We start from the raw sequence: 72,089 nt of genomic DNA, 5'->3' as shown, positions 1-72,089 counted from the left end.
CCTAACACCCAATTCATACTCTACTTAGATGACATGGCTGACACCGAAAAATTGCTTCTGCATGATCAGACTCCTTGTTGCCATGGTAACATATGCAACTGGCTACCCTATGTGTCACATAGATCATGCGTGTGTGAGCGGGCTCTTTAGTAATGTTAGATAGAATTGTAATAATTACCATTTTGAGGATCCTGGAGGGAAAAGTTATGTGAGGAAGCTCCCACTGCATCCAAACACAAGTCTGGTTTGAGGTTTATATGCAGTGTTTCTTAGGCATTAATATTACAGTACAGTTGAAGTCATGGGAATGAATATATAGAGGGGGAAAAACATATGTTTGGTAAACAAAACTGGCAAATGTTCAATGAACCTGTTTGAAGCACTGAGATACAAAGAAAGCAAATTAGTCACTTGAAACATGGGGCCAAAAAGGTTGACAAATCAATATGGTGGAATTAGGTGTAATGAGGGATGCAGAGCTGCTGCCACTCTGCAGCTTGGAGATACAGGGAGATTTCTGCACACACTAAGTTCTTTGTGCAAGTGGAACTGTGAGAAAACCCTCCTGTTAGCCCTTGCACTAAGCACTCCCTGAGCCATTTTTCTGCTTGCATTTTCCCACATGCATCAATTGTAGTATAAAGTACAGGAAGGAAAGTGCTAGATGTTGCAGAACATCTTGTGCAAGCAGAGCTGTACTCAGGCTGTTTATTTTTCTTCTTCTGCGTTGCTAAATACATGCCTTGTATTCTTTCCCAACACTTCCTTGTAATGTCTATTTTAACTGAGTTTGATCAGATCCAGTATGTTGCCCCACCTCCACTGCCAACAGCCAATGATATAATAAAGCAGGGGTCAGCACTGGGATAGCATGTCACTATTAAACAAACAAAAGGGAAAGTGGCACAAAACGGAGATACTTCTGTCTCCCTCCCATAACATCAAGTTATATTGCCGGATATAACGGTCACATCTGGTTTTAAGACAACTCCAGTGGCTTGACGACAATTCAGATGTGCATGGAAAGTAACCATCGTTTGTCTTTTTTTAAAAAACATCCTTCCTCTCTATAACACTTGTATTTGGCACAGTTAAACCAAGCTCTGCTTGAAATTCATGATAACAGTTCAGAAGTTGGTAATTTGTGGTGGTGTATTTTCTTTTAATAAAACAAACAGACTTTTAATTAAAAGAAAAAACTAAAGCTTTGAATGATAATTTCAAAGAAGAATTTGAACTTGCTTGGCATTACCAAGTTACAAAAATAATTATTTCCAAAAATGCATTCCCAAAGCTAGTGGGAAAGTGACCCACAAAGTGTCAGGTCCAGACTGATTTCTGACACAAAGCACTCCAGCCTGAATTCATGTACACCGTGATGCTAATCCTTGAAACTTGGGCATTCCCCAAGTGGAACTGGATTTCTATAATTCCGTTTAAACCATGGTCTTTAATTTTAATTTGGGGTCAAGGTGCCAGCTATTGCCTTAACCGCACATACAGAAATAATCTAGTTAGAGCCACAATAGAGGACATAATCAACAAGAAATGTTTATTTAAGAGAATTAGAAGGGAATGCCACCAGTCAAAAAAGGGGATGGGAATATTTTGAGATCTTCTTTTTCCATCCACCCTCCCCCAGGGGGGCAGCTAAGGCTTCCAGGTGGCTTGATGGTACAGCATCTATATTGATAAAATGCTAAGGCATTGCTTTGAATATTGCAACTTGGAATAATAACAACAACAACAACATTTGATTTTACCACAGGGAAGCTGATACCTCAAAGGCAACCCTGCCTCTAACTAACATGGTTTTGGGGTACCTGGAGGATGGTACCACACCCACTGAGAACTAGGCACAACCCAGGTCCACAGACCTCAGCATTAGAACCATGAAGCAGTGGAGGAATTCGGCACTGTGGAAACATAGCTTTGGTCATCCTCCCCCACTCCCACCCCCATGCACGGGTGCAAGGCTTAAGAACAAATGGATTCTGCTCTCTCCACCTCCCAGGTTTAAGGACATGGCAATTATACTTGCCGTTCAGTGCAGTTAGTAAAACAACTTTTAAGTCATTTCAACAGGATGGGCTTCCAGGCACACCTTCAAATAGACTGGTAGATCTCCAAGTCTGATAAGAATCACAGTTTCTTGCCACTTATACCAATGTATAATGTATTGCTCTGATTTATTTTGCACAGCAAAGCCACAAAGGGACAGTGAATTGCTACCAAATTATAGACTCCCTTCCCTTAGAACTCACTCTGGATATCATATCCAACCATATGTTTATCAGAATCCTGTCACTAGCAAACAAGTGTCTATGTTAAGGGAATCCTTCACCTTTGAGCTTCGGTACCTAATCAGTTACACAGTTTATATGTTAACCTGATTCATGCCAGTCTGCACTCAAGATGTGTTCAGAAGGATGCATCTTAATACTGGAGGATAGACTGTGGCCGTCGTCACACGGGCATCTCTTCCGTTAAATTTACAGCATATAGCGTCCTACCTGTTATCGGCACAGTAATGTTTCTTTGGGTCACCTAACGGCTCTTCGCGCCACCAGCTGTCCACACCGAAGCACTCTGTTCTGTTCTCTCTAACCGCGCAGAAGCAGCTCCTCCCCCCCTTTTTTAAATTATTCTGGCGTTTAATTCCGCTATAACGGAATAACAGCATATAAACATTGAAAAGGGGGCAAAGGTAGGTCACAGGTTTTTAAAATAAAATAATAAACTCCATAGCTCTTTCCTCATTCTTTATTACAATGTCTGCACAATACAAGGCTTGATGTCATCAGGTTATGTGTTACCTTGTCCCCCACCTCATAGCATTAGCTGGCATAGGGTCCAGGCAATACACTATAGGATGACAGCATATCTCATGGTGCTAAACTAGACAATACAAGGAAGGGAAGCTGGTGGTAGCTCTGTATCTGGGGTATTATTTAATTCTGTCTTCAGAAGCAGCAAATGTACAGCAGAAACACCCCCATATCTCTACTCCTATGTTCATTTTGCTCATCTGTCTCCACCAGTTGCAACCAGAATTTCAGCAGTATTCCATGTCCAGTTGGTGGTAAAAAGGGCCACTGCCAAACTGTTGGTTTTCTTTTGCAAGTGTCCTATGTTCAGTCATGAAAAAGTTAAATTGTTATTCTGTTTGTTTAGTCAGATAGCTAGTTAGCATAGGACCACATAGGCCTCAAGAAAAAGTTCCCACCATAGAAAGGGAAGTCTTTAGTCTTAATGAGGGAATCTAGGATTGTCTATTGGATGAGCCAGTTTATTGGGCGGCAAGAGCCAGTTTGGTGTAGTGGTTAAGAGCACGGGACTCTAATCTGGAGAGCCGGGTTTGATTCCCCACTCCTCCATGAAGCCAGCTGGGTGACCTTGAGCGAGTCACAGTTCTCTGGAGCTCTCTCAGCCCCACCCACCTCACAGGGTGATTGTTGTGGGGTAATAACACTCTGTAAACCGCTCTGAGTGGGCATTAAGTTGTCCTGAAGGGCGGTACATAAATCGAATGTTATTATTATTATTATTAATTAGCTAGCAACATATACTAAGGTTTTATTGCTCTTTGTTCACTTCACTTCTCAGTCCAGTATGTCTTCTCATGCAGTCTATGTTCAGTCGAAGTCTCTCTCTAAGCTCCTAGTCTAGCCATCAAGATGTAGCCAGTCAGTTGTTTATTGTTTTCCTACCAAATGTTCCCTTTTTATCCTGTTCTGTAGTAAAGTATTTTTATAGTGCTAGAACCATAGAAGTCTGTCTACTTATTTCCACTGCACTATTATCATACTCTGCTACCTTACTTATCTTTTATAATATGCATCCCCCCAACAAAAACTGAGGTGAAGGATATTGTCTTTGCCTTTTTCTGCCTCTTAGCTCTCAATGAAGTGTTGTGGATAAATACACCAAAGTTTCTAAGCCACAGCAGTTACACTAGACTAGGTGTATTAGTCATTTGATAACCCTAAAAGGAAGGAAAAAAGGAACAATCTTTTTCAAGTTTACAAAAGCTTTCCTGCCTGGTCACCTGGAGGCAATTTTCTTCACCACAGGCAACCGGACAAATGACTATTTACAAGTCTTAATTAGTCTCCTGGAGATCTCTAGGGAACTCTTAAAGAGGTAACTGTTTCCTGTCTTTCTTAGGAAAGAGAAGAGCACAGATTTAGTACACTGGCAGTGCAATCCTAAACAGAGCTACACCCTTCTAAAACCATGGATTTAGAAGGGTGTAACTCTGTTTAGGATTGCACTTTGACACGTGTAAATTGTAGTACATATTAAGCACATTTTAAACTGCCCATTGCCTAGCAGTAACCCAGACAGAAAAGGGAACCTTTCAGGTGGCTAAAAAGCCTCAGGCAGGAGTTTTTAAAGATGGGCCATATAGCTACCCCTGTTCCAAAGAATTCTCATTCAGCTTCCTCCCATGGAGAGATCTTATTCCTATCTCCATTGTGCAGGATGCGGTGTAGTGAGCTTAGTGTTGGGTTTCCAAAGTATTCCTCTCTTGAGCAATTCATCTTTGGGTTCTCAACTTGTCATGGTTGCCACTTATAGACCTGTTCTTCATGAATTTGTCTACCCTCCTTTTAAAGCCATCAACCTCTTCAACACATCCTATGGCAGTGAATTCCACAAGTAAATAATATATTGTATGAAGAATTGCTGAACTTGCTACCCATTTGGCAATTCCCAGTATACACCAATTCAAACATCTACCCAGTGACGTATGGTATCTTTCTCTCTCTCTCTCTCTCTCTCTCAGCTTCTATTGCACTGTGCATAGTCCATGCACAGAGAGCAATCTGTGTAGGAGAAAAAAAGGGTTCCATTGAATAGAAATCTGCTCATGTTTCTTGGCCTTTCACCCAAAATGCAATCTTAACAAACATGGGAATAAAGATCCCATTCACAATTTTGCCTTCATTTACAAGGCTGCAATTACTTTGGCTTGCTCCAGGGGGAAGGGAGGGAGCTCAGCGGGGCTGTGAGTCTACCTTCCGAAGCTGCTGTTTCCTCCAGGGGAACTGATCTCTGTATATCTGAAATCAGTAATTCCAAGAGAACTCCGGACCGCTGCTGTATGTTGGAAACTCTAACAAAAAATTATGTTTATTACTCAGAACTTTTTGGGACAAACAGTAGGCCAGTGGTAGCAATTGGTGCAACTATTTAATGTTGCATCATGAAACTTTCACCAATTAGCAGTTAGTCCTTTACAGAAATGGTTATCAAACTAAAAAGAATGCAAAGCACACACTAGAATAGTATTTCCAACTATCATACTTTTGCTGGTCTCCCTCTCCCCCCTCCCCCATTTGTATTGCTATTGCCCTCCCTCGTTTTTAACTTACTGCACAGTTAAGAGACCATATCTTCATTTTTGATTTTATAAGTACACAAACAGTGCAATACATGATTAGCAAGCTCAGGTTTCGAAACAGAGATCCCATTCCCCTAGTAGAAGCAGAATGGTGGCAAGAGAAAAAATTTTAAAAGCCACAGCATTGCTGCAGCATCACATCATTTCTGCTAAAAAACAGAAATAACATAGAGTGGCTCTAGGAATTGCTGGTTAACTCTATGATTTTACCACAGAGTTTCTGGTGATTCCTAGAGCTACCTATGTTACTTCCATTTTCTTTACCAGAAGTGATGTGATGTCGCAGCCAGCATTATGCCCCCCTCATATCCCCATCCACAGCCCTCCTGCCTGTTGCCAGGCACTGCAAAGTTGTCAATTATCATGTCCTATGCTTGTTCAGATTTCTGTAATCCTTGCCCTAGTGTATTACTTGTTAGATGTCTAAACATTCTGATTGCATTGACTTAATACTGTGTAATTTGCTTTGAGTCTCAGTGAGAAAGGTAAACTATAAATACAAAAAATAAATAAAAGATTTTAAAAGAATGTAACAAAAGATTATTGAACTAGACTACTTCTTGAGCAGAAAGGAGTTTGGAAAGTGAAAAGATATTTTTAAAAAAACAGAACAGCACAGCCTATGCACAGCATTACCTTTGAAATTATCCAATTTACTGCAAATGTGCTTAAAGGTGGAGGAAATAATACGATTTTCTTGTTGTTGGATTGATATATGTATGGGAGAAAAGTCTGTGGACACATTTATATGAGAAGCTATCCTGTGATAGTATCCTCTGAATTCCATTCAACTTTTACCAAGGCTGTAAATTAGCTGTTTATTTATTTTTATTTATTTAAAATATTTATAAACTCTTCTTTGTCCCAGGAAAGCAACAAATGAAAATCATGACGAACAATACGCTTTTTTAAAAAAAACGCTCATGGGATTCTGGAGGCCCTCTTGAAAAGATGAGATTTTCAGGGCTGCTTATGTGTGGAAAGAGAAGTTAACCTTTCTTACACTTTCAGAAAAGGTGCAAACATGCCATCTCTGTCTGCATCTGTCTATATATTACTGTCCACAACAGTAACACCTGTCAGGTAAGGTTTTTTGGCCAGATTTTTCACTGGCCACAGAAATTACCAAATAGATTCTGTTGCCCAGGCTCTTGTTTCTGACCTGCCAAAAGACCAATATCTTGGAAAATAAGAGATAGCACATGAAAAGAAAACCTGGCCAGCCCCTTTTATAATCCAAAGCAGACACAAAAGCAGGAAGTTTATCAAACTTCTCCAACTTAGAGGAGGTACAGTATATGGCTATAGGGTTGCTACTTGCTAGGTCTGAAATCTCAGGGTTTTGGTGTCTGTTTTTCAGGGTCACCAGTAGGGTTGTCAGCTCTGGGTAGGGATATTCCTGGAGATCTGAAGGTGAAGCCTGAGAAGGGTGAGATTTGGGGAGGGGAATCTCAGCAGGGCATAATTCCCTACAGTCCACTCTCTGAAGCAGACATTTTCTTTGTAGTCTGGAAATCAGTTTTAATTCTGGAGGTTCAGGCACCACCTGGAGGTTGGTAACCTATCTCCAGGGCAAGGACCAAAATCTCACAATGAAACAGAAATCACGGGGAAGCCTTCAAGCAGAGGATGGGCAGCCATATCTCAGGAAGATATTTGGCAGGATGTTGGGCTTAGGGTTGTTAAGCCAAGCAACCGAGAAGTGATTTAGGGTAGCATTAGTAATCACCAGGTTGACCTCAGAAATGACATGGAGACATAGGTGATGTCACACACACACACACACACACACACACACACACAATTTCCCCCATTGGTTGTCAGGCTCAGCCTATGCCAAATACTGCATTTACTCAAAAATATTAGATTTTTTCCAGGTGCGCCGTCGAGGAAAAGAGCAGGTCATCTCAAGTTACAATTATGTAAAGTATTCTATTATGTATAACATTTGTCTTACATTCAGGGTTGTCTTCCATTCAGATGGTGCTTTTGGGTGGTATGAGGTGCAGCTAGCTCTCCAGATTTTCCTGAGTGGGCAATGACCTGGCAAATGAAGTTCAATGAAGGTAAATGTGAAGTGTTGCAACAACAAAAAAATCTCACTTTAAATATATGCAGACGTGGTTGGAATTGGGCAGAGAGGGAATGAGAAGTTGGGGTTGCAATAGATAGCTCAATGAAAATTTCAGCACAGTGTCTAGTAGCAGTGAGAAAGGCAAACTTCATGTTGGGGAATTATTAGGAAAAGAATTGCAAATAAAACAGACAATGTTGCCATCGCATTCAGGGCACACCAGGGCCTCTTGATAGCCATCCTCCATCCTACACATTTGCCTCTAGGGCTTCCTCCAGGCCTCAGATGTGAAAGAGCAGGGCTGGGTTGCGCCACCCATGCCCCAAGTAACACATTACCAGAGACAAGCAGGGACCTGCTTCTCCCATCTCCTCACTGACCTGGGATTTTGGAGCCCCTTGCTTCCTCCTCCACCCAACTCCATCCTTCTGTGCCTACCCCCATTGTGCCAGCCCACACCTGGGCCAGGGGAATGCACCATCTGGGGGAATTTCTGCCCCCGCCTCTTCCAGCCTCCCACCTTATCCCTGAAAGCCAGAGAGCTTGCCGCTTCCTGACTGAGTGGCCCTGGCCAGCCCCCTTCCCAGCCTCACTCAGCATTGCTGCAGCCTGGGACAACATCAGAGGGAGGCCAGGTCCAGCAGCTGGCTTGCCAGCAATGTCTGGAGGCTAGGTTGAGTGGGTAGGGCTTGCCGTGAGTGTCCCAGCCATTCTCAGGACACCGAGCAGCTCCTCTGAGGCTTGCGGCAGAGCTTCCAGCCTGGGAAGACCAGAGATGCCAACTGGACCACTGTGTTGCTCCTCTTCAGGGTCTGCCAGGTTGCTGACCCTTGCCCCTGGAGAGTCCTGAGCACAGGGGCTGTCTCAGCTGCTAATGGGAATACAGAGGAGTGCAGGGTGGCACTAGCAGTGGCAAGTCTGGGCCTGGTGTTGGCACCAGCCCTGAACAGGTGTAATGCCCTTGTATAAGATCTATGGTGTGGCCTCATTTGTAATACTGGCATGGGTCCTAGGGTTGCCAGGTCCCCTGAGCTTGAAACCATAGGATGGGAGGGCACCCCGGGAGGACTTACCTTACAAGTGTGGGCTCTGGAGCGCTTCCTCATTGCTCCAGGTGTGACATCATTGAAGGAATGACATCACGCCAGGAATGACATATTTCCCAGCCCGACAAGTAAGTACTCTGGAGCACACAAGAACATGCTGCGGGACTCCCAGGCACGTTTCCACCCCCCACCTCCCTCAACAGCAGCGGTGAGACATGGTGGGACAGAGACTGGGAGCGGGGCATCTCCCACCCCCACCAGGGGAATGGGATCCCTAATCCTACCACTGTCTTAGCACTCTACTGAACAAAGCTTCAAGCATTCCTTTATCCTGTATGGAGACTTCCTCCATTTAATTTGGAGGAAGTCTCCTTTGGCTTGAGGGATTCTTAGGCTAGAGGAAATTCACACCACTCTACTGTGTATAGTTCTGGTTGCTGAGTCTGAGCCTACTTTTCAGTTTTTCAGTTCAGATGGACCAAAAGCTTTTCACAAAACGGTTAGCTTTATTTTGACTGTAAAGAACCTATTTTGCCAATGACTGGGGGTGGGGGGGATCTAGTCCTTAGTGATTTTTAAATGCTGCTCATTTATTCCAAAATTATGCTGCTTTCCCCTGACATTCCAAGTCAATAAGCAGCAACCAACAGTTATGCCATTTGATTGCTAAAATGAAATAAATTCTCTTCTTTGTCTCTGGATGTATTCCTATGGGACTCTTTCCTCTCTCTCCTTTATTCTGCTGCTCAGTGAGCCAATACAAAGAATATTATGAGTTCTGGGTGTTTAACAAAAATCCTGACATACCACAAGCCTGCAAAGAATGCAACAGCTGCTCTTTGGGATTTTTTCAAATATATATCCATAATGTTTGTGATTTCAGTTACAATAAACAGCAGAAGTTTTGTATGAATTACTGTTCTAAGTAACAACCCACATTTCAATCACGACCTTTAAATACTTTTGAAGAAAAATGTCTATAGGTCATTAATAATGTAGGGACAGGGTAAGCAGAGCATCTGCTTGGCATGCAGAAGATCCCAGGTATTGCGGGTATTTTTTAGTTGTTGTAGCACTGTTGCACAGTTCAGAAAGCACGGAATCAGGTGTGGCGAAACACCCTCCGAGCCGGGGTATTGCAACAGACAAAACTTCACTTTTATTGAAGCGGATTCACTTTCCCTTCCAAAAGAAAAATAGAAATCTAATCTAAATAACTAGGAAAAGTGGAAGGCTTGACTCTATAAAGGAAGCCACATTCACCAGTTTACAAGATCCGAGCAAGGCTGTTAATGACAGAATGTTTTGGAGGTCTTTCATTCATAAGGTCATAACATATACGCATATAACACACACACACACACACACACACACACACACACACACACACAATCTAAATAGTACTATTTCCTTGTTCAAGTGGCCAGCTAATCCAGCCTCATGTGAGAGGGAGTGTGGGTGCATCTCTTGACATGCTTGCACAGAAGAGACTTGTAGAACTATCCTGCTTCTTGCAAGACCAGCAGGAGAAGAAAAAGAACAAAAGGCAAAGGAAGAGAAGAGGGAGACAAGAAGCTTCCAGATCAAAGAGAGCCATCTCACATACACACAATCTGCTTCAAATGTAAAGGGGAAAATATAGCACCCCCAGTGTCCAGACAGGCTGAGTCGCCTTTATTCCAACACCAGGTTCAATCTGCCATATCGGCAATTGAAAGCATAAGATAAAAGGTGATATGACCTGGGAGAGCTGCTGTTAGTTAGATTGAAGAGATCATACCGTTTTTGATGGACCAGAGGTCTGACTCAGTATAAAGAAACTTCATATATTTGTGTGTAGAAGAAATCAAAACGTAGTGAATTATTGCTGGTGCAGAAAAGAATCTTCTCGTTTAAGAGTCACCACCGCATATCTTTAAAGTCCTACTGAACCAGAGACTATGGTATGTAAAGTGATGTTTGCATGCATATGCAACCTGCACCTCAGGCTAAAATCTACCAAGGTGTGGTAGATGGCTGTTTGAGAGGGGCCTTTTCTGTTATGAAGCCTCAATTTTGAAACTTCTCTTACCACATTAATTTGCATAGCACCGAGCTTGAAGAACTGTTGTGGATCTTTTTCTCTTTAATCTGTGCAAGGATTATCATTAGAGGTGGGCATGAACCGAGAAAACCCCACAGACTGCCGGCCTGTGGTCTGTCAATTTTCATGGACCACGGACCACGAACTTTTCACAGACCAGCCCCATTCATGGACCAGTTCATTGGTCCATGATCCATCACTTCCAGCAGCTCTGGCTCCGCCCCCTTCACACTTAGAGAGTCCAAACTCACAGAGAATCTACAACAGCGTCTTCTCCAGCCACCCTCCAAGTTTGGTCAAAACTGTATTCCCCAAAGCAGCCACCCCCAGGAAACTTCCAGAAGATACCGGAGTCACAAATGCCAATTGACTTGCATTGGCTAGCAGACCAAAAAGTTGCAATGAGGCAAAATCAAACAGAAAAGAGTGGGGGAAGAGCCCCCTCACTCACCACACAGACACCTTCCCAGCTGTTGCCTAGGGAATTAATTCTTGCTCCTTGCTTTGCATAGAGAAGAATGGGAGCTCTCTGGTTGGCAGACAGAACTGCCTATCAAGGTTTTGAGGGCTAAGCTTGGCTGCAGATTGTCCACCCCTCCGTTGCAGAATGGGAGCTCTCTGGTTGGCAGGCAGAGCTGCCTATCAAGGTTTTGAGGGCTAAGATTGGCTGCAGAACGTCCACCCCTTCGTTGTCTAGGGAATTTATTCTTGCTCCTTGCTCTATAGAGCGGAATGGGAGCTCTCTGCTCAGCAGGCAGAGCTGCTTATCAAGTTTTTAAGGGCTGCAAAAGCTCTGCGGAGATCTCCTCCATTGCATAGGGAATTGATAGATCAGCACCAGGATGTCTGGAATCTCGGACCAAGGACCAACATACCAACCCAAACAGACTAAAATTGCATGTTTGCAAACCACAAACCAGGCTGGACCGTGCAAAATTTTGGTCCATTTTCTGGACCTTGCCCACCTCTAATTATCATGAATGTCACTGCATCCAGTTATTATGAAAAATGTTTAATTGTCTTCAGTGTTTTAATTTTATAAGATTGGAAGCTGGGTACAGGGAATAAATATTTTAAATAAATGAAGAAATTTATTTTTATTTATTTATTTATTCAATTTATATACCGCCCATCCCCAGGGGCTCTGGGCGGAAATAAAGTACAATTTTAAATCAAATTGGAAAGTTCTTATCCAGGAAAAACTCTGAAGGATTCTTAAGGGAAGCAAACAGAGTTTCATTAATATGAGCAAATTATTTAGGGCTTCATATGGTCCCCCTAGGGAGGGCACGTCTTCATTCCCCCTCCCCAGTTCTGCCCGCCACCACTCTGTTGGGTGAGGGAAATGCTGGGGGAAATCGGGGAAAGCATCAGTGCCACGGCATCACTTTTGGGTGCAACTTGGAAGTGATGTCATTGTGTCAAGTGACACTTTGGCATATGCACCAAACTATAAAGTTTAGGGCAAATGCTAGAGCATCACCACCATGTGATGACATCACTTCCAAGTCATGCTAGCATTAGCTTCATGATTTTACAACAAGGCTCATCTCCATGGTAAGTCTCCTACTGGTTGCCAGCCTCAGGTTGGCAATCATAAGTCCATCTCAAGTTTCAATTCAAAGCAAATTTAGTAAAGCCTTATTCTCAAGTGCAAGCCACATGAAACAATAGGAGTATAATAGCCATTATATGGCCGCCATTTTGGATTAGGATAGTGTGTTTGTTAAACCTCCCCCCACCCCAAGCTGTTTTTCTAATCAAAACTGACTGCAATTTGCCCTAGAGTACTTGTATGTTAACAGGGCAAAAAAAATTGTTTAGAAGTTTCATTGTTTTAGCTACTTAAAAATAAGTTAAAATATATTTTAATTCAGTGAGATTTTTCATCTTTAAAACTAACCAAGATCGCTCCCAGGTACCCTATGTCCATATTCCAGCATACACTGAAGGATTATTTAATAAGTGATTTTCTTCTGAGAAAAGCATACTAAGTACTACAGCTTCGACTAACTATCTCCTGCCTAAGAGCCAAGCTACAAGTGACGCCTTACACAGGTTGGACACTTGTCAGCTTCCCTCAAGTTTTGATGGGAAATGTAGGCGTCCTGGTCTTGCAGCTGTAATGGAGGACTAAGCTGTAAAACCAGGACACCTACATTTCCCATCAAAACTTGAGGGAAGCTGAAAAGTGTCCAAACTGTGTAAGGCATCACTTGTAGCTTGGCTCTCAGAGAGCAGATTTGGGGGAGGGGATACTTTGCTGTCTACAGCATGGTGTTAGCAGTCAGACCCTCTCTCACACTGAAAGGGGAGTTTATGAATATGACAGTAACATGAACCCCTTTTTCTCATGTGCTCTGAGTGCAAGACACACTGCTTGTCTAAGCAGAACAGTCTCCAACCTGGCTGGAGTTGGAAAACTACTCTCAGATTCTCAAGGAGGGTTTTTTTATAATACAGTATTTTGTATTGTATTATACAGGCATCATTTCGTAGAAAAAGAGCTGCAGGAACTCATTAGCACAACTCATTAGCACAACTCATTTGCATATGCCATGCCCCTTAACATCACCAGAAGTATATCATTAGCATGACTGATTTGCATATGCCCCTCCCCCTGACATCACCTATCCTGGCTGTTTTGGACCCAATCCTGGCCATTCAGGGCCGAAATTGGGCCCAAAATGGCAAAAAAGGGCTGAAAATGGCCAAAAAGGGGCCCACAATGGTCAGGATTGGACCGCTGCTGAGCGGGAGAGTGATCCACCCCCCGTCAGAGGCCCAATCCTGGCCATTTTGGGACAAATCCTGGCTATTTGGGGCCTGATCCTGGCCATTTTGGGCTCCAATCCAGGCCAAAACAGGCCCAAAATGGCCAAAAATCAGGTGGGCGGGGCCACCTGACACGTGACCCTTTTGGAGAACTACCGGAACTGCGTTCCTGCACATTCCCCCTCAAAATGAGCCCTGGTATTATAGAATAGAATATTTTACAATACAATATCTAAAACATTGAAAAACTATACTGGAACATAAAATCAGGAAAATTCTGGTACATTATAATATTAATCAATAACATAAACCTCTTATCAAAAACAATGCCACAGTTCAGCATTTAAAAAAATCTTAAAAGCTCTGAACACTTTTTACAAAAGGACAAGTTTCAGCAACGGGAAAATCCAGTAGCACACGCTGCAACTGTTTCTATTTATCAAGGATAGCCGTTGTTTTTTGGCCTCTGTTCCTGGTAAATACTGTCCAGATTTTGTTCCTCTTTTGAGCCTTTCAGAAAGGCTTGTTTAAAATTTGTTAACATGAACAATTAGACTTGTTATTCCTCAGGGTTCAGCCCCCTCCTCTGCTCTCAATGTACAACTTTTGGGAAAAAAGGACCAGAGTGACGGTTTTGAATACAAGACGGATGCAAATGTGCCACTCTTCTCATCTGTGAATTGCTGAGATGTTCACAGGGATGGTGCCAGTGCACACTTCTCTTGGGAGAAGGCAGTCCAGCATGGCGGTGTGACTTCTGAGAAGGAAAATACCCCTGCCACGGGCGCTCCTTATTCTTTAGATTGTAATGGCAAACAGAAAAGGACCTTGAGATATTGTGGCGCAAGCCATTTAAGGCTTGAGCGGTCATAGATCAGCATTCTGACTGGGCCCAGAAACTAAACGGCAATCAGCACTCATGAAATAAGATGGATAAAGACAGATACTTTAAAGGTCTTTGTTCCCAAAGTTGGCTGCTTTTGCATGACTAGGGTTGCCAGCTTTGGGTTGGGAAATGCCTGGAGATTTGGGGGGGGGGGTGGAACCCAGGAAGGGAAAGGTTTGGGGGTCCATAGAGTCCATCTTCCAAAGCAGCCATTTTCTCCAGGGGAATTGATCTCTGTGGCCTGGAGATCAGCTGTAATTCTGGGAGTTCTCCAGCCACCACCTGGAGGCTGGCAACCCTAGCACATGTAAAAGCTAAACAAAAATTAATCAATGAATATGTCTTGGGTGGCTTTCAGGATGAATAAGATGGTTCTGGATGGGCTTGATTTATATACTTTTTGATTTGTGTACATTTTGTTGGGTTTTCCTGTTAGAAATTGTGTCATTTTTGTCCTCATCAGTGTTGTTATGCTGCTGTAGTTATGGCCAATGGCTAGAACAATAAAACTTTTATTATTCAGTTTAGTATGTGAAGTGTTTTGAGCGCAGCAAAGTGCTATAGGACTGCTAGGCATTTTTATGCTGCTCACCATTCAATTTTTCTAGCATTCTGATACGGAGCAGAATTAACCCATGAAGGGGAAAAAACCCTAAAGCATATTCAAAATCCTTGGGAGGTTACAAAGAGAATGGAAGACTCTCTTCTGCTTTCTGTTTACCATGCTTAATCAGAGCTGTTTTTCATGTCTCAGTCAGCAACCATTCCTAGTTTACAAAAAAACAAGTTGGCTACACCTTACATGAGCAGATTTGTTTGTAAAAAAATTAAATGTTAAAAACATGTACTATAGCTGGATAGAATGTATCGTTTAGATATCCCTCCTCGCAGAATATCAAAACTGGCACAAACGCAAAATGTTTCCGTCAAAACGGGGGGGGGGGGGGGAGAATTCAGGGGTGCTGCATGCAGTCTCGTTTACCTCACAAGTGTGGTTTTTTATTGAGGAAACAGGCTACAGAGAAACACTGAAATCCAAAACTATACAGAGGGTTTAGCAGTTTAAATATAAAAACCCATTTCTCATTTGTGACATCCCTTTGATTGCCAACTTCCAGGTGGTGCCGGGCAATCTTCTGGAATTACAACTGATGACCAGACTACAGCGTTCCATACTCCTGGAGAAAATGGCTCCTTTGGAGAGTGGTGGTCCCTCTCACCCCCAAACAGGAGCTACGAGGGAATCCGTCGCATCCCCCAGCCAGCCTGTGCAGCTCTGTCTTTGAAAACTACAGTTCCCAGCTAAAACTGTATCACTGGCCACCGGAATGAACTCATGCCTGGCATCTTGTTTAGTTTGATCCTAAACGTCCGGAATAAACCCTGGTTTAGTCTCCCAGTTAGTGCAGACTGTGGGAGACTAACTGTAGCAAACCCATGCATCTCGCATTCATACATCAACCAGTAACCAGTGTTAGCATTTAATGGTGATATCTTGATGCAAGAAAGGAGGGGACATGTTAATGTGAAGTTGTTTGGTAAGGCAAGGGGTAGACAGTAAGACTAGGGGAGCAAAGGACAAAAAATAGCCATGGCATCGGAAAACTGGAAGATCGCTATTCAATATCTTGAGTAAGAGCTAATAACTCTTTATCAACCAGTTAGTTTCAAACTAGGAAAAGCTCCACTTGCTAGATTTCTGCCTATTATGCTATATATAACATATACAAATAACAAAAGTGTATACAGCAACATCAAACATTTTTGTCACATTTTTTAGCTTCCCCCTTCATCAGTATCTTGACACTTTATACTATAGCTTCAATTTATGGACTATGGTAGAGGTTGAAACAGTTAAAATAATTTCTGATCTCTTTGTCAATCATGTATGTACTTATATGTTTTTATGAAATTTCTTGATGACCCAGCTCTTCACCAAATGCAGGACTAGTTTGTTCTGGTTTTTTTTATCACACACAGAGACACAGACTGACACCCATGCCACCATCTATGTTTCTAATAAAACAGACTATTGCATAGAAATGCTCATTGAAAAGTATATTCATTAGAGGATTTTCCTTGACACTGCAACATCCTCCCTCCTGCATGTGCTAGTCAATGTGTGGGAGTTGCCTTCCAGTTTTAGTTTCCCCCACTGGTACCCTCCTACACATGGAGCTCTTTGTTCATAGAAGAACCCACATTTCTGATGGCATGTATTTTTCAAAGGTGCAACAAGAGTCAGTAGTTTCTGCTAAACGGTTCTTTACAGTCTTTCCACTCCAAAGAACACTGAAGACAAATCTAACTTTATAACACAAGAAGTTCTTCTAAATTTTTTTTAAAGATTTAAGTATACACAAGTGAGGTGTCAACTTAAGAAAAAAAATCAAATCACACATTTGTACAAATACCATTTAGCTATCAACATAAATACTTTTTCCTTAAATGCAAGTTCTCATAATTAAAGTTGAAAGCATGAAAAACTGGCTATTAATTTAACTGGGGAAATTGCCAGAGTGCAAATATGAATTGTCAGGCACAGCTCTTTAGGTATCAAACTCTAGAATAGGAAAAAAATCCATTAAACAAAGGTTTAAGGATAAATTATTTAAAGCGCCATTAAGAAAGCATTATGCAATGTCACTTACAAAGGAAACACCCCACAAGCCAGACAATCATACTGTTAGATATTTTCTCTAGCTATTCTGAAATCTTAGAAGGAAAAGGAGGGGTGGGAGGGATGCATAAAACCTCTTTATGTAGCACAGTGATGTATTATTTGATAGGGATAGGGAATATTTTACCGTTGGTGTCTATTAATGGGTACAGAGACAATATCTTGTAATATTTGGCCTCCCTGGAAATCTGAGATGAATTTCACTGATGTTGATGCTCTTTGAATATGCAGTGCTTTGAATGTGTACAAGCTGCTCACATAAAGCATGGGTCGCAGACAGTTAGGTGGGAGGCATATAAGTAAACGAGACAAGCAATGCATGTGAGATCCTTTGGGATCCCCCTCCTATATAAGGTCTTAGGGAATGAGGCTCCTGATACAACTATGCTTCTGTGCTCAGCAGTGTGTGATGTGTGTGTGTGGGGGGGGGAGAGGTGGCCAGAACCCTCTGCTTCAAGTTCCACTACACTTTTTCAAATCCCATGGGACATTATCCAGCAGTCCTCAAGGAAAAAAAAGAGAAATGATGGCTAATTAATCACTGAAGGACAGGAGTCCCAAACATGTCTCCCTCTATCTTTCTTTAGTTATTGTTATTTAACATTTAACTATTTCACATAGCATTTTCTTAAAAAGACATTAAAATGAATAAAAATGGAAGCTGCCTGTGTGAGTGTGTATGTAAGGGAAGAAGTAAAAATCCAGACAGTAAACGCTACTTTCAAGGGAAATGACTTAACGCACACAATATCTCAGTTGTGCAACCTACAATTCTTCCAATTTGGTACTGGCTCCTTCAACTTGCTTGTTTTAAATAATAATAAAAAAAGATTTCTTTGCTTTTCTTAAAGAGTTTTTTTTTTTGTCAAGAGAAAAAAAGTTTTTTTCTCCACCTCGCTCCTGCATGACAAGGGAACAGATGGCAATTTAAGGGGAGAATTTATGAGAGGCACAATCTTAATGTTGCATAAAGAAAAGAGAGAGACTCGCATCAAAACCACTGACAAATGCACTCGCTAATATTAATGCACTTCCCATTCATCCAATATGCTTCCTAATTGCTTTTCTGTACATAATAATGTGGCACCTGCTGCTCAGCATTGCAGGCGCATCAGGATTTCTCCAAAGTCAAACAGCTCCCGCAACTGGTCCTCTCCCAGTGATAAATGTAGAGCACTGTATCACACACAGTTCCTGTCAGTCCCGTAATTAAAATTTTATACTTACAGAAAAAGATAGTAAACAATCGGTCCTTAAATGGATTCACAAGAGGAACTCTTGTTTCAGCCAACTTTCTAATTAGCATGCATTGCAGCTCGCTAATATATCCATGACAAGAAACTAGAAAGAAAGAGGGAGGGAGGAATTGTAGAAACTTGGGGTTGGTCTCTGCCTCTCTGTCTCTAATGTGACGTTCAGCTATACAGAACCAAAATCAAAAACCATCCATCAATTGTTTTTCTGCCCATTTGTTCAGTAGTACAGATGTTGCAATGTCCATTCTCCCACCCCTGGAGTGACTGCATTGCTTGCCCTATTCTTGAAGCTTTGAGTAAAAAGTAGCACATAGCTGGAATAGTTTGGAGATACCTTGGTAAGGGATGGAACTGTAGACTAGGCTGTTGGGTGCTGGTTGCTGATGTAGATGAGCTCCTACTGGATAGTTCTACATTGCTAAAGACGTTGTGTTAATTATTTATGTTTTCAGAAAAGTTTCATCTATGTGTTCAGCTTATACTAGTTTTCAAATTTGCATCTTCCATACTATATTGTATCTGTTTTCATTGAATGTCCCAACTGTTGACCATATTGTATTTTTGCTGAGAATGCCCTATCTATTGCTTATATTGCATTTGCTTCCAATATGTACTCCGCCTTGGATCTCAGTGAGAAAAAATAAACAACAACTTTCCCCAAGATGTTTGCCCCACTCATTTCAATAGAGGCTGAAGAGCTGAATAATTCAAGAAGGTTAGAACCTCCAGGTATCAGAGCACTCTACCTCTGAATAGCAGGTGCAAATGAATGACCATCATGCTGTGTTGGTAAGCATCCCAGGGACAAATGGCTGCACAGTTCACACTGTTGCCAACATAATGCAAGTTTAGTTGGAATTTTGAAGGGTAACTGGCACTCAATATCAGAGCACATGTTTTTCACGCACCAGAGGATCCCCAGTTAAATGATCTCAGGTTGCAGATGTTTTCTGTGTCTGAGGCCTTGGATAGCTGCTGCCAGTCAGGGAGGAAGCTAAAAGTAATAGTCTAACTAAGCACAAGGCAGCATCATATGTTTCACCTGGTGCAGCAAGACAGTTCTTAGGTTCACACATGGGCACTCAAAGGCGGCTCTGATGCTTTCAATGAACAGAACTGCCCTTGTAGATTGGGGCATTCTGGAGTATGCCTAAAGGAAACTGTTAAACATCAAACTGCAGATTATCTTTCTGGCCCAGTTCCCATCGAAGAGGTGGTTGCATCTGAGGCACATCAGAATGAAACACACATGGAGCTGCCTTATGCTGTGTCAGATCATTGGTCTACCAAGCTCAGTATTGTCTAGTGTGGTTGGCAGTGGCTCTCCAAGGTCTCAGGTAAAGGTTTTTCATATCACCCACTATCTGTTCCTTTGAATCAGAGATGCTGAGATTTGAACCCTCTGTGCATGCAAGGCAGATGCTCTTCCACTGAGCCACAGCCTCTCTGCTTAATATAGGGCGAAGAGATGGAGCTATGCATCAGGACTCTGCCACATAAGAAGGAAACGCATACGATAGCATGTCTTGGAGAAGGAATTTCAGTTAATCATCTCCCTGACTTATTATCTGTTCATGTGAAAGATGTATTTTATTTAAGGGTGTGTTGAAGCATGTGCCCTAGTAACCCAGTGTAACTAGATTTATATGTTAGTGTGAATATACTGATTATTGTTATTATTACCATGACTGTGCCAATAATAACAATAAGTTTGCAACAGACAAGATGGTGATAGCTACACCCTTTCCTCCTACCTGAAACTTGCCAATGAGAGACATATTATCACTAAACATGGAAAGTCTTTCTTGTTGCAATTATCTAGTGCTTGCCACATCTAGTAGTGGCAAGTTCCAGTGACCCAGTGTGCATTGTGAATAGTGCTACAGCGGCAACAGTGGCAAATAAATTTGTAACCTCCAATTCAAATCTTGTCTTTGTCAGTGCTGCATAGTGTTTAAAGTGTCATACTACCATCTGGCAGACCCAGATTTGAATCTTCCCTGTGCTACGGAAGTCTGCAGGATGACTTTGAGCCAGTAATTCTCTATCAGCCTAACCTACCTCACAAGGTTGTTCTTTCGAGATATTTTAGGAATGTTGGATGAATGTTGTAAGCTGTTTTGGGTTCCCATTTGGTGAAAAAAAGTAATATCTAAATAATAAAAATCTCATTAGGCTGCCTCAGGCAGGCCACTGCAGTGTGGATCAGTTTGAAAGCTGTGGAGGTTCTTCTACAGGGATAATCATACTGATCTACCATAGAAAGTTGGTAAGGAACTCCCCGGCACCTGCTTTTCCACTGTGGGAATACAGCAGTACTCTTAATGGTGATAGCTCCAGGTTGTGAACTTCCTGGAGATTTTAGGCGGGGAGCCTGGGAATGGTGGGTTTCAGGTGAGGAGGGCAGGGATGTCAGGGGGTATAATGCCATAGGGTCCACCCTCCATAGCAGCCACTTTTTCTAGAGAAACTGAACTCTGTCATCTAGAGATCTAGAGATCCGAGAGATCTCCAGGCCCTACCTGGACTTTGTCAGCCTTAAAGGCTCTTCTTGCAGCAATAAACTGTGCACACTGAAAAGCACTACATAAATGTGATGTTTAATAATAATAATTCATATTATTTCTAAGAATAAAAAAATGAGGCTGGCTCCCTCTGTGACTTCATAGAACTTATCATTACTACACTAATTTGCTTCCACGATTTTGTTTTTCTTTTCATTCTTTTTTATCACAAAAGAATTTCATATACATTCACCTCTAAGAAATAACCCAACAGAATAAGAGTAGTAATGAATCCACTTAGACAGAACGAAGTTCAATACACCAACCAACTACCGCAATCCAAAGATGAATGAAAAGGCAATGTTTTTTTTCCCACTTACCTGAAGAAATGAACCTGCTAATTCAACTGTGAAAAAATTTAAGCAAGCCTTTAAAAAGAATACAGGCAATTAAAATACTTCCTTCCCCTTCCTTTAACAGCTCAGCACTTGCTAATTCAGCAAGTAGAAATGGCCACAGTGTTAGGGGATCTGACAAGCTGACCTCGTAATTAAAAGGGGGAAAAATACTGAAAATGTGACCACCTGGGTCTTTGCCAATCTATTAAGCTTGGAACAAACTAGCACCTAATAACATCTGTCTCATTGTTATCCCATTGTTCCCTCAGGCAATTCAAGGCCATACATGATTTTCACCTTCTCCATTTGATCCTCACAATGAGGTAGGCTATGCTGTGAGAATGGCAGCCCTAAATTTATGAGTGAGCTTCATGGCACAGTGCGGACTTGAACTCCACTGACAGTCTTACTCCAGACAGTGTTAACAGCTGCATTATACTGGCTTCCAAACTGTTAGGAAATAAGACTTAAGGGAGAGGAAGACAGTGCCTGAGCACCAACATAGTGACAGGCTAGGACCTACGAGACCCAGATTCAAATCTCCACTCTACAATGGAAGCTTGTTGGGTGATCTTGGGCCAGTTACACACTCTCAGCCTAACCTGCCTCACGGAGTTTTTGTGAGGATTATTTGGAGGAGAGGAGAATTATGTAAGCTGCTTAGATGCCTAGGGGAGAATGGCGTTGATCATTTCAGGTAGGTAGCCTTTTTGGTCGGTAGTAGAAGAGCAAGAGTCAAGTCCAGCAGCAACTTCCACATCAACAAGATATATCTGATGAAGGCTTATAGGGGTGTGCACTGAAAAGCGTTTTTGTTCGGTTTTGCATTTGGGATTTCTGAAGGGGCTATTTACCATTTGGGGTTTTTCCCAGAGGATGCGTTGTCAGATTGGATCTGGTTTTGTTTTTTTCATTATCATGAGTTTTCGCCCCGTTCTTTGCAATGAGGTCTTCCAGGCTTTTGGAGGCAGCTGTTTTTGCACTTAATGGCACCAAAATCACACAGAATACAGTCCTCCCTCTAAACCATTCAGCTACTGTGTTTTTCCTCAGTTATACTACGCACCTAAGTATCAGCGGGTGCACACTATGGTAGGAAACTAACTAGCAAAGGGGTAATAAAGCAGTGGCAGCATTAAAAACAACCATCCATTATGTTAACTTTTTTTTCTTTTTCTGTTGTGCCAATAAATTATCACCTCTGTATCCTGCTGATGCCTGTTGGTGCCATGTTTCCTTGTGCTTTGCACTTTTGGTCCCACAGTGGGGGGGAGAGGTGTTCACGCTTTAATCGTTGTCCATCTCCATCCCTCAACTGCAGGCATGCAAGCATCGGGATTGCCTGAATCCCCCTCTCCACCTATACAGACCTGTGTTTTTGTTTTCATAAATTTTCCTTTTGCCAAATTTTTGATTGTTTTGGAAAGGGCAGAATAGGTGAATGGCTCACAGGATGTGGGGGGAAAGAAGCAATCTTAAACAGATCTACTCATCTGAAAGTCCCATGTTATTCAGTAGTGCTTTTATCAGGTTTAACTGATTGAATGGACCACTTGCACCCCCCCCCCCAAAACACGGCATTTTTCCTCACAGTGACCAACTGTCCAAGTGCCTTAATGGCGTGGAAGAGACAGATCGGTGCTCAGATTACACCACAAAATAAACTAAGATGCACATTCCCCCTACTCAAATGTAGGTCCCATGTTATTCAAAAGTGCTTACTCCCAGGGAAGTGCCTTTAGAATTGCAGGCTATGATCGAAGTCTGCACATTCCTCCTACCAAACATTTCCAAAGCCAATGGGGGGGTAGGGTCTCCCCTTGCAAGGACCCAATTGGCAGATTGACAATGCTATTGCCTGGGTAGCAATGGGGGGAAAGATACACTCTCGAGCATTGCACACATTCCTCTTCCTGCCAACAGAGTTAACTCATAATGTAAAGGCTCTCTCTCTTTAGGATCTGATTGGTGAATGCGGTTAAGGAAAAAAAGACGCTGCTGTGCAGGTCAAGTACCTGCCTCCTGCTGTTGTCGCTATGAGGTAAGAACTGAGACAAAACACACAAACTTTTTGGTGAACGGATATTGTTATAATTTGGTTTCCCATCATTCACCGTTCTGGAAGCTGCTGTAACTAAACAAAACAATGATTTCTGGCTTATTTGTTTAATTTTGCACACCCCTAAAAGCTTATACCCAGGAAATCTTGATGGTAAGGTGCTACTGGACTCAAATCATAGTCTCAATAATTGATTCACTGGGGAAGAGAACAGAGGCTCTATTTAGTTCTCCCTTTCACAAACCTCTTCAGGTCAATAGCTCTGGCACAGGACACTACATATCAAATGTTCAAATCACATCACATACTTCCCCCGCCCCAAACATCATTCTGTTTTAGGCCTGTATTTTTATCCTCCTCAGTCAGCAGAGTTGGGACAGGGGGCAGCTGAGGCTTATGGAAAAGTACTTTGCTTGCTGAAGGCCCCCAGGTGAGGCCAAAGATGCAACTTCAGGAGGGGGTGATTTGTACTTGAGAAGTGATAGTGGTGGGTGGGGGATCAGGTACTTCACTCTTTCTCACCTGCTGTTCCTCCATTCCAAGACACTCCTTCCCAAAGCTGTTTTCCCCAAAAATGTTCTACTGGAAAACCAAATAGGCATTTGGGGAGGGAACAGTAACTCTATCTACACCAATACCTTTGATAGGTGCTCTTCACATCTCAGGAGATATAATGGTAGCCATGAAGTGTAGTTTAAAATGACAGAGCAGGTGGAGATTGCTCCAGAGGGGATGAATTCTCACAGAGTTCCACCGCCTCTGGCATCTCCCCTTCTGGAGCCTTTGCCCTGCCAAGGCTCGGTTAATTCAAAGTTTTAAGTACCGAGGGCAGCACGGTAAAAGCTCCGGAAAGGGAGACAGCCTGGCATAACGCAGGCATTGGAGGACTGTGAGAAAATCCGTCCCCTCTGGAGCGATCTCCGCCGGCTCTGTCTTTCAAAACTATGCTTCCCAGCTAGCATCATATCTCCCGACACTTGATGGATACATGATCCGGTGTCTCATGCAGAGAGACTCAGTGTAAAGGTGGGAATTGCAGAAGAGAGCAGTGGGCAGGGAAAGGGTTAATCACACATAGCCCAGTGCTTTTCTGCTTCAAATGTTTTTCCTAAAAAAAAGGGGGCTTTCTGAGTTAGATTATGAAACACATTTGTGTGGCATCTGTTGATGATCTTTGCAGTGAAGAGCTCCATAGCTGTCAGCTCCCCTGCCTTGCATACTAGAACAGCACAGTATGCATGGTCTTCTCAATACATACATTTGCCATTTTATGTGAATAGGGTGACATATGTATTTTCCAGCTTTAGTGCACACTATCAGAAACCCATATTTTCTAGGGTACATGTTTGTATGTACTGAACCTAGAAAATATCCAGGTTGTCCTATTCACACAACTCGGCGAATCAGCATATTGAATCTACATAAATCTCGTGTGCACTGTCCACAGGTTGTGTGTTCACTGTAACTTATGAACAGGACTCTTGAATCAATCACATGGATTAAGGTAAGCCAAGCAAAACTTTTGCACATCCATGCAAGCCCCACATTTCCATGCTATTCCTCTACTGGTAATGTTAAAGTTATATTGCTCTAGGCAGATCTGATTCCTGTGAAGTGGCAAGTGCAAAAGCAGGAAAGAAAACAAGGCGATGGCCCTCTGTGTCCAATATGAGAAAATCTCCGAGATACTTAGATGAATAAGCAAAACTTTTTTTTCTTTTGGAAGGTTTTATTAGAGTCAAGAAGCATCGCCTGACCTGCTTTGGCCTGCTAGTATTTGCTGCAGTTTGTTTCTTTAGCAAGAGTCAGATGGTGGTGTGAATGCCGACTCTCTTCATGTCACCAGCACGAAACCTGCTGGAGTCTTGACAGTTAGCTTCCCATCAGCATGTAGCAAAGGGAATGTGGTATACTGGTTAAAATGTTTGATGTCTGGGTTTAAATTCCAGCTCGAGTTCATCACCTTGGCCCAGTTGCTGTCTCACAGCCTAACCTGCTTCATAAGGTAGCTAACTGGCAAGAGGAGGCATCTTTGCAACTGTGAATTCACTGGAGAAAAAGGTAGGATAAATAATATTTTAGTAAAGGATACAGTGAAAATTGCTTTGTAATCAAGGGGAATTGAGAACCATCTGAAAATTTACTATGATCTCAGCCATAATATAATAAAAAATCCCAACCAAATCCTGCATTCATTATTAGATGTAAAAATTCATGCTTCTCATTCTTCATTGCTGACAGGTGCTTTTTCAAGTGAGCCAGAATACTAATGGGAAAAAACATTCTTTTGTAAATAACAGGGAGTGGTACCAGAGTTCTGGATTCCCCTCCCACACACATACCGTAAGATCACTCACAGCAGGAGATTTTACATTATAATGCAGATTTCCTGGGTTTTGAGAAAAATTCTCTCTCTCTGTTTTTTTTTTAACCATTCTGCATATTCTATGGGAGAAAAAAATAACACCAGGCAGCAATCCTATTAAGCTCCATTTTATATTAACCCAACTTGCACAACCTACATCATCTAAAACATAATTGCTAATATATTAGAGTTATTTCCGCTGTATCTAATTAGCTTTTCATTGTTTTAACCTTAGTGCAATATCATATCATGTTCTTTGGTTCTCCTCGATTCCAGATGCAATAGGATGTACTGGGTATATCATGATAAATGAAAACATTTTTAAGCTAATTAAAGCACAGTTTTTAATATATATCAGAGCCAGAAGCCAAACTGTATGTCCTTTGGTGTATCTGACAAGGGCCTTGCTTTGGCTCTGCAAGTGGGGTTTGATGACCCTAGAAACTTCAATGCATAAAGTGTTTTGGACTGAATATAAACTGCCTTGGGGTGGGTGGGGGGAATCCAATGTGCGCTGAAAAAAAGCTTGGCAGTTAAGCATTTCAGAGAAATCTCATTTCTCCTGCCTTTGCTAGCAGTCTTGTTTTGGTCCAGGTAGGCAGCCTTAGGGAAGAGAATCAGGTGTGCTTATACTGGACTGCCTCAGTCCCCAGGTGACTCATGCCATATTAAACAGCTGATGATTCAAGGGCAGCTCTGCAATGTCCAAAATCGCCTGTCCTGTTTCCAGCAGCCACCCCAGCTGCTTCCACAGCCTCGAGCAATCCTGCCTGCAAACTCAGAGCTGGCCTGATACTACATATTCCGGAAAAGCACATGGGGCAGTCTTCCAAGTGATTATTCTGCTTGCTAATGCAGGCAAGGGACTGAAGGTTGAAATGTTTCATCCCTTAAAAAAAAGAAGAAACTTCTGGCTTGTAGAAAACTAGCATGTCAGGGAACAGTAGCCAGCCAGGTAAAGTTATGTCCTATATCTTTGATAGATGTTTCATCTGCAGCTCTCCGCTCGTCATGTCATGGAGCCAAAGAACATCACCTGACAATCACTGCAGATTGAATTGAACCTTTTCGGTGAGAATGGCAAGGAGCTTTTTCCTGACAATGTAGTGTGAGAATGGAAGATTTGTATTCACTTACCGTGAAGATTCCTTTCTTGGTGGTCCAGGAGTGGGTCAGTCCATACTTTTGGGACATAGCTCATTCAGAGAGGAGGAGCAATATCCCAAAAGTATGGACTGCCCCACTCCTAGGACCACTGGAGAATAGTTCCTTGTTCAAGAATCAAAGGAAAGCTGGGACGGGGAGGACTTCCTAAGGAGACCAGAGGCTTCTGGATTTTCTCCAGAAGCTTGTATTTCCATTACAAACAATATATTTGAGTTCTGCCCAGGCCAAAGCAATGTTACTATTTCCCTCATCCAAAATGTTCAAAGTGCTAGATTTCTGGATGCACAGCCTGCCTCAATTGCTGGGTCATCTATTTCATCTATTTCAGTTGGGTTAGGCCAGTGGCAGTGGCAGTCAGGCAAACTTGTAAAACAGCAGCCATCCAGGCTATGCTACCATCCTGGTTAAGTGAACCAAACTGCTTGCATGTGCTTTGACTTCTATTGCGACCATTTAACAGTCTCTTTAATTTCTTGTCTATCTACTTGGCCTTGCCAATTCCCTCTTGGTTTTCTTTACTATTTTGGTTCTTATGGAGAGGGGCACTTTTTACCCAATCAGGATTGTGGGACTAAAGCATTATCAGACAAGTCGGCTGGAAAAGAGCACTCTGGCAGTTCCCTGGAATGAATAGATGCAATTAAACGTCTTTGCAAGCCAAGTCCAGGATATGTAGCCCCCCCCCTCGCCCACCCCAACATATTTTGCTAATTCTCTCTAAAGCCTTTTTGTTCTCCTCCGAATCTGGCTTGAAATATCACTGTAGATGAAACTGATGACAACTCAGGTTCTGGGTCTTTTCAGACATCATCACTGCATAGAAAGTTTCCTTACTAGTCCCATGCTTTTAGTGGGACATCTGACACTGGCAACAGGCACACCACATCACTGCACTCCTAGACTGAAAACTTGCATTAACGTTTCCTGTGATCAGGCCGGTCTTTGTGGAGTCCCCATAAGAAACTTTACTTATCTTAGCAAAATTCCTTTAGGTTACCTTGAAATTGTTGGTATGAGCAAGCAGGAATATCCAAATTAGCTTCAGAATTTCACAGTAAGCAAAATTCAGTAGCAGAGCTAAACATTACCACCTCCCTATCATTTTAGTTTTCTACAGACAACAAAGGATAGTGTTTTTAAAAAATAAGGCTGAAGAGAAAAGAGTTTTGTAAACATTTTCAGCAGTTTCTAAGCATCTTCTTTTGATCTATCAAGGGTTTACATCGAAAGAGCCTAAAAACGCTGGCTGTTCAGGAAGGCTTCGCTCTCAATGGGCTTCATTTGCCTTCAGTGACCAAATCTGATTGGCTACATGTCATTATATCATCCCATTTACTCTGTGATTGCCTATCTGACTGATTCGCAACCAACTGCCCTCTTTTTCAGTTGGCTTCCTTTCACTCATGTCATCACATCCAAATCTGATTGGCTATGAGCCCCTGTGTCTTTGTCCTGTCCGCTCTTGTGATGACAGAATGGTGCCTATATAACTTGGGCTGAAATCTAAGAATACTTTCCTGAGAGTCAAGACCACTGAACAAAATGGGCTTACTTCTGAGTAGATCTGCTTAAGAGTTCTCCCTAAGTGTAATTCTTAGCACAGTCATACCTTTCTAAATCCAATGAAGTCAGCGAGTTTAGAAAGGTGTAACTCTGCTTTGGTGTGTACTATTAATCAAGATAGAACATGCAAGCAACGAGGAGGAGAACAAAATGACATCAAACCTGTTGCAGTTGAGGGAAAGATTTTAATAACTTAGTCAGTGGTTTTATTGAGAATTTTTTTCTGCTCCCCTTGTTTGGACATTACATTGGCTAATGGGATAGGCACCCACATAACAAACATACCTCTCAGTTTATCAGCACTTCTCTTGCGAGTCAGGGCTATCACATAATGAGTTTTTCTTCTTCCTGTCCACACCAATAATGGTAAGCAGTGGTTAGTGAAACAAGAGGGCTTCAGTTCATGTGAGTTAAATTCTATGAAATGATATGCCCAGTAAGTGGGAAATTAGCCATGGGAATCTTGATTCCTATGGCAAATATGTAACATCTAGATGAGCTGCAGCATGCAATTGAGGGCAGAGGAGCAGGTGGATTAGGGCAAGATGAAAATGAGAATAGTTTCCATTGTGAAGTACTTTTCTGAATCAGTTTTTATGCCCACTGGAATTCGATTACAACTATGGAACTAATAATAATCTAGAATGTATTTGTTTTTACAGGGAGGAGGGAGGGAAAACTGAGGATGGCTATAAATGGCATTTTTATGACATGATTGAATACCCCTTTGACACGGACCCCCTTTTCAAAAGGAATACTTTAAAATAGCACTAATGTTATAGGTTGAAACAAGACCTTGATCTTGACCAAAGCAGCATTTGGAAATAATATAAATACCTCTTTTAAAATACTCTGTTGAGCTTCACAAGCATTGGCTCAAAAAAATCCCCAAAGCTTTCCTTTTGATCAACTTTATGCCTTGACAATAAGACTTTTTCTGTCTTTTTTGGGTACCAAGCCCTTAAAGATTGGCATGAATTCAATCCAATTTAAAACACAGTAACAACATGGGCAGTCTCCAGCTATTATTTTCAATGGGATTCAGTCCCTAAGGATGACATAGGCTTGGTCCCTATCGAAAAGTAATGAGGTAAAGCAATCACATGCCATTACTTTCAAGAAGACTAGGTCTCTACTATCCATAATAACATGGTAATACAAAGCTGCACTAGTTCTTTGGCTGGTAGAATGAAAATGTAAAAGAATGGCAACACTGTAAATGTGCACACTGAAACAAAAATATTGAGGGAGGGAGATATTGGACTTCCATTTTAAAATTGCCTCAATCCAGAGCTCTTCTTCCATGCCCAGCATACGGTAGGCAGAATAAATATTCCACATGTGTTCAGTCTGTTATACAATCTCATTACGTGTGGGAGGGAAAAAAAGAGATCCAGTTATTTGTCTTCCCTGAGGAACTCTATCTACTATGCATAGGATAAAGGGATCCCAAGCAAGTTAGTCCATCTCTTTCTGCATGTGCCATGGTCACACATGTGCAAAGGGATGCGGCTGGTACAGTAGCTTGAGTATTTATGGGAAATTTTCGAGACTGGTATGTACTATTTTTAATTTGATCTTTGATATTGTATATTTTAGCATTTTAATGTGAACAGCTCAGAGGGCCTTGGGATAGAGGTAGCAATATATTTATTTATGTATTTATTTACATTAAATATAGTCCACCTTTCTCATCAGGACTCAAGGTGGAGTACACAGCATAAGTCAATACAATCAACATGTGGGACAGTCAATAAACAATGCAATAGGATACACACATGCAAATTTAAAGAAATTGGAAACAAGGAGAAAATCTAAAAGAGCAGAAAACAATGCAGAAACAAGCATAAACAATTAAATGTGGCATATTAAACAATGCAGAAACTACCCAGTAGGAACATACTAAAACAACAAATAGAACACAGTAGTACAGTTCCTGTTCTTTTACCAAACTGATCTCTTTGAACCGTTTCCTTATAGTACAGCCTTCCTACCTTTTTGAAAAAGCCCTCCTGAATAATTTAGGTTTGCATAGTTTGCAGAACTCCAAGAGAGTGGGAGCCCTCCTAACCCCTCAGACAGGCCATTTCACAAGGGAGGAGGGGAACAAGGTGTCAAGTGTATAAATGTGGCATGATTAAGAGTCCTTATGTAAGGCCCACACTTGTGTAATTGTGTGCTGTTGATTAACCCCCTCCCCCCCCACACACACACAAGCATGGAAAAAAGTAGACAAATGTTATTAGTCTATTCACGATAAGCCAATTTCCAATACATCTTGGATTTTAGTTCAGTGGCTCTTTAGAGGTCTCTAAGATACCACTGGACCAAAACCTTGCTGTTCTACTGTAGACCAACATGGCTACCCAGCGAATATATCTTGAGTTAGTAAAATGTCACCCAAGAAAATCTGTGTTTGTGGTGGCAAAAGTCAATGTGTTTCACAGTGCTCAATTCCTGTTTAAAACACCCAGAGCTTGATGGTTGTGGATTTTCCGGGCTGTATAGCCGTGGTCTTGGAATTGTAGTTCCTGACGTTTCACCAGCAGCTGTGGTTGGCATCTTCAGAGGTGTAGCACCAAAAGACAGAGATCTCTCAGTGTCACAGTGTGGAAAAGATGTTGGCAGGTCATTTATATCTACTCAGGAGGGTTAGGGTTGGGCTGAGTCATCCTGTAAGAGTTTCCCAGGGTGTGGAATGCTAATGGTGGGAGGCTTCACTGTATCCTGAGGAAGTTCTTTTGCATATGAATTGGTGCTTGATGTGCTAATCTTCTCTGCAGGGCTATTGTCGGGTATAGAGTGTTTTGTTAGCCTGGTGTTTTTCAGGACGGGAAACCATGCTCTATTCATTCTTAAAGTCTCTTCTTTCCTGTTGAAATTGTGCTTATGCTTGTGAATTTCAATGGCTTCCCTGTGCAGTCTGACAAAGTAGTTGGAAATGTTGTCAAGTATTTTAGTGTCCTGGAATAGGATACTGTGTCCTGTTTGAGTAGGCTATGTTCAGCCACTGCTGATTTTTCAGGATGGCCAAGTCTGCAGTGTCTTTCATGTTCTTTTATTCTTGTCTGGATGCTACGCTTTGTGGTCCCGATGTAAACTTGTCCACAGCTGCAGGGTATACGGTATACTCCTGCAGAGGTGAGGGGGTCTCTACTGTCTTTTGCTGAACATAGCATCTGTTGTATTTTTCTGGTGGGTCTGTGCTTTTGTAAGCTGTGCTTTTTCATAAGCTTTCCCATCTGATCAGTGATTCCTTTGATATATGGCAAAAACACTTTTCCTGTGGGAGACTGTTTTTCCTTAGTTGTTTGATTTATCCTTGGTTTACTCACTCTTCTGATTTCATTTCTGGAGTAGCCATTTGCTTGAAGTGCGTGGTTTAGATGATTAATTTTCTCATTGAGAAAGTGCGGCTCACATATCCGTCTTGCACGGTCTACTAATGTTTTTATTATGCCTCTTTTCTGTCGAGGGTGGTGATTGGAGTTTTTGTGTAAGTACCGATCCGTGTGAGTTGGTTTCCTGTAGACCTTGTGACCTAACTGAAAGTTTGCTTTGCGGATGACCAAGGTATCTAGAAATGGAAGTTTACTCTCGGTTTCTCTCTCCATGGTGAATTGTATGTTCAGGTGGATATTGTTGAGGTGGTTTAAAAACTCCATCAATTCTTCCTCATCATGGCTCCAAATGATAAAGGTATCATCCACAAACCGGAACCAGACTGTAGGTTTGTGGGGTTCTGATTCTAGAGCTGTTTTTTCAAAATGTTCCATGTAGAAGTTTGCTATAACTGGGCTGAGAGGGCTTCCCATGGCCACCCCATCCATCTGTTCATAGAATTCGTTATCCCATTGGAAGTAACTGGTTGTCAGACAATGGTGGAATAAGGCTGTTACATCCTCTGGAAAAATCTGATTAATAAGTGCGATTGTGTCTTTTACTGGAACCTTGGTAAATAGGGATACAACATCAAAACTGATGAGTATGTCCTGTGGATTGAGTTTCAGAGAACTGATTTTGTTGATGAAATGTGCTGAATCTTTGATGTAAGACGTGGTTTTTCCGATGTGGTCCTGTAGAAGATTGGCCAGATGTTTAGCTAATTCATATGTTGGTGAACCAATGGCACTCATGATGGGTCGGAGTGGGACTGAATCTTTATGAATTTTAGGGAGCTCGTTTCATATTTCTATTATTATTCATTTTTTTTGTAGGGGTGCCATCACACCGCTGGGGGGGGGATTCCCCCAGCCTCTGCCCTTCTGCCTCCACTCACAGGTTGGGGCAGGGGGGGAAGGCACATGAGTTCCCCCATCATGCTGGAAAATGGCATCATTTTCCAGAGCAATGGGGAAGCTACAGCTCATGCTGGGGGTTGATTCATTAAAAATTCCCCCCACATGAGGGAGAGTAATGAATCGCCCCCCAGCATAACATGTAGCTTTCCTGTTGCACCAGCAAATGGCATCCTTTCTCATGCAATTGGGAAGTGCAAGAGTTCATGAGTAAATCCCCTAATGATGCCCTGCCCCACCACTGTCCACCTTGGGTTTGCCCCTTGGGGACTTGGCAACCCTACTTTTGGTATTTTCCACCTCAAGAACATATCTGTGGTCAGGAAAATGTTCTCATGTAAAATCAACTACAAATAACTCTAATATTCACTGTAGTGTTGCCTGGGATCTGTTTGCCTTATAAAAACTGAAAGCCAAACTACAAGTGACGCCTGACACTAGTTGGACACTTGTCTGCTTCCCTCAAGTTTTGATGGGAAATTGAGGGCCAAGCTACAAGTGACGAATGACACTTGAACGGCTAGTGGATCAAGTGGAGCGCAAGTGGAGGACAAGTGAACAGGGAGAAATACACTTGCTGTTCAAGTGTCATTCGTCACTTGTAGCTTGGTGGAATGTTGTACAAGTGACAGTTGAAAAGTTCATTGGACAGCAGTCGGAGAGCCAAGCTGCAAGACCAGGACCATCAAAACTTGAGGGAAGCTGACAAGTGTCCAACTAGTGTCAGGCGTCACTTGTAGTTTGGCCCTGAAATGGCATTTTTATCCCAATGTTACATTATCTGAGGTAAAAAAACAAATTAAGCTCTACCTCAGTAATATTAAAGTGGTATTTTATGCCCCGAGTGCTTTTACATTTGCAGAAAGAAGAAGTGGCTGTGTCGCTGGGAACATTATATAGTCAGATACAGATGACAGTTTTGCAAAACTGCTCAGCCACCACTTATGCATCCCCCCACCCCTCAAAACAAATTACACTGAGTTACTTTCTTCTGGATTTTTTCTGAATGGCTTCAATCTAATTACTAAGAGGTAAGATGTTAAGGCTGCAATCCTTGGAAGCAGCGGTAGAGTTGGTCATTCCAGGGGCCTGGGCAAAAATACAAGATGGGGACCCTGAGTCACTGCACGCACACACGCACACACACACACACACACACACACACACGCCATGCATAGCCCCTGCCACCAAGATCCGAGCAAGGGGCAGCCCTCGCCTCATGAGAGGTGGGCAGGAGCCTTTTCTAACACCAGAGCCTGGCTGCCCAAGGCGTACCAACCCTGCTAAAGCTACTCAGGTCTGAGTCTGATAGGAGACCTCCAGGAACCCTATGTACACTCTCTTGAGTCTGATGTTGGAAGCATGGTATTAGATAAAACATCTAAAAGAAATGTTTTCTGTGAATCACTTGGCTCAACAACTTTGCTGTCATTCTCAGTGGATGAAACCTATGTACCTGTAGCTGTGCTCCCATTTATCCCTTGTTAGCTTTGTCGCTTGCGCGCGCAAGCACCCCCACACATATACCATGGGCTGTCAAAATGGACTGTCCTCAGTGCTGTCAAAATTTAGAATATAATCTCCTTGGAAGAGCTATTTGATGATACAATGAATACGTAATAACAATAGGAGGGTTTTTTTGGAGGGGGGAGCTTGCTTTTAAATACTTCACATGTCCATAATATATATATATAGAGAGAGAGAGAACATGAAAAATTACATAGATACCTGCAGTACTGTTTACTCAAGAGTCACAGTTTTAGTTATTTTCAAGGAAATAAAAATTTTAAAAGAATAACTTGGGTGTAAAGTGAAATGTTACCCACAATATTTCTTGTGATAGCAGCTAATTAGCATGAAAAAGATCATGCAATGCCACCTTCCATCCTGTGCCTTGTGAAAGGGGGGGGGGGAATCCAGGATATCAGGACACTGAAAGAGGGGGAAGTTTCTTTTTTTAATTTTTTTTCCTTTTTGGAGTTGGCCAAATTTCCCTTTTGCCACTGTAACTGAAAACCACAGCTTCAATATTTAATGAAATGCTTATGTAGCTGCACCTGGATACATTGTCAGTCCTGGTTCCCCTGTGGGTCATTACTGCAGCCATCTGAAAGAGGGGCAAACTGTTCATTTACAGCAGTAATGCTTGTCTGGAAGACTTGAAGGCTACAAAACAGCAGGAAGGGAAGCTAGGTTGGTTCTGATCTTGGGGAACCATGCAGCCAGGGGGCACAACGTTGTTCCCTACCATCCGAAGAAGGATAGTTAGCCATGTCACAACTTACACATGGGTTCCAAATTGGCTTCCATGCTTCCTGTTTCATCCTCCTTGTTTCAGAAAGCTAGCAGCTCCTGGCAAGAGCTCCTTGTCAACAGGATAAAAGAAACGCCAGTTCAAGCTACTCCCGCTAATGATCCGATACATCAATAGCTCAAACTATCACAACAAGCAGATGTCCTAAGTTAATATAGACCTCCCTGGGATTTTAACTGGGAAAACGTGGCTTTTCAAACACATTTGTCTCCCCCTCCACCGCCTTACCGTCGGTAGAGATCTGCTAAACATTGGCACAGAATTCCTTGTGCATACAAAAAACCCCTCGCTACCCCAACACACACACACACACACTTCCCGACTAATGGAATTTAATTACCTTAGTGGTATTAATCATCTGTACAGTAGAGCAAAGTGTATTTTATTACCACTTTTAAGGGTTATCGGCACAGTTATTTCAAATGAACTGTCAAACTGCATTACGTGTCAAGCATGCCATGTTTGAAATTCTGCCGCACAGGTGAAGAAAATCTCTCTTGGAAAGGGTTGGGGGAGCAGAGGAAAAAAGAAAGAGATACAGCTTTAATAGTCCTTCATTTTTATACACGAGAATGCAAAGATCCCGGCACTTAGCCATAATGGACTATTTAAATATTGGGCCCAGTCTGCTGATATAGAAAGCAGGTTTCCTCCTCAAAGTGCTAGTCTGTGACACACAGTGGTCTGTTTTTTTTCCTCTGACTTTTTTAAATGGAAGAACATCCTGGAAGGCTGCCTTTGGGAGCAGAATAGTCTGGGGCGGGGGGCGTATTTCCCTTGCAGCTGAGAAAGCAACATTGATAGGGAGGGACCATTTGGAGTGAAGAAATAATGGGAAGGGAAAGAGTAACCAACTCTTTCCCCTGCTCCCAGTTGCAGTATCCAGGGCTGATTTTGAGTGTAAAAACAAATCAGGAAAGGAATATGAAACTGTGTGTACTTTGTGACTTGGCCTACACCCTTCCTTAACCATCTCTTGCATACTTCACCACCACGTTTATCATTTATCCACAGCTTCTTTCTGTGTTTTACATATCTTTGTTAATCAAATATCATCCTTCTTATTTACAGTCTCAATTTTCTTCCATTTCCCCATTCATTTTTTTACCTTTGCCACTGCCCTCTATCCTCTTTGTCTCTCTGTTCTCACAACCTAAATTAGACATCCTTTGTCCATTTTTGTCCACAAGATAAGGAAAGGAAGGAAGGAAGGAAGGAAGGAAGGAAGGAAGGAAGGAAGGAAGAGAGAAAGAGAGAAAGAGAGAAAGCCAACTAGTGGGAAGAGATCTTCCCCCTTGTTTGCAAACTCCATCTGCATTATGTAAACCAAGAAAATGTTAAACAAAAAAAAAAATCACCCTTCACACACAGCTGAGCGCAATGTAGTTTGTCCAGAGTAACTAGGGGCCAAGCTACACATGACAAATGACACTTGAACAGCAAGTGTATTTCTCCCTGTTCACTTGCCCTCCACTCAATCCACTTGCCGTTCAAGTGTCATTCGTCATGTGTAGCTTGGCCCTTCATTTCCAGTACGTATTTTGTACCTTAAGATGCTTTTCCATTTACAAAGTTTTTTAAAAGACACCATCCTACTCTTGACTGAGGCTTCCTTTTTAAAACAGGCACATCAAGATGGAGAGGGCAGGAAAATGGCACCTTTCTAGAAGCTGCAGCCTCAAGCAACTGTTTCATGCTGCTTAATAATAAGACCACCCCTCTTCACATCCCTGCAAGGTATGCGCTGCATTCTGATAATACTCTTCTCAGGTCATTGGGAGGATCAGGTAGTTCCTCCTATCTCATGATACACTTGAGACATTTATCTTCCTATAACATGTGCTGGTGTGTTTTTACCTTTAAAATGATTTCCCCTCCCCCAAATGTTTTCCATTGGGGGAGGGGAGAACGAGAGCGAGAGATCCAACTGGTCAAAAAGTGAGATATAGAAACCATGGTAGGACAATGGCAACGCTTGGCCCCCTTCAAGGTGCATCTCGTCATCAACACAAACTGCTTTGTAATAACCACTACATAATCCCAAATCCCATTTTTAACAGTCTATACTGTTGTCAACTCTTTTATTTTAAAAAAGAATTAATTACAAAAGTTACAAAGCAACCTATATACAATCATTACATAGTACTCAAATCACAAAGTAGATAACAGATAATGCAATGAAATCAATGGGCTTAGACTCAAGTAACTCAGTTTAGGATTGCACCATCAGTCTCTTAAATAGTCTGGACCCACTTAAATAACTCTGGTAGATGCGATATATATATTATTTCATGAGTAATTTTACTTGGTTCAAATTACCTTTCTCACTCCATTGATTTATTAAGGGAGAGTCATCCTTACTCAAATGACTTAACCCCTAGTTCTAATTACTTGACTTGCTTAAATGAATGAAGAAAATTTACTGGTCATTTGGTATAGTGGTTAAGAGCACGGGACTCTAATCTGGAGAGCAGAGTTTGATTCCCCACTCCTCCACTTGAAGCCAGCTGGGTGACCTTGGGTCAGTCACAGCTTCTAGGAGCTCACTCAGACCCATCCACCTCACAGGATGTTTGTTGCTGCAGGGATAATCATAACCGCTCTGAGTGGGTGTAAAGTCGTCTTGAAGGGTGGTATATAAATTGAATTATTATAATTATTTGAATTATCTGAAACACAATCAACAATAAGCAGAGGTCACATGTTATTATTGATTGGCCTTGCTAAGCTGATATAAGCTTCCACCGGAGACCGGACCTAAGTATCAACCAGATACTGGTGTATTATTATTATTATTATTATTATTATTATTATTATTATTATTATTATTATTATTAGGCCTTTTTGGTCTATAGAATCTGAAGCATGAGCCCACACTGCACAACATTAGCTCTCTTCAGTGAAGGCCAAACTACCTGGCTTAGCTTCTAGCCTTGCTTACAGAAGACCTTTCCACCTGGGGAAGAGAGAGAAAATTTTGCCACAGTGTAAAAATTATCTTTGCCCCCCATACTGTTACTAAAGGTCCACAGAATTTTTGGAGCTGTACTGGGAGGTAGGAGAGTTCCCTTCCATGAACCCTCCTGCACTTGTGTAATCCAGGGTTCAAGTTCCTGTGTTTAAATCTAGATCTAGCTCTACTCAGGGGGTCCTAAATCTTTTCCCCACTCACAACTTCCTTCCCTGAAGTCTATCCCCCCAACTCCCAGCCCATTTCTACTAGCTGAGTCCACTTTTGGCATAGTCATGGCAGAGAGAAAGTTGACATCAGAATCTTGTTACACTCCTGGAACCGGCTGCCTATCTTTTGAGCTGATTAGTATTGATATTTTAAATCTATCCAACACATTTTTATTCTACTCTTCAGCCAAGGACCTGCATACATTCAGTGGCTGAACATCTACCTGGCATGCAGAAGGCCCCAGGTCCCAGAAGGTCCCAGGTTCAATCCCTGACATCTCCAGGTAACAGCATCAGGTAGTAGGTAATGTGAAAGACCTCAGCCTGACACTCTGGGGACCCACTGCCAGTTGAAGTAGACAATACTGATCTTGATGGACCAATGGTCTGATTCAATATAAGGCAGCTGCATGTGTCAAGGAGGGCAATGGTTCTGTAAGAGCATCTGCTTTGCATGTAGAAGGTCCCAGGTTCAAGCCAAGGTATCTTCTGTTAAAAGGATAAAGTAGTAGATGATGCGAAAGGCCTATCAGAGCGGGACCACAAGTGACGCCTGACACAGGTTGGACACTTGCCAGCTTCCCTCAAGTTTTGATGGGAAATGTAGGCAGCTTGGCGGAATGTTGGACAAGTGACAGTTGAAAAGTCCATTGGACAGCAGTCAGAGAGTCAAGCTGCAAGACCAGGATGCCTACATTTCCCATTAAAACTTGAGGGAAGCTGACTAGTGTCCAACCTGTGTCAGGCGTCACTTGTGGTCCCGCTCTGAGCCCATAGAGAGCTGCAGAACAGAGAATTCTCCTGTCCAAGTCCCGCACTCTTTCTGCTCCCCCACAATAGGTCTCATCCTACTTAAGAGGAGGGGCTGTGTTTAAGTAGAACACCACGTTTTATATACATGTGGAAGACCACCTGTATATAAGTCTTATAAGACTATGTTTTATATACAAATGGTCCCAGCTTCAGTTCATCTCTAGTTAAAAAGGGTTCTCCAGTAGCAGGCATTGGAAAAACTCCTTCTTTGCTTGAGATAGTAGAGAACTGTTGCCAGTCAAGCGGACAACAGATTGCGCAACGGCTGGCATTAAATATATTTACCAAGTGATAATAAATATATCCACATGAAATTGAACTTCTTTGCATAGAAGAAGATGGGGATGAAATGTCACCCCTTTCACAGCTGACACTTTACACATGGTTTCTTAAAACGTATGTTATTAATGTTGCCTGTCATAATTTTACTATTTGTTGCTGGATTTGGGTTAGCTTTTTATAAAAAAAAAAAGTTTATGGCATTTTCACCCTCCAGATTTCTCTACATGCCTTCGCATTTAGAGAATCCATGCTTGAAAAAGGGGGAAGTTCAGTTTCATTCCACTATTGATCTGTCAGACAAGAACCTAATCAATCTTCTTTATAAGCTATTAAAGCAGAGCAAGAGAAATGAACTCACCTGATACATTCAACATTGATTGCTTCTTTCTAAGAACCGAATGTCAGTCTTATCTGCTACTACAGCTGCGATTCAATTTTTCAGAAACAAGTTTTTCTTCTTGTTAGTTTCCCACGAAATAAAGAAAGCATTTTTTATACAAAAAAGCATTATAGTCTAAAATAAAGAATATTATCAAGATTTAATAGGACAAGATTTTTCAGTTGAATTTTATTAGCAGAAGCAGGGGGTGGCAGTGGAAGACTTATGGTAACCAAGATGTTTGTTTCATCTCCTCTGAAGCCCTCCCACTAGCCTTCCTACCCCCTAGAATGATCAGCCAATGGGTAGGGATGCAACAAACAGAGCACAAGTGAAGACTGCATATGTGCTGTTGGAGATAAGTTTCCCAGACAAGCAACAGGCTTGCAAACCGTATTTGCAGAATGTGTATATTGGGGGGAGGGGGATTAATCTGAGAATTCCAGCTATGGTTTTGAAACTGAAAGATGACCCAGAGAGAGCAATCTTAGGCAAATCTGCTCCTATACAGGCCTATTCATTCAATGGGGCTTACTCGAGGGAAAATATTCTTAGCATTGTACTGTCAGTATGAACTGGTCACCCAGTTCTATTACCCTAATGTTACCTCTCCTTGAGAATTGGGAGAATTAGCATTAAAGGGGCCACAGCAAGAGGGGTAACTGGGAAATATCTACCTATATATATCAGGATTATTTCCTTAAAGAACTCTCAAATGAACAGGCAGCTGTACAATAGGAAAGGCTTCTTTTTTAAAGAAGAATAAAAGGCAGTCAAGCAAACATAGCATACACACTGCACACATACAAGGCTAGCTAGAAAACAGGGAGGTGAGTGGGAGAGAGTAATTGAGGTGAGGTGATATTTACCAGTCCTGAAGGGTGTGTGTGTGGGAGCAACAGCAAAATGATCAGCATTTCATGGAGAGATGAGGGGGCTCAAGTGAACTTGAGAGGGGGTGTTTGGATCCAGTACACACTCACACAGTGAATACATGGCTGGACAGTCTTGCTTCCAAAAACAATACCTTAATGGCTTGCCTGTAGGTGGAACAATAAGTTGGGAAAGGTGTGATATGACTATCTGGCCTGGAATATAAGTAAAAATATTTCTTGATGACTTGGTAAGTGTTGGACAGAACAGCTATCAAGTTTACTGAATAGCCTGATTAGGTTGGCTGGGTGAGGGGAAGCATGGAAGGGTGTTGATAGGATGAAGATGGGAATCTCCTCAGGAAGTTCCATTATCTCTCCTTCTCTCTGGGGCATGGGGGCCATTCTGTCAGTCATCCCCCTATGATTTATGGCTTGGTAACTTTCCAGTCTCCCTGCTGACTGGTGTCCACTATGCCTGGGGCCAGGCAGTGTCTGGGAATTCTGCAAGGGGTTTATGATATTCCATATCCATAAACTGCCCTTTTATTATGAGGGAAGGGTCTGACTGTTAACAGTTCTGCCATCTCAAAAAGATGTAAGTTTGGATCCCATCTAAAATTTCTAGGGATGGAAGGATTTCTGACCACAGGAAGCAAGACATAAAAGCCCAATGTGCCCCAAATTATGTGCTCTTTGTTTAGAGTCAGGGCAAAGCTTCCAATATATGAATGGCCCATTTTTAAAATGCGGTACGTCGACAATGTTGGTTACTACTACTACAACTGTACTGCAAGCCTGCACATTTGATACTCACTAAGCAAAACACAGCTCCATCAGCCATTTATCGTGCGCTCGCCAATTGAAATGTCACTGTTTTTGCAGTGAAATCAAGAAGTCTTTTAAGCCCTTGATGGGCTGTATCCATGTTGAAAAACCATAAGTTATGCTGACCTAAATCATTGTAAGATAGACCTTATATATGAGACCTCTGGGAAGAAGTAAGATGTGGTTGATATTCCAATGCACAGCATCTTTTCAGAAGCTTCACTAATGCAGGATAGGAGAGGATTATATTCAACCATATCATGGAGCCAAATACCGAGATTGCATTGGGGTTCCTGCTGAGCTTGTTTTATTTTCCTTAATACTAAATTGATTCCTGGAATATTAACTGTGCACGCTTTCTGAGAAACCCCATCCATTTGCAATACGTGGATATAATTTCCCCCAGGAAGATATGATAGCACATTCAATCTTATGTTTATTTATTGCAAAAAAAAAAAAAAAGCAAAAATGGCAGGGACTCTTCTATGAGAATATTTCAGCCAAATTAAATTAATTTCTAATTAATTTTCACTGGTATTTCCGAGAGGAAACCTTTCATCAGCGTCATTTAGGCTTTGAAAATTACAATATTAACTAATAGTAATTAAATAATAATTTATTAATTTCAATAGTTTTAATTATCTCCTCTGATTAAATTACCTGTTAATCAGTTCCACACTGCTTTTGTTATTAATTAGTTAATTTAAGCATGGAACTGCAAAAAAAAATTCCTCTACACACTTGAGGATAGGCTTATATTTTGTCTAAACAGGTCAACAGGAAGTATTTCAGAACATCAATTTGACTTAACCAATTATCATACAAAAATCACTTCTGACTTACAAAAAAAATTCTTTTGAACAATTTCTATGTGTATAGTTTAAATAGTGATTAGGGCAGAAATTTCTTTCATCAATTAGGTTCAGGAAAAGTTGGATCACATAAAAAGGAGTTAACAATTGGCATATCTTAGTTCAAATTAGATTTAAGGAAGACCAGCAGCTATCACAGCTAAGAGAAGTTTACCACCATCATTACCACCCAGTACCATGGGGATCTTTCCCGGTGGTTGGCAGTTACTTTCAAACAGTTTCATGCTAACTGAGCTCAATAAACTTTAACTCCTCCTGCCCTGGAGATCTGCTGGTGGCCTGAGACAAGCCAACCTGCAGCTGGTAGCGCTGCAGGGACTGATCAGCTCAACATGGAGCCAGGCTCTAACAGACGACTGAAATCACAACTTGTCAGTTCCTCCCCTGGCAACAAAGGAGAATACAATGAGTAAGTCTACACTCATCACTGTTGCTGGATGGGCCCTGCCAAGTCTGAGCCAAACAGGTCCTGCCTGGCAGTCAGCGACTCAGCAACACCACTTTAACGGGGGATGAACTAGATGACCCTGAGGTCCCTTCCAACCCTATGATTCTGATTCTAAAAAAAGGACAAAAAGAGGGAGAAGACTCAAGAGTAGACATGGGCACGAACCAAAAAAATTTAATGACTCTGCGGTTTGTGGTTTGGTGCCGACGACGATGCCGAGGTCACAACCACAACGAACATTTTCCATTGCCAAACAGGTTCACAGTTCGCGGTTTGTGGGGCGCGGAACGGCCCCCGTGGCACTTAGAGAGCCCATATTCCCAGGGAGCAGCAGCTCTGTCACACTCCACTGCTAGCTGAAAGTGAAACCCAGCCTGGGAGCCCACTGCTATGTATAAGCTGAGGACTCATTGAGAAATGCAGGAGGTCTGTATTTGGCCGTCAGAGCTGCCTATCCAGGTTTGCAGGGATGAGATTGGAGGGCCTGCCCTCGTTTGCTGTGGACAATCACGAACTGCCAGATCGCGATTGCACAATAGCCAATTTCATGGGTTTTTGGAGTTTGTAATGCGGTTCATGCCCATCTCTACTCAAGAGGTAAGCCTGTTCTCACAGTGCTCATTGCTAAACTGGCCTGCCGGCTAAGCTAAGCAAGAACAACCATTCTAGAAGCATCCCTGCAGGAAGGGGGTATAGCAGGTTACCAATAAAATATGTCAGAAAGCTAACTTGTCTACTCTGGCTGGCAGCAGTTCTGTAGAGAAGCCTCTTTCTGAACACCTGTTAACTCTGATCCTTTAACTGGAGATGCCTGGGACCGAAGTGAGGATCTGCTGCATACAAAGCAAGTGCTCCACCATCACTCTTTCCTCAAGGTACTATAGCAAAAGGAAAATGTCTTTGGGAAATGCATCTGCAAAAATTGCTGTGCATTTAACACAACTCCCGTCCATTCACTGAGGCTTGCTTGTTAGAAGTTTCTAATGGACTATGCACTCAGAAAGAGGAAAAGCATCTACAGTTCTTCCCAGTACAGTATTATCAATGAATATAAGTATACAGTCCATGCCTTCATAGTAATATTACAGTGAAATCCTAAGAAGTTGCTCCAATCTAATCCCATTGAAATCAATGGGCTTAGACTGGAGTAACTTTTTTTAGGATTGCACTGTTAATTTATATATTAGAAGTAATAAAGTTTATCATCACAGTACAACCTGGAGACAGTCACCAAACAGAAATCAGGTTCCAACAGAGTTCTCTCTGAACCAGGGCTCACCAAAAGGGCTGCCTGGTTTCAATGCCACGGCTCCCATGTGGAGTATGCAAAGCAATAATTAAGTGATGGCAATAAGTACACAAGAATAGATTTCTCTCACAATTTAAGAAATGTAAGAATTCTGAGATTGAGAGAGGGAAAGGGTGTCCAGGTCAAGAGGATAGCAGTGATCCATGGAACCTCAAATTGTAGATGAACACATGAAGCTGTCTTGTACCATCAGTCTTTTGGTCCCTCTGGCCCACTGCTGTCTATTCTGACTGGCAACCATTCTCCAAGGCCAAGGTCTTTCCCAGTCCTGTTCCCCAAGTAACATGTGGTGACGCTAGGGACTGAACTGTGACTTCTGCATATAAAATATGAGCTGTGGTCATATCTTAAAAAATGTTATGCTGTGAGTTCCCTGGTTGAAAGCAAGTGCATCAAATAGGGTGGCCGGGCCTGTACCTGTACCTTTAATAACTGCACAAGAAGAAATTTATCAGGTGGAGCTCTTCCTTTCCACCACTGTGTCATCATGCTAAGAATAATTTGACTGTCTGATGTTTTGCTTGTTGTGTATTTATTAAAACCACAGGAACCCAAAAGAATTGGCAACTCCACTCTGGACCAGTAACTGATGGTTGCCACAGAACCCCACTTATTTTGACAGGTACCCAGGGAAATTCCCATTACAATGTTTTATGCAGACAGTTTAAGGTGTGGCAATATTTAAAAACACTTCAAAAGAAGCAACCAATAATTTTCTTTGTAGAAGTACCAAGTGGTTAAAATAAATGGATTTTCCTCACTTCTTGAATTATGTAAAAAAAAGAAAGAAAGAAATCTACACAATGTGTTTTCCTTTAAGAACATTATCTATGTCTTTTGTTAAGTGATTTGTAATTGTTTTTAAATTGTTGATCTCTCTTTAATGGTATATTTGCAGCTGTGCGGCTGTTTAAATTCTCATTGCAGAAGCAATTTTTGGATTAACGTAAATTGTTCATCCATCTTTTGATGCTCTTAAAAATAGTGAAGAGGAGGAGGGAGTGGAAGAAAGGGAGAGAAGAGTCTAATATGCAATTATTAAGAGATGCATTGTGATAGCACCTTTAAATATTTATATAGTCACTGATTATATATTAAACAATTCTCACATGAACTCCCTGAAAACCCATTAATATTATTATTAGATTTCAGGCACACCTGCAGACTGCATGTGAGGTGTGGTCCATGGTGGACTCAATTATCTTCGTTCCTGTAAAACCATGTAATTCAAATTCTTGCCCTGCATCCTGGCACCCTGGTGACAAAATTTCTAGGCCCTGGCAACCATGGTAGAAGCTGCACACACCCATGCCCTCCATGGCTCCACTGCACCCAAACAGCTTGCAAGAGTGGCCCTGCTATTCTCTGCACTGACGTACATGATGATACAGATACGCAACTCAATTGTACCAGACTCTTTCTATAGATTCCACTGATTTCCATACTAGCCAGCATTTCCACTGAAATTCTAAGTGCTGGCTAGAGCCATGCCAAATATATACTTTTGTGAGGATATTTTCAGTATTAAAAAAAGTTTCAAGAGGACTGAAATGTTCTCTGAAAGACTTACCTCCCACCCACCCCCAAACTTTTAGGGTTTTTTTTTTGCTTAGTTTGCTGTCTATTTTAGCAGCTGTTTGATTGTTTTTTAAAAGAAGACTCCTCTTGTTGCTGGCTAGGTGATCCAGCCAATCATGCTGCTAATGTGTTGCTATCATGGCAGCACATAGCCAATCACTACTAGATGATAAAGCCATGGGAGAACAAGAACAATTATTACTACCCTCACTTTTAATTGTAGAACATTTTGACACTATATTAAAGTTTCCTTGGGGGAGGGCAGGGAATAATAATCACTAAACCCAGATACTATTTCCCAGAATGTGTATGTGTAGAGGTACGTATCCTACCATTTCTGTTTCACTGCTGGCTGGGCTGGAAGCATTTCCCGATTGTAACCAGGTCACAAGCCTTGTAGATCCTATTTGGGTGGAAAGGCAGCATAATTTTTTAAAATGAAAATAAATAAATGATGGTTATTGGTGACTATTAAGTCAGGATCTGAAGCCAGAAGTCAGTTTATTAACTACAGTTAGTCTTAACTAAGGGTTTACGTGATGCCTGAATGCAGATGTCCTGGCATAATCCTGGTTTGTTCTCTGGCAATGTATTCCTAGGTTATGTAGCAAAGGAAATGGAAACCAGCATTTGTTGATGCAAACCTGGATTTGAGTAATCACCTGTGAGCTGACTCGTGGTCTCACAAACTCACCGTAGTCAAAATAAAGCATTGGTTTCATGTTATGTCTGAACTGAGACCAAGCGTTAAAAGTTACGATAACAGAAGAAGCAATTTCTAAGATATGTAGTTTACACTGTAAGATCAAGAACAGTATCTTGAATTGCTTCTGGAAGACACATTCTGGGCCAAGTTATGCATTACAAGCAGCTGTGTTTATCTTTTCTCCATTTCCTTTTTTTTAGAAAAACTGAAAGCAGCTGCAGGAGGCTGCGCCCTTGAACAGCAGAGTGGCAGAGGGGGCAAGGCTGTCTAACACTTTCCTCTTAGGCTGTGTGTTTCCTCTCAAACTCACCCTCTACATCCATACTACTTCCTTCCACAGGAAAAAGGTTGAGGTATCTGTGTATCTTTCCCCCCCATTAGCTAGGGGGCTCAATGTTGAGCAGGCCAATGAGAAGGGGTTAAGCAGCCCTCTGCTGCCATTCCTTCACTGAAACATAAAACCTCTCATGGGCTGTTTCTTTAAGTGTCCGGGCAAACAATATGTGCAGTTGCCTGTAATATGTATTTAGCCCCTACCCAACTGAAAATATGAACAGCATTTTTTTTTCAAAGTATCATGAGGGTTGTCAGTTGCCAGTAGAAAAAATGCCAGATCTCTTTAATAGAGGTTTAACAAGATGTTTGTTACTAGGTGATGTTATTTATCTCTGTGCCTTGAAAAGCTTTAACTGTCCATTTCTAAATATGAAGCCGCTATCAAAGGGGCAGGATGTTTTTCTCCACGTTGCTGGAAAATTTTGATAGGGTGTATCCAAAACATGATGGGAAAAGATTCACTTTGAGTAAAGATGGGCATAATATAAAAAGAGAATTAACAGCAGGCTTTCTCTTGGGAAAGAAGCTGAAACCTGAAGAAGGGCAGTTCTAGCAATACTTGCTAATAACATTTTAATAAGGCATGCACCAAAGTCAGAAACATTCTTGCCAGCCTCCGGGGGCTTGGAGATCTCTCAGAATTACAAGCTATTTCCAGACTGCAAAGATCAGTTCACCTGAATAAAATGGCTTATTTGGAGGGTGGATTTTGTGGCATTATACCCAGCTAAGTTCCCCCCACTCCCGAAACCATGACCTCCCCAGGCTCCACACCTATATCTCCAGAAATTTCCCAACCCAAAGTTGGCAACCACAGTCAGAAATAGGGACAGTGATTTAACAGAGTAAGACAGCAGAAAATAGGGACTGTGACCAATAAACAGGAACAGCTGGTGTAAAGAAAAACCAATGTGGTGTTGGAGTGTGAATGCTGAGCTGGGGAAAGCTGGTTTCTTCACTGGGCCAATCACTCTCCCTCAGTATAAATACCTCACTGGGTTATTGTGAGGACAAAATGGAAGACAGAAGAATCACACACACCTCACCAGGCTCTTTAGAAGGAGGCTGGGCTAAAATCCAATAAATAGAAATAATATGGACTCTCACTTTCCTGAGGTAAATGTTCTTCCTCTTCCATTATAGCAGGCCAAATGTTCAAAATAGTATTTACTCATCAGAGACAGCAGCACAAGTTTTCACGAAGGCCAAGGTTTTTATGTGGAAATACTTTCTCCTAAAATCGATAGGACTTACTTTCAAGTAATATATTGAGAATTGGGGGTTGTTATTATGTTATATTTTTTTCCCAAAGAGGAATGTTATTTATTTGTCTTTCACTTACCGGGTTAAAAAAATTCCGGCCAGAGCTGTGTCCTTTGTTTACACACAAATACATTATTGATTAAGAATAGATCATTCATTTGCTTGAGAAAGTCTGGATCTGAAATTGATCCTCAGTTTTAAGCCACGAGTCCTCTGAACCTGACAGGCCTTGTGGAACTTAAAAGGGTATGCCCTGCATTAATTTAACAAAAAATAGGAACATTCAGAAAAACTTGCAGTGAAAAAGAAACAAAAACTGGAGCATATTTAACACTGGAAAGGAAGATTAGGGAGTAAATGAATACCTACAATTTTCATGTCTGAGAGCAAAAAAAAAATCACATATTCATAGCAGCAAATAATTGTTCTGAGTACAGCAAGAGGTTTTTGATAGTTGTGTATCTACAAAACATGTCTTGTGATTTCATAGAATCATAGGGTTGGAAGGGACCTCTAGGGTTATCTAGTCCAACCCCCTGCACAATGCAGGAAATTCATAACTATCTCCCCTCCCCACAACCCCAGTGACCCCTGCTCCATGTCCAGAAAATGGCAAAATTTTTGAAAGATAGTTTATGCCTAAGCAGTAGCAAGTCAGTCAATGTTTTAAGTTGAGGAAGGAGGAGTCAACAAAAGCAGAGTATCTGCAAAATAGCAAGGTTGTGTGCTTATATGCCTATTTTAACATACTCATCTATAAAAAAATTGATTTAGAGGCTATCCAATTGTTTCAGAAATATTTTTTAAAAATTGTTCATTAAAATCTCTGTGTCTTTTAGTGCGTGGACCATGCAGGCATCTTGAGCATGACTCTGGAGAGGTGGTATATGAAGTCCCAAAATAAAGGCTAATCTAGAAATCACCATAACATGTTTCTGTCTGCTAATCGCATGAAACCAAAAAAACATAGGTTTTGGCCATTAAGAGTCAACAGATAAAAGGCTAGCAAAAGGAAAAAGGTGGCATCTAATACTTATGGAAAAGAATAGCTCCAGAGAGAAGACCAGACTTTCCAAGTATGAGACTATCAGACTATTAACTGGGACATCTCAGGCTATGAATCAGGAGCACTTTTGCGCAAAGGGCCTATCCACTGTAGCATAGTCCTTAGAAAGAACTAAAAGCCCATATTAACATTGGCTGTTTCCTCACATCTTAAAAATCATGCGACATTCACAGAACACTGGTGGCTTCATGTCGCTATTTTTGACGTCATGGTACCATGAAAACAGAATCATCACTGCCCAGAAGGGGAGGTGAAACTGACAGAGCCTTTGGGAGCCAATGAGAAAATAAACAAACCCCCTGAGGAGCTACATTTGCAGGCTCTGTAGAGAGGGAAATTGACAAAGCCTTCCGATCTGCCCTTTTAAGAACTGAGGGCCAAGCTACACATGACAAATGACACTTGAACGGCAAGTGGATTGAGTGGAGGGCAAGTGAACAGGGAGAAATACACTTGCCATTCAAGTGTCATTCGTCATGTGTAGCTTGGCCCTGAGCTTCCTGGCTAACATTGTGCCTCACTTCACTTGAGTGTCCTCATGTAATTCATCTCATTTAGAGAGGCTGTGGTGCCTTGTCATGTTCAGTTCTGCTTTGGAAATTCCCTTACACTTTGGCTTTCAAGCATAGCTGTTTCCCCATTCCTGGAATATTATGTACCTCTGCCTCTTTTCTGTGCTTTCCCTTGGATTGACCTTTGAGATTATTGGCTGCCCAGATGTTTGGGCCTGCTGCTTGAGGTTTAAGGTCTCTGTCTAGATGTGTAGTTATAAAACCTCCCCTCCCCTTGACCTCTGGCCTCACTTCCTCGAATGATACATGCTGTATGTGTGTGGTAGTTTAGAACATTATCATTTTAATGTGGGCAATTATCATATCCACTATGGTTGTTGTATATATATATATTACTGCTTGAGTGTGCTTATTTCCCCCCTCAGTAAAACTTATTACTGATTTCACCATATTCAAGGCCTCATTACTTCTTCAAACCTTGCATTAGGAGTCTTGCCACTTGGTCCAATGATCCCATGGTCTCCGCTTGTGTTGGTCATCATCCACATTAGGTGGGGATGATGACTTAGAGCCAAGCTACAAGTGACACCTGACACAGGTTGGACACTTGTCAGCTTCCCTCAAGTTTTAATGGGAAATGTAGGCATCCTGCTCTTGCAGTTTGGCTCTCGGACTGCTGTCCAATGGACTTTTCAACTGTCACTTGTCCAACATTCCGCCAAGTTGCCTACATTTCCCATCAAAACTTGAGGGAAGCTGACAAGTGTTCAACCTGTGTCAGGCGTCACTTGTAGCTTGGCTCTAACACAAGCCTGCAGAAGGCAGTGTTTTTTCCTCCTTATACTATCACTACTTTAGTGTGATTTGAGACCAAAAGTGGGCTCCAAGGACACAGATATGTTTCTAGGATACTTGTGTCTCCTAACCACTCACCACTCCTAACCATTCACTACAATGGCATCCACTGACATCATTATGATGAGAACACAAATACATACATTCTGAGACACCTTGGTCAAAGATTCTGTTTCTTGGTCATGCTAGAATGTTGGAAACAGGGATGGATGAATGGATTGATGGATGGATAAAGGTGCCGGAAGATGCCCATTAAAATGTTCCATAAATGGTTATGAAAAGAAGTCTCAACAGGTGTTCTATTCCTTTACTTCTTGCCACCCCAAAGCCAGGATCAGTGACTCCTAAATTGTCAAACATTTGCAAAACTCCTTTGCAACACTTTCCACTTGTTAAAAAATAGTACACATGAAAAAAGAAAACACCATTTTGAAAAGCCAAACCTCTAATAAATCACATTGTTTAATCCTTTATGATTTTTTTTAATTACACCCTGGGAAGAATATCTGTTCTAAAAATAATTGTGCTTTAAACATTTCTTTCAAGGCACTGAACAAGACGTTAATAGGAAACTGAAGAGATAAGCAGAAAAGAAGTCAGTGAAAAATTCTATATTTGTATTATAAAGGCATTGTTTTCACTAGTGGCACCTTATTTTTCAAGTACATAAAGAGAATGCAAGCTAGAGCAGGTTGAGACAAAGATCAATGCTGAATGTATTACCTGGCAGTGGTCAGACTCAGTTTAATAAGAAAAGAATTGATCCATTAAGCTAAACCTAATTCTTCACCGAAAATGGTTGAAATCTATTCTTTATATTGCTAGCTTCATAAAGACCTATAATATTTGGATGAAACAACCCAGAGCCGAGTTTAATCAGATTAAATGTATTGCAAAATATACTTAACAAGAATCTATCAGGTTGTTAATGATTGCTATTAATAGCAAACAATTTTTGTATAGAATTTTTTTTATTAGCACCATCGTAAAAATACAGCCATGTGGAATGCAATAGAAAAAAATCTACGGTAATCTGTACCAGCTACAATTGCAGTCATGAAAAACCTTCAGCTACAAGATCTAAGTAATTTATTTCATCAATCCAGTTTTTCACACAAAGCAAAGTTTGATTCATAAAGTATTTAAGTGCTGGCCATTAACACTCCCAGAAAAGTTCAGAAGGGCAGGAACAACTGCTTATGCCCAGGATGGTGTGGGCCACTATGATAAAATTGTTCTCTTGTCGACAATGCTTTCAGAACCTTTGTGAAGCAGTAACATGGTAATTTTAATGATAGCTATTTCTCTGATGGCCCTTTACATGGGCTGCTATGCCTGCTGCTAGATTCCAATCACAAAATAGGCACACTATCTGTACACAGATAAAGCTGCCTCATCCCAAGTCAGAACATTGGTCCGATTAGATCAGTATTCCCTGTGCTGAGTGGCAGTGGCTGTGCAAGGTATCAAAGCAAAGAATGGTCTTTCTATGGTTGCCAATTCTGGGTTGAGAAATCCCTGGAGATTTGGGAGTAGAGCCCGGTGAAGACAAGATTTGGGAATGAGAAAAACCTGTGGAGTATAATGCCATAAAGTCCTCCCTCCAAAGTGGCCATATTCTTCAGGGGAACTAATCTTTGTGCTCTGGAGTAGACATGGGCACGATCCAAAAAATAATCCCGATTTAGCTGATCGTGATTCCGTGGCGGCGCCGAACCCAGGTACCCGAACCTCACCGATCAAGTCCCATTTCTGATACAGAATCGGGAATCGGGAATCAGGAAGGCCAACGTGGGAGGGTGCCCCACCACCAACACTCCCCCAGACCAGAGTGACCAGGCACTAGAGTGTGTAATACTGTGTGAGCCCTCAGGAGGTGCCCACTGAGCTTGGCCCCAGAGCTAGATGGCAGCCCTAGAAGCAGAGAGAGAGAGAATAGGAATAGAGCCCAACCCCAGCAGCAACACTCCCTCCCAGACCTGAGCCCTCAGCTGAGGTGCCCACCGAGCTTGGCCCCAGAGCTATGCGGCAGCCCTGGAACCAGAGGAGATAGCTCCCTATTCCCTAATTCCCTATCCGCTGAAGCCCAAAGCTAAAGCTCCCTCTCTCTCTCTCTCTTGCGCTTTCTCTCTCCAAAAGCGGCAAGCGAGAGCTCGCCTCTGTCCCACTCCACGCGTGAGCGGAAAGTGAAACTTTGTTGCGCAGCACATGGCTATTTATAAAGCCTGGGTCTGCTACGCAGGAGGGCTGTGTTTGGCCATAAGAGCTAACTCTCAGGCTTTGCAGGGATGAGATTCGAGTGCCCATGGCTACAGAAGAACACCCCCTTCCCCCGCCCTCCCCTCTCTTCTCCCAAATGGACGAGACGGGTGCGCTCTTTTCTGGCTGCTCCGTGGTTGGAAGGAAGCACTGCTGATCAAGGAAAGCTGGGCTTCCATTCACGTTTCCAGGGCGACAGAAGGAGGGCAAACAGCTCCGGCATTCCCCAGGCTCTGTTTCCACGGGGCTCCGTTCCTTCGGGAACAGATGGCTGGCGCCAGACTGTCTGCAGACTGCAATCCCGAACGTAAATCGATCGATCCGATCGAGACCCAATAGAGCGCCCCACCCGACCGCTGAACCGGGAGCCGTGGACGGAACTGATCAGCCAGGTCCTGATGGCGCAAACGCCAAAATCGGGGCAATTTTCAGACCGTAATTCCGATCATGCCCATGTCTACTCTGGAGCTCAGTTGTCATTCCAGGAGATCTCCAGGCCCTACCTGGAGGCTGGCAACCTTAAGTCTTTCCTAGCTTTAACAGGTGGTACTAAGGACTGAAGTTGGGACCGTCTACATGAAGCATGGGCTGTACCACTGAACTACAGTCTTTCTCTAACAACCCCTAGCAGGAGGAGTGGGGTGCCGACTATGTGTGAATGACTCATGTGATTCTCTGCCAAAGGTGTGGGTAGGTTATTTAAATATCACCTCAGCCATGCAAAAACTGCTCATTGATAAGTAGCTTCTGATGCATCTAAAATACAGTTTAAGAGCTGCGCCAAATATATATTTGTAATGTGAGAAGTGGCCCCAATAGGCTGATTGATGTGTAAGTAATTGATGCTGTCAGTTTACTATTATACTTTTTCTATGGATAAATGAAAGACTTCAGCTTACAGTCTTGTCAACAAAGCCCTCGTAACAGCCACGACATTCACTTAAAGAAACTGGAGCACAGAGACGGAAGGATCAATCAGGCAATTGTTCTTTATAGACTCGGGATAGGACTGTTTGCTAATACAGTGCACAAGAGAAAACTGGAGCAAGGACCAAGACTTTGCCTGGCTTCTAAATAGCTGGCTGTAAATGCAGAGGCCAGTTCCATTTATTTTAGTTTGAGATGTGTGAAATCTGCCTGAGAAATTTTGTTGCTGGTTCGTCTTCCAGCTTCTGCAGCTGAAAAGTTCTGTGCCAAACCTTGACCTACTATCAAAATTCCTCAGGCTGCTCAGGCGCTCTTACTGTTTTGTTTTGAACCAGACCTGCATTACTTCATGGCATTAAACACGTTAACAAATGGGAATTGATGGGAGGAGGGGCAGATAAAAAATTAAGAGTATTTTAGCTTACAGAGCTTCCTTGCTCTTTAAGTGCTGCACCATATGCAGAAATTCACCTTTTTATGGCTTGGAACTGAAATGATGAGTAAACGTCATTTGTTGGACTGTTGGCTGACAACGCAGCTTTACAGGCCCAAGAATCGTGCCCAGATAAAGGTTGCAGTATTAGGTTTAGTTTCTGAATAGGAAAGATCACCTCCCATATATGCAGGTATACTATTTTTTTATCTGAATTACTATTCATATGTCTGCGTTCTAAGGTTGCCAGGTCCAAGTTAGGAAATTCCTGGAGATTTTTTTTGGGGGGGGAGCCTGGAGAGGGTGGGGTTTCAGGAGGGGAAATGCCTCAATAGGGTATAATGCCATAGGGTTCACCCTTCAGAGCAGCCATTTTCTCCAGGGGAACTGGTCTGTGTTGCCTGGAGATCAGTTGTAATTCCGGGAAATCTCCAGCTATCATCTGGAGGCTGGCAACCCTACTGCATTCTGACTTACCTACTATTTTTTCCAAATTGAAACTAATGCATTCAGCGTTCTTCATTTTTTAAAAATTTACACCTTTTGTGCTGAGCGCTATGCATACTCAGTTTCAGGGTTGCCAACAAGCAGGAGATAAAACATCCTGCTCCTATAATAGAAGCTTAATGGGATGCTGTTGACCAGTTAATGATTTTTTTTTTAAACTTCTGTACCATGAAAAGCCTAACTTGCCCATTTCCACTCATGAAGCCTCAGGAGGACTCTCAGGAGATTTTTTTCCTCCAGGTTGTTGGCATTGGCAACCCTACCCAATTTTTCTCCATTTTAAATGGATTAAGTTTATTCATGTGTGTTTTTCTCCTTCTTTGCTTTAGTGATGGCACACAGAACATTATTAAAACCACTTTAAAGAAGAAATTCTCATAGAATTGTACAAGAGTAAAACACCACACAAATAAGAATCTTGATACAATTGTCACACATGGTCATATTGATGATCTTTTTTTCCCCAGTGATCCAGAGGAGTTAGCTGTGTTAGTAGCAAAATAGCCAAGAGTCCAGTAGCACCTTTAAGACTAACCAACTTTATTGTAGCATAAGCTTTTGAATAAGGCTAGAACAAGCAGGGACTGGCATGCAGGCTCAAGAAGCTGTCTTTCAGATATGTAGGTTCTGGGGCATAAAAGGGTTTAAAGTTAAGAACCATTAATGTGCAGATGCATCTGACGAAGAAAGCTGTGGCTCTCAAAAGCTTATGCTACAATAAAGTTGGTTAGTCTTAAATGTGCTACTGGACTCTTGGCTATTTTTTTTACACTGGTCTATCTATACTGACATGCACATTAATGGTTCTTAACTTTAAACCCTTTTATGCCCCAGAACCTACATATCTGAAAGACAGCTTCTTGAGCCTGCATGCCAGTCCCTGCTTGTTCTAGCCTTATTACAGATAAAACAGGCTCTTGGGTAGCCTGTTTCTCATACCTTTTCCATCATAGCACCTTCAGGATGGAATGGGTTGCCAGAGGCACTAAACGAAGCACCATCTTGAGAGACTTTTCAAAAGGCCTGCAGGCAGTTTTATTTCAATTGGTCTTTTGCAGATTTGGTGGCAGGAATATGTTTGTTTCTAATACTTCAAGTAACCAGTTTACTCTGTGTTCATTAGTATTTTGATGTAGGAGGTAATTATTGTCATATTGCATTTGGTTTTTAATACTGATATGGTTATGAGCCATGGAGCTTAATGGAAATGGAAACAACATGCCATCAACAACACGTGTGCAGGAAAGAAGCAAATGAACCGAAAGGTGTGGAAAATGATACATGCCCAAGTTGCAGAATTAATTTTAGACATTCGCCAAGGTAAATTGAAATGAAGAAAGAACAGAATATGGCAGAGAAAGAACTTCTGAAACAATGAAAGAACGGGGATTTTTTTTAAAAAAAATTATTTACTTCATTTTCTCAGTAGTGGGGCTCCAAAGCGGCTTACATGGTTTGTCTCTCCTCTTTTTTATTCTCACAATAACCTTGTAAGGTACATTAGGCTAAGAGAGAGTGTCTGGCCCCAGGTCATCCAGCAAGGTTCCATGACATAGTAAGGTCTCCCAGATCCTATTCTGATGCTCTAACCACCACACCACATTGGTTCTCACATTCATCTCTGTTTATTAGTATCCTTTGAGGGATGGAAGGAGAAAGTAAAAACAGCTGGTAGTAGTGGAGAGTGTTCTCAAGTCACAGTTGACTTATGGCGACCCCTAGCAGGGTTTTCATGGCAAGAGATTAACAGAGATGGTTTGCCATTGTGTGCCTCTGCAACCCTGGTCTTCATTGGAGGTCTCCTATCCAATTATTAACCAAGGCCAACCCTGCTTAGCTTCTGAGCTATGACAAGATCAGACTCACTTTGGCTATGCAGGTCAGGGCAAAAATAGTTGCAATAGGAGAAAAATGAGCAGTGTACCCTTCTGCTCCTTTCCCCACAGCATTCTATACCTACTTCACAAGACCCTCTTGTCTTATCCAGTCATATCAAAACTTTGTGCTTCCCTTGCCATTTTGCAAATATTTCTTTTAAGGAAGACCTTCCAATTTCAGGTCAAAGTTTTGCTTCTGTCAAAATTCTGTGGCCACATGTAATTTTAGCAACGTCCATCACAAAGGTTTCAGTCTACAGTCCATGCCCTCTGTAAAAGAGAAAATTAAAGTAGTAAGTATTTCGCTTTAGGCAGCCAAATTCACAGGAATCAAACTGTGAATCTTGACAAGATTGAGACTGAAGCTGAATGGTGCAGTCGAGGGGGAACCAGAAACTTGGACCGCAATGCTGCCATTCTGCTCCATTCTGCAGCCTTAAGTGGCTTACCTCAAAGGACTCCCTAGTACACAGATCAATAGGCTTCCCTTGCAAATCCTGGATGCTCCCAATAGCACCTGTCCTGTGCGTCTCTCCACACAAGGCATCTTACACAGGGACACTCAAGTGAAAGATCTTACTGTTGTTCTCTCATTGTGGATACACATGCACTGCTAGGGAGACAGAGTACACTTGAATATAAGACCACACAGAAAGTAAGTAACTTGAGCATCTCCATGTAAGATGTCTCATGTAGAGAGACTCTGGAGTCTCCATTGCAGGAGAATACTCTGTGGTGTGTAAAAAGGATCCTCAGGCAGTAGGTTCTGCTTTGCTTTTTGCCCATTAGGAAAGCCCCGGGGACCAGAGGGCTTAAAAGAAAGCACCCACCCACCCCAAATTACAATGCCTCTAACAATGAACCTGCAACGACTTGATTGGAATTGGTCAGTGTAAATCTTCGAGTTCCTGATTCTAATATGGTAGTGAAATCTCATTTTGAACAATTTAACTAGCCAGTGAAGGAAGGAAGGAAGGAAGTAGTCAAGCAGCAAAAAGATCCACCGTGACCTATCTTAGCAATCAGATTATAGTGTTATTATAGTTTTTTGATGAATTTGTTACTAGAAATCAAGGAATTTATGAATCATTAAAATATACAGATGACAAAGCTATATAGAATGCCATTCGGGAGAACTGCGAGGGCTAGAGATTAAATAGAACACAATTGACTGGCTGCACATACAATATAAAAAAATGAGGGTGGGGGAGGTAAAGCTAGAGTGTCATTAACCAGAAAAACAGCCCAGTATGCTTTTAACAACTGCCTGTTTTGCAGAAATCAGACCTGCAATTAGAGCCACAGTTGAGTAGTGGTTAGCATGCTGGATGGGATCTGGGAGACTTGGATTCAAGTCCTAGTTCACCATAAAACTTCCTGGGGGACCTTAGGATGGTCATGATTTCTCAGCCTGACCTACCTCACAGGATTGTTGTGAAAATAAAAGGGAATGGGAGAGCCATGTATACACGCTGAGCTTCTTGGAAGAGAGCAGAACAAACATTTCAAGTCTAGAGAGACAAAAATCATGTGAAATGTTCATGGCATAAAGTTAAGTTCATTACCTGCTGATGTCTGTAGATCAAGGAGTAAAAATTTGGCAAATCTAGGGAGATTGTAAACACAGGCTTGTCAGGAAATAGAGCCATGCACAAACTCAACAGCCATCTTCAGCTTCCCTAATTAGATTTTCATTTTTTCCCCTTGCACAACCATTAAAAATACTTGTGTCTGACTGGATAGAAAGAGCTGCCCATAGAAAGAGCTGTGATGTGCTATAGTTATACAGAAGCACAGAAAAGTCAGTGGATGTCAAATATTTTGGCTTGTTTGTCAGTGTCACAGCTGGATCTCAAATCAAACCAAGGAGACAGTTATAGAAATGCTTGAGGATGGAGGGAATTTTCTGGAAGGGGACGGTAACCTTCTAGCTAACTTAGTGGCCCCATGCCAATCTGTAGTATAGCAAAATGGAATCCTCTGCATACAGGAAAATTAAAAAAGAAGAATGCCTTCAATGGCTGAAGTAGCACTGAAAAGCATCACAAGACGGAGTTAGTTTTAATGGAATAGACCTTGCCAGTCATCCTACTTCGGGAGATGGCTGCCTCACTAAGTATAGATGATGGGCCAGTTGGATTCACAATACTAAACCCAAGATTCACACCTGGTGGCTTCAGTTCACATATCACAAGTGGCTGGAAGCTGATAGAATGCAATGAAAGGCGGTTTTCTGGTAGCTTTTTCAAGGCTTGTATTGGCTATTAAAGGGTAGCTGAAGATGATAGCTAGGAGATGCTGCATAAACATATGAATCTGATGTATGCCAAATCACCACCAATCCATGTAGCTCATTATTGCCTACTTTGGTTTGCAGATTTTTTTCTTAATCTCAGACACAGAACAGTATTTCCTATACTACTCTGCCAAAGATCCTTTAGCTGGAAATGCCAAGGACTGAACCTGGGATCTTGTGTACTCCCCTTCCCCAAGTCTATGAATGTCTACCTTAAAAAGAATATGATGCTCCTTTTTAGTCTCTTACTCACCTTTCTGAAAAAGGAATTATCTAGATGGGGGGGATGCATACACACAGAGAAAGAGACCAGGGTGGGGGCGGGGGCTATGAAAAGCATATAAATGAAAGAGGAATTATGCACAGTGTTTGTATTCTTTACCTGTCAGGAATCACTTAGTTCCTGACAATTTTCCAGTAAAAATAAACAGTAGATTTACTCTTTATCCTAATAGACAGGGTAGACATATTTATACATGCAGATTTTCCACTCTGCTTTGTCTCAGAAATATTTATCATTATAAAAGGCAAAAGATGACATTCCATAATGCTACCTCTTAGAGTAGTTAACACTGCAGGGAAGAGATCTGTCTTTGTCTTCAAACTCCATTACCATAAAAAAGCAGTAAATGAAGTCTAACATGTACGCTTGCAAATAAATAACTAGTTTTGACCAAGAACATATCTTCCACTATGGCTGCCAAGTGAAGCAATCCTTTGCCATTCAGATCACAAAGTGCCTCAAACACGTACACAGCATCGGCAATGTTTGAACTTCTCTAGCATTGAGTGTTACCAGATTATCAATCTGGCATTCTTGTCTCAGGATCAAACATGGTACATGAAAGATGTGTAAAGGGAGCTCCCAGTGTGATTTTTAATATTTTAAAAAAGCCCTGTGTTTGAGAGAGATTTGGATTGGAACCAGGGTTTTTTTTCTGGGAAAAGAGGTGGTGGAACTCAGTGGCTTGCCCTCAGAGAAAATGGTCACATGGCTGGTGGCCTCGCCCCCAATCTCCAGACAGAGGGGAGTTTAGATTGTCCTCCACGCCTCTGCGGAGGGCAATCTAAACTCCGCTCTGTCTGGAGATCAGGGGGCGGGGCCACCAGCCATGTGACCATTTTCAAGAGGTTCCGGAACTCCGTTCCACCGTGTTCCAGCTGAAAAAAAAGCCCTGATTGGAACACAGCACTATGGCAGAAGGGGTTAACTCTTTCCCTTTGTACCACTTCCCTGATTAAAATCACCTCACCAAGCCACTGTTAGTCACAACAGCGGAGTGGGGACAGGAGTACAGTTTGTTTATTTCACACATGAACCTATCTTATAGTGAGTCAGACCAGTGGTCTATCAAGAGAATTTATACAGATCATATACAACAGCTCTAACCTCAATCCCCCCTGTCCAACTTCCATTTGTTCTCCCCTGATCTGCAGAAGTGGTCAGCTGCAGAAGCAGACTTCCATGGGTCTTAAAAATAATGCACATATATCAGACACATAAATAAAAGTGCACATGAATGCACAAAGTTTCAGATGGGTAGCCATGATGGTTTGTACTAGAAGAACAAGATTCAGGTCCAGTAGCAAGATTTCCATGGTATGAGTTTTTGAAAGTCAGAGCTCCCTTCATCAGATATCTTCACTCATCATAGCTAGTGAAGGGAGCTCTGACTCTCAAAAGTTCATACCGCGGAAATTTTGTTAGTCTTTAAGGTGCTAGTGGACCCAGTCTTGCTCATGAATGCACACGTCATCTATTAATTTGACTGGAATGTCCATTTGGAGGTATGCTTGAAGATGTATTCTCATCTATGTGTGAATGTAAATTTGCATCTTAAGTGTGCATCCAAAAGTGCATCCTATTGAAAAGCTAGTGTGTTGTAATGGTTGGAGTGCTGGGAATGGGAGACCCAGGTTCAAATCTACACTCTGCCGTGGAAGCTGGCTGGTAAATTTAGGCTTCTGTCTTAAACTTTCCTACCTCACAGGGTAGTTGTGAGGATAAAATGGAGGGTAGAATGGTGTAGGCACTTTGGGTCCCCATTGAGGAGAAAAGTGAGGTATATAAATATGCAGTAAATAAATTCAGCACAGAAAACTTCTGCATTCAGATGTGCATCCAATTCACACAGTTCCTGATACACATGAAAAGCCTGCTAGAGCACATGGATCACCTACTCTGGATTAGGCCAATGTCATTTATGGCATATATTTGTGATTGACTTAACACTATTCTTTATGCATTTATTTATTTATATTTCTTTATAGTGTTAAAAAATCCATAATGCCATTCTGTGAGAGTTGCCATAATAGACAGTAGCAGCTGTTATGGTCTATTGTGTAAATAAGTAATTATGGAATTTACAGACTATCATGTAAATATGTAATTATGGACTTTTAAAAATGTGCATTATTCCCTCCATGTATTATTTACTCAGCTTGCAACAGTTCCTTGGGATGGAGCCCATCCAGCCTATTTGAGTAAACACATCATAACGAAAATTTTAAGATATGTATTATTTATTCCATAGTGCTGCTATTCAGTCGACGAATCAGAGCCATTTTTAAATTGGAGCCAAGTACACAATACTCTGTCAAGACCCCACAGGTCCCTTTGTTGCAGGAAAAAATACCGTTCCATTCATATTTTCATGATGTTATGTTTCTCAGGCATAGAGAACAGACTGAGCTTCCCGTGTTACAGCCCCCACATTGTGCCCTCACAACTGGCTTGCCTACAGAAACACACCACAAAGAGGCCATAACATTTTAAGCCCCTTATCCTGTACCCCTGAACCCCAGAACCACTCTGCTTGATCAACACTGATGTATTCATGCAGATTAAAATTTTATTTCAACTTCTATTGGTGGAAAATTTCTTTCAACCCAGGATAACATTTCAAAATTATAGAGGATTAAAAGAAAACAAGGGGCTACAATGATGCAGCACCGTATGTAGGGGTGCAATTCCCCCGCCCGGGGTGGGGGATCCCCAGCTCCCATACTTTCCCCCCTGCACCCACTTACTTGCCTGGCAGGGGGAATGCTCCCCGGGGCACGCTCCCTGGGCAGTGTGGCATTCTCCCGTGCCCCAAATTGCACCCCGAAGCAGACCCATTTTGGGTAGAATCGGGCCCTGCAATGGGCAATTCAGCTCCTTGGGAGCACAGGGAGCACCCTTTCACCCCCACAGCCACTGCCACTTCTGGAAGTGACAGTGCTGTGCAGCTGGCGTGATGATGTCCTGGAAGTGATGTCATCACGCTGGCTCCAGAGTGAACTCACGCTTTGCATGCACGCAGAAGATAAACACAGAACAGGGGAAAGGTAAGTGCCAGGTCCCAATCTTCCCACCAGGAGGATAGAGGGACCTGACAACCCTAACCATCCGGCAAAATGAGACCATTACCTCCAGGGTTCTCTGGGCCTATCTTGGGTATTTGATATTCATTGATTTTTGGACTAGATTTATTAATGTAAGCATCTCCCCCATTGGATCAGCAACTACTTGATAGTATGGCTTCATTCCCCACCTTGCAAAGAGTCGGTCTCTTCCCTGCTATAAGAGGGTGTTGGGGATTCAGCCCTTCTCTGTCTGAGAGGGCAGAGTAGCTAGGTCTGATGGACTGATTCTGGTTGATCATGGCAACGTAGGCCTGTGCTCCATCCTGGCACTGTGCTGCCCCACACCTGGTCAAGCTATCAAGAGCGGCCTACCAAAACGGGTAACTTGGGTTGCTTCGTATAGTACTCAATTTACTGTAGAAGTATTTAGTTAGTACATTAATAGGCCTGTGATCCCCCCGTCCAGAGTAGGGGAATCCTCGCCCTCACCTGCCACCCCCTCCGGCCCTGCTCAAAGGCTGGCAGGGGGAGAAGAGCATGCACAAACTCCCCTATTGCTCTGGCCACAAAAGAATCACAGGGCATGCTGCAGCCAAGCTCTGTGAAACACACCCCTTTGGAAGCTGTTTTTATTGAGCTCAGCTTCACTCAGCGCTCACAGCAACTCTTCCATTGCATCAAAATGTCATTTTCTGGTGTGCTGGGGGAGTGCGGGAGTGTACACATACGACTAATGTGCACTGGAGGTGAGTACCTCACTGTCCCCTGCCTGCAAGGCCCGCCCCCCACCAACCCCCTGATTTGGCCCTTGGCAATCCTATGCACTAGAGATGGGCACAAACCGAAATATGAACCAAAGTTCGTGATGAACTGGGCTGGTTCCTGGTTTGCGAACTGGTGGTTCATCAGAGCCCATTTCTGACGAAGCGCCACGAACTTTAGGCTGGTTCATTTGGTTCATTTTTTGGTTCATCATTGCAGACAGCCTGGCGCCGATCAATCAGTTTCCTAGAAAACAGGGGATGGACTTCCTGCAGACCTTCTGCTGGCCCAGAAGTGACGATTTGCTGATCTGGATGTGACGTTTTCACAAACCAAATGAACCGGTTCAAGAACCAGGGCAGGTTTGTGAAAGTTCGTGGTTCATGAAATGCGACAAACCACGAACTGCATGGTTCGTTTTTTTCTGGTTCGTGCCCATCTCTACTACATACTAATTATATTAACAATTTTACAGAAATTTCAAGGGGGTAAGAGATGGGAGGGGAGAGAAGGAATAAAAATTCGATATGCAGGTAAATATAGCCCCAATTCTGAAATAGTATATGAATATATGCAGTCTGTATGAGAGAGAGTTGCCATGTGACCCCTGGGGGCAGGAGATCTCCCGAGCCCAGTGGGTCCTGCCCACCAGCACTTCAGCAGCCAGTGGGAGAAATAGATTATTTAAAAAATCATCACCTGTAATGGCATGATGTCACTTCTGGGAAATGTCACACCTCTCTAGAATGGTCAAAAACTCTATGGTAAGTAATCTTGTTAAGCCTTTGGGAGAATTCAGAAATACCAAAAGTGAGCCTCAATATAATTTTCTCTCTCTTGACACTAGCTAAAATGACAATAGCCTCATGCTGGAAACAAAAAACAGTCCCTTCAGTCAAAAATTGGAGAGCCCGAATTTGGGATCATTTTATCATGCAGAAAATCACAGATCAACTAGCTCAGAGAGAAAATATACACTACAAATCTTATCTTCTAGAGCAATGGCTCCCAATACTAGACTATTTGACTAAGAATGATAATTGGACAAATAACAAGGCGAAACAAGACCTTTACTATTCAATGGCTTACCTTTAATTATACGATGATAGTTCATGTAAACAAGTATTTTAAATCCTTTAAGTGCAGACTAGAAGAAACGGTATTATTGTAATTGTGAGATGTGAAGTCGTTCATAAAAAGCTGTTGATGCTATTTTTCTTTTCTTTTCTTCTGTTGAATACTGTTGAACTGTTGATTCCACTTATAGTTATTGAAACATTAATGACTTGATATGTTTTCTGCGTGTATGATTGAATTTAAAAAAATACAATAAAATGAAAATTATTGTTAAAAAAAACCTCTATGGTAAAACAATAGACTTTGAGATGATTCCTAGAGAGGACTGATATCACAGCTAGGGAAAACCTGGAAGTGACATCAGACCTCTCTAGGAGTCACTGAAAACTCTAGTTTCTGGACTTGATGATGCTCCATTGCTGACAGCTGCCCCATTTCCCCCCGTTTGTCTCCCACTGGTTGCTGGGCTGGTCCTGGCAACTCTTGCTTGTGTGTATGTGTGTGTACATGTGCACACCCTCAACAAAGTAGTAAAGAAGAGAGCCTTAAGTAGTTTCAAGTGAGCACTCATGTTCTTCTGTTGCTCTTCTACTACACGAAATTACATGTAAATATGTAATTATGAACTTTTTAAAATGTGCATTTTCCCCTCCATGTATTATTTACTCAGCTTGCAACAGTGTGCTTTTTTCTGGTTCCTCAGCTATACCAGTCTCACAACCCTGCTGCTTCTCCTTCCATAGCTGACCTCAGCTTGCTTCTCTAACCTACTGTCAGGTGTGTGGGCGCCCCCTTGTGGCGGGGGTGGCGGCGGGTCGGCGCGGGACGCCCCCGGCGGGTCCGTGCTGGGTCCCTGTCGGTAGGTGGGGGGAGGTTTCCCTGGGTGAGGGCCAGCTTGGCCCCTGGGCGAGTCCCCCTTAAGGCCTCAGATGGGCGGCCACCGTCTGGTCTGGCGTTGCCAGCCAGCAATTAGCTCCACCCGGTCAGTCACCCTTCCAATGTCAGGATGAACTGGCCCAGTCACATGCGACTCTCTCCTCCTCGGCCTCGGGGCTCACCTCCCTAAATACCCCCGCCCCTTATGGCCAACCCCACCCTTCCCCTCCAGTGCCCGCCCCCAGTGCCATCCCCACCACCTGGGCCAGGCGTGGCCACATCCTGCTGCCCCATCCGCCCTGGCCCCATTGGTTGTCTTGTCCCTGCTCCCTCCCTTCCTTCCCTCTGCCCTGCCCCCTGTCTCCTCCTCCCCCTCTAGCTGGCCTTGCTGAATGGCTGCCCGGGCTGTCCCTCTGCTGGCTGCGCCCGCCCCCTCCCTTGGCCTGCTGGGGGTTGTGGTTCCCCTCGGGGCTCTGCGCCGGCGCGGGCGTCCCGCCGCGGCCCGGCTTCCTGGGCGGCCGCTCTCGGCCTCGCCCATGGCCGCGGCGTCCCGCCGGCGCGGGCCCTGGTTGCCGTGGTTGCGGCTGCGGCCGAGAGGACGGCCTTCCCCCTCCGCGGCCGCTTGCTGCTCGGCGCCGGGCTCCTGGCCTCGGCGGGTCGGCGGCCGCGGCCGTCAGCTCCGCCGGGGGGTTGAAGGGGCCTCCTCGTCTGGGCGGCGTTTCCGTGGCCGCGCCGGTGTTCCTCCCGGCGCATCTCCCGGCCGTCTCCAGGGGCCGCAGGTAGGCCTCGTCGCGGGCGGGGGCGAGGGAGGGGGTGGGGTCGCGGAGTCCGAGGGCGTGGCACCGCCGCCCCTCGGACACACCCCCCCCTGAGCGTCGTGCCGAGCCTTCCGTCTTCGGCGAACATCCGGGAGAGGAAGTCGGCATTGGCGTGCAACTTCCCCGGGCGGTGGCGGATCGTAAAGCTGAAGGGAAGAAGGGACAGATACCACCGTAAGACTCTAGCATTATGGTCCTTTAGCCGGGACATCCAGAGAAGGGGGGCGTGGTCCGTCACGAGGGTGAAGGGGTTGTTGACAAGATAGTATTGGAGGGCCCCGACGGCCCATTTAACCGCCAGTGCCTCCTTCTCGACAACGGCGTATTTCTGCTCGGCGGGCTGCAGCTTCCGGCTAATGAAGAGGACGGGGTGTTCTTGACCTTCGTGCTCCTGCGACAGGACAGCCCCGAGTCCTGCATCCGATGCATCTGTTTGTAGTATGAAGGGCTTGTCGAAGTCGGGGTTGCGGAGTACGGGGCTTGCGGACAGGGCGGCCTTCAGGTCCTCGAAGGCATGTTGGCCCTGGGGTGTCCATCGGACCCGGTTCGGCTGGTCCTTCCTCAAGTAATCGGTTAGGGGGCTGGCTCGGCTGGCGTACTGGGGAATGAACTTGCTATAGTAGCCGACGAGCCCCAGGAACCCGCGTAGCTGTTTCTTTGTCCCCGGTCGGGGGCAAGCCTCGAGGGAGGCCACTTTGTCTGGTAGGGGACGCAACTGCCCGCGTCCTACCAGGAATCCCAGGTACTTGAGCTCCTGGAAGCCGAGACGACTTTTCCTGGGATTGGCTTTGAGGCCTGCGTTGCGGAGAGCCTGGAGCACGAGCCGGAGGTGGCGAAGGTGAGACGTCCAATCCGGGCTGTATATCAGGATGTCATCGATGTAAGCGGTGGCAAATCCTTGACAGTGGGTTAGTGCCCGGTCCACCAAGCGCTGGAAGGTGGCCGCCGCCCCATGCAGCCCGACGGGCATCACCTGAAACTCGAAGAGGCCCTGGGGAGTGGCGAACGCGGTCTTTTCCTGGTCCCCCGGCGCCATGGGGACCTGCCAGTACCCCTTTGTCAGGTCCAGAGCCGAGAGGTAGCGGGCTGTGCCTAACTGGTCAATCAAGACGTCGGCCCGGGGCATCGGGTATGCGTCGAACTTCGCTACCTTGTTAACCTCCCGATAGTCGACGCAGAACCTCACTGACCCGTCCGGCTTTGGCACGAGGACGATGGGGCTCCTCCACTCACTGGTTGACGGACGGATCACCCCTAGGCGGAGCATCTCGTCTACCTCGCGGGCTACGGCGTCCCATTGTTTCCGGGGCAAGGGTCTCCACGTCGCTCGGGCGACCTGTCCCGGGGCCGTGGGGATGGCGTGCTCTGCCAGATTGGTGCGTCCGGGCCGGGTCGAGAAGCAGCCTGGTACTTCGTCCAGGAGCGCTTGGAGTTGCTCTCGTTGCTGGGGGCTTAGGGCAGCGTCCATCCCTGGGGAAGTGGCTTCGGGCTGGCGCGTCGTCCAGGGGAGCTCCCCGTCTGTTGGTTCCAACGGGTCATCGGCCAGCTGGCATTCCCCCGCCGATCGTTCGCACCACTCTTTTAGATCGTTTACGTGCAGGCGTTTGGCCTGCCGCGGGGATGGCCCACACTGTACTTCGTAGGAATGGGATCCTAACACTCGATTGATTCGGAAGGGGCCCTGCCAGGGGTCCCCCTGCTTGGACGGTCCAAAGACCCGGCGGCTTACTAGAACCCGGTCGCCCTCTAGGAAGGTCCTGGCCCGGGTTCCTCGATCATAGCGGGCCTTCTGCGTGGCCTGGGCCTTCTCCAGGTTCTGCCGAGCCAAGGAGCGAACGGTCTCCAGGCGCTCTCTGAGTCCCCGGACGTATTCGGGGGCCGGCTGGCCCGGTTGGGCCGGGGCCGTGGCCCACTGCCCCTCCATTACCTCCAGGATCCCGCGTGGGTTGCGTCCATACACTAGCTCAAACGGAGCGAACCCCGTCGACGCCTGGGGCGACTCTCGCACGGCAAAGAGGAGAGGATCGAGGAACAGGTCCCATTGTGCGGGTCGGTCGTGGGCGAGCCTCCGGAGCATCTGCTTCAGGGTCTGGTTAAACCGCTCCACTAAGCCGTCTGTCTGGGGATGGTAGATCGACGTGAAGATTTGACGTATCCCCAGGGTGTGGCATAGTTGGCGGGTGATTGAGGCCGTGAAGGGTGTCCCGCAATCCGTGACGATCTCACGGGGTAATCCCACTTGGGCAAAAAACCGAATAAGGGCCCGGGTCACCCCCGGGGCCTGCATAGTTCGCATGGGTATAGCCTCGGGGTATCGGGTAGCGTAGTCCATGAGGACGAGGATGAAGCGGTGGCCCCGAGAGGTCCGGGGCAAGGGTCCCACAAAATCCATAGCTACCCTCTCGAAGGGGTTGTGGATCACGGGCAATGGGGCCAGGGGGGCCTGCGGCGGGTGCCTCCCCGAAGTCCGTTGGCACGTCTCGCAGGTCCGGCAGTGGCTCTTGACAGCCTGGTCTACCCCCGGCCAGAAGAACCGTGTCAGCACCCGGGCCAGCGTGTTGTGAGGTCCTTGATGTCCGGCCCAGTTATGATCATGGGTGTGCCGCAGGACGATCTCGCGATACTCCCGGGGCACTAAGAGCTGGCGGACTTCCCTACCCCGTTCCGTCGTGAGTCGGTACCACACGCCCCCTTCTTGGACTATCCGCGGCAGTCTCCCCGCCCGCCGAGGGTCCCGTACGATCCCTTCACTCACCGCCACTGTGTCTCGGAGCTTCTCGAGAGTTGGGTCGGCGGCCTGGCTGGTGACGAACGTTGGGTCGGCAGGCCAGTCAGGGAAGTTGGCCCCTGGGTGCGGGGCGGGCCCCGGATGGTTGTCCTGTCTCTCCACCGGGAGGGCCTCCTCGGGGCCCCGGGCGGCTTGTAGGTGTTGGTGGAAGTCGGGGACGTCTCGGCCTAGGAGTACGGGGTAGGGGAGGTTGGTGACCCTGGCCAACTCTACCTCCCAGGTCCGCCCCTGGCATGATAAGGGGACGCGGACCACTGGGTATGTCTCGGAGTGGCCGTGGAAGCAGGCTACCGTGGCGGTCCGGACGACCGGTAGCCCGGCAGGGAGCAGCCGGGTGCGGATCATGGACACCGAGCTGCCGCTGTCCAGGAACGCCGACAGCCGCCGTCCCGACACCTCCACCAGAATCAGGAGCGGCGGGGGGCGGGGAGGCGGAGTTGAAGTTCTCGAGTAGCGCGGTGGCCTCCTTAAGGTCGCCGGCCGGCTGCAGGCCACCCACTGTCGGGCCTTCGGCGGGAGGATGTTCAGTAGTTGCTCCAGAACTACCTGATCTACAATCCCCTTCTCACCCTCCGTCGCGGGCCGCAGCCAGCGATGAGCAGCGTCGCGGAGGGCGTTGACCAAGGTCCGCGGCCGGTCGACCTTCCGATAGGTGATAGCGCGGAACTTGAGGCGGTAAGAGTCTGGGGTCACTTCATAACGGTCGAGGATGGCAGCCTTGAGTGCGCGGTAATCGGCGCCCTCTTCCTTGGGCAGAGCTCGCAGGGCCGCTTGGGCTTCCCCCGTCAAGTAGGGTCCGAGGATGAAGGCCCACTGGGCTTGGGGCCACTGGGCGGCCTCCGCGGTTCGTTCGAACGCCTCCAGATAGGCATCGATCTCGTCCGTCTCTCCCAGCTTCGTCAACTGGAAGGGAGCCCCTCGACTCGGGCCAAGCGGTGCGCCGGCCCCTCCTCCGCCCAGGGCTTGGGCCAACCCGCGCAGGAGGGTGGCCTGGGACTCCTGCTGTTGAGCCGTCAGGTCTCGTAGGAGCCGCACCTGCTGTTCCGCCATCCATTGGCCCAGCTGGCCTAAGTCTGGGGCGGGCGGACCGGTGGGCCCGGGGGCCGCAGCAGCGCCGGCGACGGCCTGATCCATGGGCTCTGGAGGGTCGGTTCGGAGGGGAGTTCCCGGCGGGGACGGCCTGAAAGTCGACGGGCGCAGGTAGCTCCGGGCGCGGGACCACCCTGGCGGGGCGGGTAGGCGTGGCACCGGCCGCTTCACAGCAGGATCAGTGCCTGTATTCTCCACCACTTTGTCAGGTGTGTGGGCGCCCCCTTGTGGCGGGGGTGGCGGCGGGTCGGCGCAGGATGCCCCCGGCGGGTCCGTGCTGGGTCCCTGTCGGTAGGTGGGGGGAGGTTTCCCTGGGTGAGGGCCGGCTTGGCCCCTGGGCGAGTCCCCCTTAAGGCCTCAGATGGGCGGCCACCGTCTGGTCTGGCGTTGCCAGCCAGCAATTAGCTCCACCCGGTCAGTCACCCTTCCAATGTCAGGATGAACTGGCCCAGTCACATGCGACTCTCTCCTCCTCGGCCTCGGGGCTCACCTCCCTAAATACCCCCGCCCCTTATGGCCAACCCCACCCTTCCCCTCCAGTGCCCGCCCCCAGTGCCATCCCCACCACCTGGGCCAGGCGTGGCCACATCCTGCTGCCCCATCCGCCCTGGCCCCATTGGTTGTCTTGTCCCTGCTCCCTCCCTTCCTTCCCTCTGCCCTGCCCCCTGTCTCCTCCTCCCCCTCTAGCTGGCCTTGCTGAATGGCTGCCCGGGCTGTCCCTCTGCTGGCTGCGCCCGCCCCCTCCCTTGGCCTGCTGGGGGTTGTGGTTCCCCTCGGGGCTCTGCGCCGGCGCGGGCGTCCCGCCGCGGCCCGGCTTCCTGGGCGGCCGCTCTTGGCCTCGCCCATGGCCGCGGCGTCCCGCCGGCGCGGGCCCTGGTTGCCGTGGTTGCGGCTGCGGCCGAGAGGACGGCCTTCCCCCTCCGCGGCCGCTTGCTGCTCGGCGCCGGGCTCCTGGCCTCGGCGGGTCGGCGGCCGCGGCCGTCAGCTCCGCCGGGGGGTTGAAGGGGCCTCCTCGTCTGGGCGGCGTTTCCGTGGCCGCGCCAGTGTTCCTCCCGGCGCATCTCCCGGCCGTCTCCAGGGGCCGCAGGTAGGCCTCGTCGCGGGCGGGGGCGAGGGAGGGGGTGGGGGTCGCGGAGTCCGAGGGCGTGGCACCGCCGCCCCTCGGACACCTACCATTTATCCTCTTCCCCTTCCAGTAGTCAGATGTCACAGATCAACCGGTTCACAAAGGCCCAATTCTGCCCAAACCCTGCTCCTTTCTCTCTTCCTGAGAAAAACAATGACATTGCTTTTCTGGATCTTGACAGCCCTTTTCCATATTCCCCTTGCTTTGTTTATTCTAGATGCCCTATCGGCCTTCACAAGGTCATGCCAGATACTCCTCGTCACACTATATTGCCTATGCATGAAATCCTCATTTTGTGCAAACTTCACAAATATATATTCATGTCATAATATCTTAATGTCCGGGAAGGATTGAGCAAGCATAGGCGAGGGTGTTCACCGTATGTACTCTGCATTATTGTGACAAAAGAAGCCAATGGGAAATACTGTCAATTTACAACTGGAGATCATATGAGGGAGGAATAGAAAGGTTTTGAGTTAGCTGGCATTGTGGGAAGTAGAGCATCCAGCCAAAAAACCAAAAAAAAGTCAAAGGAATACATTGCCTTTCTGTGATTGCAATTAGTTATGTGTGAAGTAGACATGCCAATCTGGAAACTGTGTCCGCATTTTTGTAAGAATAATTGCAAAGCCATTTTCAAGGTGGGATTATGGGGAAAGAAGCCCCCCGGGGCCATTGCTGCCCATGCAGTAAATCCTCATTCTGAGCAGACTTAATGAGAAAGAGAGTTTCTTGTAATTCATTCTGGTTTGTCACTTGTTTCTGCTGCATCAGTACGAGGATGTGTTGTTTGCATTTAATAAAGGCAGTGATAATTTGGGCGGGGGAGCACACGTTCCTTTAAATGCTCCAACATTGTGGTAAACCAGAATTAAGACTTCTAAATATGCATTAATAGCTTTGAGCCAAAGTTTTGTACTAAGTCACAGAGCATGCAAATTCCCTGGTATATCAGCTCTGTTCTCTGCCATGCCAGAGTAAACCCAGCTATTCTTTCTGACAAAACTCTTTGCAGGGGACAGTAGATGTATTTCACTTCACATTCTAAATCCCTCAGATTGCAATATTTTGGATTAGGAATAGCATCTAATGATGATCCAGGAATTGGGGGTGGGCAGTGGGATCATTAAAGCTGCTGTGCGGACTAAAGATTGCAATGGTTTTGATACCAAGGAGGAGGAGGAGAAGGACAGCAGCAGTCCTCAGGACCCAGGGACAGCTGCAACAGCCTTGGAAATGAAATAGTTCCGTTTCACAGAACTACCTTAAAACTGGCGGGAAATGCATCAAGTAGTCTAGAACAAAACATGTAACCATACTTAAAATTAACCTGGCCTCAGCATTCAGATGCCTGGATATTACTAATAGGGACACCACAACAGTTAAGCTTCTTCCACAACAGACAGGTTATAGATCCACAGGATCATCGCATCTGATGAAAACTGTGGTTCTCGAAAGCTTATGCTATAGTAAAGTTGGTTAGTCTTAAAGGTGCTACTGGACTCTCTACTATTTAACAGACAGGTTGCAATTCAAGAAAGCTTTTTTCTCAGCTAGGAGGGTGGTATTATAGGAAAGGGGTCCCAGATGGAACCATACACTTCACCATTATGTTGCCTTACATATTATGTATTGCTTTAAATATGTACTCCTATATACTACCTGTGCTTCATGTTGTTTAATGTAAGTCCTAGAACTGATCATGTTCTGTTTCAGCAATTCTTCTGCCCCA

The sequence above is a fragment of the Eublepharis macularius genome, chromosome 1 (assembly GCF_028583425.1).
Source record: "Eublepharis macularius isolate TG4126 chromosome 1, MPM_Emac_v1.0, whole genome shotgun sequence".
In the NCBI taxonomy this organism is placed as follows: domain Eukaryota; kingdom Metazoa; phylum Chordata; class Lepidosauria; order Squamata; family Eublepharidae; genus Eublepharis; species Eublepharis macularius.
This window is presented reverse-complemented; position numbering follows the sequence as displayed.